General features: G+C 38.3%; 5 protein-coding genes and 1 long non-coding RNA gene across 12 annotated transcripts in view; 5 read left to right on the forward strand and 1 right to left on the reverse strand.

The window, feature by feature from the left end:
- The window catches only part of LOC121787279 (vacuolar protein sorting-associated protein 54, chloroplastic-like), a 9,601-nt gene extending 1,838 nt beyond the window's left edge, over positions 1–7,763 (reverse strand). The window contains exons 1-15 of the mRNA XM_042185958.1: positions 6,733–7,763; positions 6,026–6,088; positions 5,834–5,913; positions 4,578–4,677; positions 3,820–3,894; positions 2,881–3,016; positions 2,575–2,663; positions 2,214–2,464; positions 1,792–1,963; positions 1,619–1,702; positions 1,083–1,504; positions 767–920; positions 454–535; positions 186–265; positions 1–37 (exon numbers count right to left, since the gene is read on the reverse strand). The exon at positions 1–37 is cut by the window's left edge and continues 125 nt beyond it. Coding sequence (XP_042041892.1) covers positions 1–37; positions 186–265; positions 454–535; positions 767–920; positions 1,083–1,504; positions 1,619–1,702; positions 1,792–1,963; positions 2,214–2,464; positions 2,575–2,663; positions 2,881–3,016; positions 3,820–3,894; positions 4,578–4,677; positions 5,834–5,913; positions 6,026–6,088; positions 6,733–7,542 — 2,635 coding nt within the window. The 5' untranslated portion in view covers positions 7,543–7,763. The remainder of the gene's footprint in view (positions 38–185; positions 266–453; positions 536–766; positions 921–1,082; positions 1,505–1,618; positions 1,703–1,791; positions 1,964–2,213; positions 2,465–2,574; positions 2,664–2,880; positions 3,017–3,819; positions 3,895–4,577; positions 4,678–5,833; positions 5,914–6,025; positions 6,089–6,732) is intronic.
- Positions 7,764–12,718: 4,955 nt separating this feature from the next.
- On the forward strand, positions 12,719–16,121 carry LOC121787681 (vacuolar protein sorting-associated protein 2 homolog 2-like). Its single transcript, XM_042186488.1, has 11 exons — positions 12,719–12,923; positions 13,118–13,162; positions 13,884–13,918; positions 14,000–14,050; positions 14,491–14,595; positions 14,690–14,761; positions 15,058–15,129; positions 15,275–15,355; positions 15,453–15,488; positions 15,605–15,663; positions 15,745–16,121. Exons 1-11 carry the CDS (start codon positions 12,884–12,886, stop codon positions 15,806–15,808), a joined length of 660 nt encoding a protein of 219 aa, XP_042042422.1. The 5' UTR covers positions 12,719–12,883; the 3' UTR covers positions 15,809–16,121.
- Positions 16,122–18,285: 2,164 nt separating this feature from the next.
- On the forward strand, positions 18,286–25,825 carry LOC121787682 (protein LSD1-like). Of its 7 annotated transcripts, none has more exons than XM_042186489.1 (9): positions 18,286–18,347; positions 23,419–23,509; positions 23,604–23,647; positions 23,998–24,111; positions 24,596–24,706; positions 24,901–25,022; positions 25,266–25,346; positions 25,435–25,509; positions 25,594–25,825. In XM_042186489.1, exons 3-9 carry the CDS (start codon positions 23,632–23,634, stop codon positions 25,624–25,626), a joined length of 552 nt encoding a protein of 183 aa, XP_042042423.1. In that variant the 5' UTR covers positions 18,286–18,347; positions 23,419–23,509; positions 23,604–23,631; the 3' UTR covers positions 25,627–25,825. The 7 variants fall into 7 exon arrangements, with proteins under 7 accessions (XP_042042423.1, XP_042042427.1, XP_042042425.1 ...); XM_042186491.1 differs by having other exon boundaries at positions 18,298–18,347; positions 23,468–23,509; XM_042186490.1 differs by lacking the exon at positions 18,286–18,347 and adding an exon at positions 22,179–22,244.
- A 12,393-nt stretch (positions 25,826–38,218) lies between these two features.
- On the forward strand, positions 38,219–40,539 carry LOC121786411. Its single transcript, XR_006047154.1, has 2 exons — positions 38,219–38,603; positions 39,950–40,539. It is a non-coding gene; the product is annotated as an uncharacterized LOC121786411 (long non-coding RNA).
- A 9,175-nt stretch (positions 40,540–49,714) lies between these two features.
- On the forward strand, positions 49,715–51,283 carry LOC121786635 (berberine bridge enzyme-like 8). Its single transcript, XM_042185269.1, has one exon. It carries the CDS (start codon positions 49,715–49,717, stop codon positions 51,281–51,283), a length of 1,569 nt encoding a protein of 522 aa, XP_042041203.1.
- A 17,341-nt stretch (positions 51,284–68,624) lies between these two features.
- Positions 68,625–72,089, forward strand: part of LOC121786636 (berberine bridge enzyme-like 8) — a 3,756-nt gene continuing 291 nt past the window's right edge. The window contains exons 1-2 of the mRNA XM_042185270.1: positions 68,625–69,072; positions 69,464–69,533. Coding sequence (XP_042041204.1) covers positions 68,625–69,072; positions 69,464–69,533 — 518 coding nt within the window. The remainder of the gene's footprint in view (positions 69,073–69,463; positions 69,534–72,089) is intronic.

Genomic DNA, 72,089 nt, shown 5'->3' on the forward strand with positions numbered 1-72,089 from the left:
GCTTTGAATAAATTTCATCACGGTGATTTTTGTAATCCTATCATGAAAGCAAACACAAGTTATAATAAAGCTCACATAATATTTATGTAGGAAATTTAACCAACCCCAGTAATATTCGTTTAAGACTGAGTAGAAAAAAATTAAAAATAGCCTCTGTGAACAGTATATTGCAATGAATCACTTACAGCTGCTACTCGGTCGATCTCTGACTGCAATAACACTTTATAAGTCTCTGGCACTTTGAGTAAGAGAATTCTCCTAATTTCTTGATAAATTCATGAAAAACATCAAATAATCAATAAAAACCTATAGCAAATTCAGTAAGAAAATGCAAATTCAAATTTGAGATTGACACCCAAAATTCATCTAGCAGTCCTAATTCAATTTACACTACTGGAATTTATAATACAAATGCTAATAATGTTTACTTAACAGCACTCTGCAACCACCTACCAGGTATGATGGCATACGTGAAACTTATCACCTGGCTTGCCATAGCCAGATGCCTAGCTGTAATTGATCTCAAACCAGACACCTGTAGCCAAATTATGTCACCAAGGAACATAAAAGAAACAGTTAGGAAGTCCAGCATACATAGGGTCAAATTGGACCTTTTGTTCGATTATAAAATACATAATAAGTAAAAAAAAGGTATTGAAAAGATGAACTGTCTAGTGATCAAAACATCCATATATGTCTCAAACAGTCATAACTTAAATACTCAAATAGAAATTCAATTTTAGAAGTGCACTAACAAAAATAATACCTGTAAGGCATTCGCGCCAAGAACAAGATGAGCAGTCCTTGAATTGAATAATTTCAAGAGCTCAGCAACACGATGAACTACTTCCGCAGATAATGTGGGCAAAAAACTATTCATATCTACATACTCTGACATCATCTTCACCAAATACAGGCCACTGAAGCAACAATGAAAATGATAAACAAGTCTTATCTCTAACATATAATCAAACTCAAGAACCGATAAAGTTACCAGAAACTATTTGCATTTACTACATAATTCCACAAAGGAAGATAAAATTGCATAAATCTCAAAAGTCTTAGTAGTCGTGGCTACGTACCAATTCACCATGTGATATGCAACACCTTTAAAATAAAGCATCCGCATGGAAGATTTAACCCGTTCTTTGGTGCTGGCATTGTTTCCATTAGATGAAGTACTGACATCAGCACTGCTGTTCTCAGTTAGCACACTTGACCTTAATGGATCAGTATTTGAGTTATTATCAACATATTTGCCATTAGAATCTGGACGCTCAACGCTCTGGGATGAGTTCAATGGAACAACATCTGACTCGGAAGGACCATCACTGCTTGATACCACTTCACTAGAGGTAACTGCAGTATCATCAGAAGCACCACCACTCTCTCCAGAAATCACAGATTCTGAAGAACACAGTGAATTGACAATGCTCTGAAACTCATCTGGTACATCTATCTCAGACCAATTTTCTTGGTCAAGGAGAGCCCTCATCTTAGACATCTATAATAGTAATACCAGCAAACAAGTTAGTCTAACTCATAGCAAGGCTTGAGGGATCCCCCCTATCCTCCCCTCCCAAAAAAAGTAGAGTAGCTAGGAAGAATGAAAACTAACTCGAGATTCATGCTGGAACTCAATGAAGGATTTAGCTTGTGATTGAAGTGTTCCACGAATGCTATACCCCAACCTTCCACCAATCTGTTTATGTAAGCATAATATAATATCATAATCATGATTACACAACTCTCTTTTATAGAATGTACATAACTATAAGATGCAGCACTTACCTTCTCTGTTGAACTTATAAATTCCTGGCTGATATTATAAACACCAAGAAATTCTTGCAATTTAAGTTTTGGATGAATTTGAGAGCGGATTCCAACAATTTTCGCCCATCTTCCATGAGCAGCATCGCAAGCAGCAAATAGAGCCTCCGCATTCTCTCTCAAGATATCAGCTCTGTCAAAATGAAGGAAAAAGATTTTCAAAAACTGGTTTATATGGTGGTTCATATGGTTCTAAATGTGGATCTCCACAAATAATTGAAACATATTCTTGCTGCAGCTTTGCAACAAAACCTTTTAAGGGAAATAAATAAAATAGTAGACTAATTTTCTGTCTAAATCAATTTCAGAAGTACACAAGGACCCCACCCTCCACACCCCTCAAAAATGCCCTAAGGATACAAGAAAAGGAAAGAGCATCTCACCGGAAACTTCTCGAAAGATTAGGATTTCCCGCTTCATAACCTCTCCCATGAGCGGATGTGGTTCTGCTGGTATTTTGCGAAGATTGTTGTGAAAGGGAAATAGCCTGACCATCAGTTTCTTGAGCTGTTTCTGGAGACGATGCACCATGTGCAATAGCAGCAGCAACTGAGTCGGCAGCATAGTGGCCATTGAGATTGCCCATGATCCATTCAATTGCTCTTTTGACTTCAGAAGCCCGCAATAAGTGTGTCTGCATTCACTAAAAGAAAATAATCAAGTTACGCCATGCCAAAAAACCATATCGCACGTATATGCAGACTCCAGATTCCAGGCAAGTATCAATTGCCAAGAATACATTACCTGCACTATCTTGAAAATCTCCTGCAAGAGCTTCACAAAGCTATCAGGTGACAGACTTTTCAATTTACTTCCTAGTGATGAACCCCCACCTGAGTCAACATTACAAAATTAGCAGATTTTGTCAGCCAGATATATTTTGACAGAACGAAGTGACCATTAAGAATATTCATTATTAACGGAATGCAAGAGTGAAAATCGAATCATGTGTGCAGATAGTCAACTAAAAGGAAATAAGTCTTTCAGCAGAAAGCAAATATTTATGAAGTCCACTGAACCTATAATTCTGAAATGATGCATTGAACCCACCATCATTATCCCCAATCCCCTCTCCAGAGATGGAATCCGACTCTAGATGCATATTCAAAACTGTCACTTTGACAGAAGTCTTTATATCAGAAGCCAGTGTATCTCTGTATATTCGCAAGACGGCCGGTAATTTGCCCTGGAAAAAGAAGAATCAGCCATGAGACTAAATTGAAACCACAAACAAGAGAAGTAGCAAACAAAATAACAAAAGAAAAAAATACAAAACACCTTCCTTTAGATTAAGTATCAACTCAATTTTTGTGACAGAAACAGGTCAACAAAAATAACTATAATCAAATGCAGCACAATAGGTGTTTTCAACACGGAAAAGCAAATAACAAGTCCTCATGCAATATGCACCAATTTGATAAAACCTTGGTCATGCATAATGCTAGTGTGATAATCAATCCAGATTAAGAACCTAATTACAAGCTAGTCATATTCATCCATGCTATATTCATTAAAAGCTACTCTCCATTATCTGCAATCTTGATACTGAACTTTAGATTGAACTATTCATACACTATCATTTTTCCATAATTCTGCGTCTTCAAAAATTAGCAGTTATCAGAGTAAGGTATTAAGGGATCATCCAACCACCAAAAAAAATACTCCCTCCGTCCCATAAAAATATGTGCACTTTTCATTTTCGTCCGTCCCACAAAAATATGTGCATTCCATTTTTGGAAAGTTATATCAATTTAATAATGTAGGTCCCACTATCCACTAACACTACTTTAACTCTCATTCTCCTCATCTCTCTTACTTTACCATACCATTCTCCTCCTCTATCTTACTTTACCAATTCTGTCTTAATTCCCGTGTCATACCCATTGCCCATATTTTTATGGGACGGAGGGAGTAGTAACTATGATATAAAGTTTTCCTTCTACAAACAAAGAGACACTGGAACGTCTACATAAGGAAACACAGACTCACTGTTCTAAGTAATCCAATGACAAGAGGGAGAAGCTGATCTTGAAAATGTGAAGATCTATCTTCCTCCAATTTAACCTGCATTTTTACATAGAAAAGTAGTCAGATCTGCTATGAGAAACTGTAAAATGAGTCAATAACAGCCACAGCAAACAAAGAAAATAATCAAAAATATGTAGTTTAAAAACATACTATTTCTTATGAGCATTATATGAGTAGTGTGTGTGTGTGAGAGAGAGAGGGGGGGGGGGGAGTTCTCAATTTTCCCAATAGGTATAATCTGTCGAGACTAGAGGACAGGCTTAATAGTTAGCTTGTAAATTCTGAACAAAAAGAAGACCTGCTTGATGCAATGTCCTGTGTATGAGGAAGACATGGCGAGGAATCAGGTCAATTTTTCACTGGTTACTAACAGTTAATCTTATTTGCACAGAGACTAAATTTAGATATTATTATACTCTAACTCGACTGAGATATCGCCCATAAATCTGAAGCCTCATCCTATAAGATGTCACTTGAGCAGCATGCACAACTCAAGTAACAACTGTGATTTAACCGTAAGCTTTGCAGGCAAAATTCTTGTTAATTGATGTACTAGACATCAGATGGTGTAGAAACAGATTACGAATATGACGGTTTGCTTAAAATACTGACGTATAAAAACAGAAAAAAAAAATCTTGAATAAAGAACATAAGTAAAAATTGATTCCTTAAAGAATTAGTTCTTCAAATATAAAAAAGATATACAACATTAAACTCACTTCTTCATATTTTCCAGTGGAGGTTATGGTAGTCACTACTGATACATCCATACTATCAGCACCACGCATAGATGCACGGATAAATTCTGCTGAAAGAATGCTACAAGAATGAATATGATAAGTCAAAATATCAAGCTACTTCATATTGAACTTATAATCAAACAAGTTGGACACCAAAATCATGAACAGACTTCATGGAAGCCAGATAAAATAAACATTAAAGTCTGCACCTTTTAGAAAATCCATTTGATAGAAACCATTCTGCATTGCATTAAGTTTCTGAAAACCCGAGTTGGCATTGTGGTTTAACATCAATCAGAACTTAAGGGGGTTTTTGAAGTTAGCTAGATATTGCAATCATATAATTAGCCAAGAATTTCTCATTAGTTTTGGGCTTAGCCACTCTATTTTGAAAGAGACATCTCCACAGGAGCAATAACAAAAATAAAATAATAAGTTTAAGTACACATGACTTCATGCCAGCTAATCATATCATCTTGACTCGTTTCTTTTTTGGCTATTTCTTGAGAGCAATCTTTTTAAGTAATCCTAATCTGCTTAGTGTTTTCATTTATAATGGCTAAACAGTATAACACAAACCATGTGACTGACCCACAGTCCAAATTAAAATATTATACTCCCTCTGTCCCATTAAAAATGAAATGTTTTCCTTTTTAGGTTGGCTCATTAAAAATGAAACGTTACCTAAAATGGAAACAACACCATCTCTACTTTTTCATCTCTTACTTTACTCTCTCTTCATTAACTCACAAAACAACACTAGAACATTGGGCAGCTGAATGTTACTTCCAACATAGCCAGCAATATATAGAGAGAGTATAACTCTTGAGCTATGACCAACTAACTAGAACATTGGGCAGTTGAATGTTACTTCCATCATTTCTACTCTCTAGTAACCCGTATGAAGAAGGTAAGAGACATCCTAAGATCAGTTAAAAGACGCATCTTTAAGAATAAGATTGAATCAACCAGTCAGCCAGGTCCTACAAGACCACCTCAACACATTTATTTTGCCATGTAAGAATAGCAAATGACATCAGAAGTCGAAACTAGCAAAGAGGCGGGAACGACGACAGAGGTATCTCAGAATTAATGTGCTTGAAGACTTGGCTTGAAATATGGGATTGTATGATTCATCCAGGCATATAAATATATTGATGTCTTAGGCATCAACATCATTGAAAAGAATAAGGAATCTCATGTCCGCATTGATCTCGAAACAAGAATAAACAAACCTGTTAACTGACTCCACTGAAGCTGTTACATGTTCACGAAGATGGCGAAAGCAATGTAGACCAATCAACTCGTCTCCTTCCTATTAAAGTGCAGATCGGTCATCAGATGGGAATATATATTCAAAATACAGGGGAAGAAAATAGTAAGCACGCCAAGATGTTGAAGAAATAAATACAGAAATATCTACATACCAATATATGCTGCAGGTCATCAATAATATCTAGAGCTCCAAGACAATCTGCAGATGCAACAAGCTGCAAATAATAGGTGATAAAAATGGTAAATCAACAAAGGCTTGTTTTCGTAAGTAGCTAAAAGCAGCACGTAAGAAAATTAACCTCCACTGTTAGATTTACTGCAGGGAAATTAATTTTGATTGTCGAGGTCAATAATGTTAACTTAGACACTTCCAGAATTCGGTGTCATACATGATTTTAAATGTAGTATCTTAGGGTGATTAAGTACATTTTACAACCCCATGTAAAATGGTACAGCATGAGGTAGAACGTAGGATATTCACACCTTGATAAGACATGGTAAAGGTTCATAGCACAATTCTTGTTGGTTGTTAAAATTAAGACCTAGAGCACCCAAGTAATAAAGAAGAGAGTTAATAAAATAAGAAAAAAAAAACCTCTTGCTCATATTTTTGTTAGAAGCTGTAACTTGCATCGAAAATGCAGGAGGAATCTAGAAATTCCACTCACTGTATTTCAAGTGGCATAACTAATTATACATTGCAAAGGGAACCTTACATATTCTGAACTATATTATACACAGTTATTAGCTTCATTGATTCCATGTGATACTGAGAGAACAATAACTTTGACCAATCCTTTAAAAGCAACTAGTAAACATTTCCAAAACTTCTAATTTCCAGCATCATTCGGAAACTTACCAACTGAAGAGTGGAGACTGCCTGATTGACTGAAAGCATGAGTCTCAGCTTACTCTGCAAAGCGATCATATCCCCTCGCTTACCGCTCAGCTCCTGCACCTTCCTAGCGGAGCCAACCAAGTCAGAATCCAAAAGCCTAATGGTCTCTTTCAACTCCCTGACCCTCTCGCACCCTTGTAGAATCTTCGAATTCAAATCCTCCAACTGCACCTGAGCCTCAAAGAACGAGCTTGACCGCATTGAAATCTCCTTCACCAAATGCAGCTCCACCACATCCAAATACTGCGACAACCTCTCCTGCAACGCCACATTCTCCGAGATCGTCCGGAAGGGGCACGCAGCCCTAAACGTGGCTCCATCCTCCAATTGGAAATCCTCCTTGAAATACAACGCCGGAACCTCCCTCAAGCACGCCACCAGCGCCTCCCCCGCCGAGCCCCCGCCAAAAAGACCACCCTGCCCCTCGTGATCCCGATCGTGCTGCCGGAGAATCTCCACAAAGTGAGAATGCGATTCCGACACGGCGTTGATGTAGGGCAGGAAATCCGATCGCGTAAGCTCAGATCCGAGCTTCGGCGGGGGCGGCAACGGAACGAATTCCGGAACGGGGACGGCGGTGGAGGAGGACCACCAGCCGATGAGGGAGGAGGAAGGGTTAGGGTTGTTGAGGATGGAGGAGAAGCTCTGGCTGCCGGCATCGGAGACTGATTTAGCCAATGACGAGGTCGTGGCGTACCCAGACGCTCTTCTAGAGCTTCCATGAGGCGATTCTGTCGACCTTCCCGGCGATTGGGAAGGCGATGAATCCATTACTTAAATTCTAAGATCTGCGTGCGAATTTAAATCCTAGGGATTGCGGCATGCAAAATTGGGACCTGATTCGCAAAATCCGAGATGAATCCTGAGAGAAGAAGCGGTTGTGATCTTGATTCCGGAGAGTGGAGATCGGACCAATGGTGAAAATTGTCAGTGGTGTGTTAAAGAAGTGGATCTGAGAGAGAGAGAGAATCGGGTGGACCGGTTTGGTCGAAACCCGGACCCGCCATTTCATTAAGCAACCCAGTCATATATCTCAGAAATTTGCAATATGATTCGAGGCATCTTTTATATTTTAATTTACTTTCTTACCCCAAAATTTCTACAAAACATACTATTCGCCCCTGAATTTTGTGAAGTCTATATTTGTAGATTCGTTCGGTATTATACAATGCTCCCTCCGTTCCATTCAAGATGGCCACATTCTTGAGTGGCGCGAGATTTTAGGAAGTGTTGTTAGGTAGAATAAAGTAGAGAGGAAAAAGTAGTTGAATATTTTAATAAGGAGAGAGGAGGTTATTTCCAAAATTGGAAAATGGTTATCTTGATTGGGACAAAAAAAAAAGTTGACCATCTTGAATGGGACGGAGGGAGTACTCGTTTACTTATAGACATAAAATATATGTAGCTTAGAAAGATTGGAGAAGATTTGAAGCTCGCCTTCCCACTGTTTGTGAGTTTATATGCCATAAAATGAGTGATTTTTGCGCTTCAGTTTGGCCTCTTCTTTGTTGTCCACCCACTTTTAAAAGCAGTAACATTTTTTCAAATCTTGACACACTTGAAAGGTTTGTTATCTTCTTGACAAATGATCATCGTCTATCGAAGAATATTTGTTTGTGTCTTGAGTCGCAACTCAAATTATTTCTCCATGTTGTAGTAGAAGATGCAAATGTTCTGAAGTTCGAGGTTGACTCCTTCAAAATGAGATTATATTATCTTATATATGTGCGACGGTGCACCTTCCGAGCGTATCGAGTTGTACATTTAAGAAATTCTCACCGAAAATAACTTGTGCCTTTTTTATGATTGACGATGATTTAATATCCACTCGCATTGACATAAACTACAAAAATTCGACCATTTGACTAGAGTTGCGCTACGCTTGCACTTCCAATTGTGTATGATGCACTGCTCTAATCAGAAAGTTAGATGTTGTCAAGGGCTTTGGTGAGGATGTTTTAAGAAGATTGGGTGCGGGTGTAGTATGGACCTTGGGTAGTCGAAGTGTGGGGAGTCAACAATTGGCATAATATAGAATAGCGCCTCAAAGCGGTGTATTACTTATATCACATAGTCCAAATTTTGGATTGTGGCCTAAGGGCATCCATCTTAATGCTTTGATATTTAGTCCAATTTTCAGCTACAATCCAGCTTTCCTCTTTCACATCAACATTTTTCATTTCAGCCAGAACACCTAGTAATCTCATTTTCAGCTATTTCTCGCCACAACTTTTTTTTTACCAATTTTATCTTTTTTATATTTTCCTTGTAATTTGAGTTAGAAAATAAATAAAATTATAAAATAACAGAGATTATAAACATAGTAATAAAAACTATACATAAAATTAAAAATGAAAAATACATCGATCAAATATGACCAAAACTAGAAATAACACGTCAAAAATCCCAATTTGACGCTCTTCCTCATCTTCGGTCTCTCTCCAATGTGCAATTCAACGTCTTCGTATCGACACATCGATTATCTCCTTCACGCTGGGATCCATGTTCTCCGCTTGGGCTGGCCCAGTCTTATAGCTCACATAGACATCCGTCCCCTTAGCCTTTCTTTTGGTAGCTTTGGTTCATGGGACCAATGTTGTCAAATCAGTATGGTGGCTTATGGCGGTCCACCTGAAAACCACCACAGGGATATGTCGTATCGGTACGGCGGAATATGGCGATCATTAATTAAATAAATAAACTAATACTTATATATTTATATACTTAATTTAAAAAACTAGAAAATAATAAAAATATAACATCTAAAACTCTTAAAATAATTATTAAAACATAATATCAAAAGCAATTATATAAAAGTCTAATAATTAAAGTCTTTGGTTCAACAAAACATAAAGTCATTATAAGCAATGCTCAATAGTCATCAATCATCAAGCCCAACATAGTTTTTTAGTTCATCCTCATCAATATCATCGGCACCCATTGCTTCATCCTCTTGACATCTGCATACATTATCGTCATATTCTTCATCTCTGATTCTTCATTTACAAGCCCTTTGCATCTCCTTTTTCTAGATATGGTGGGTTCTTTTTTTTTATTATAATATCTAGGAGAAGCCAAATGAAGCTAGGAGAAGCCAGAAAAGGAAGAGAGGGTCTGGGCGGAGGCGGTGGCGACGAGGGACTGGGCGGAGGTGGCATGGGTTACGACATAGGAGGCGGGAAAATTGTGAATAACGTGAGAGAGGATGAGAGGATATTTAGGGTTTCAAATTCTCATTTTAATTTCAATTGTAAAATGGGTGGGTGAGTTATTTGGGCTGGTTCAATTATTGGGCTTATAGTCAAAATTCAACTAAAAAGTTAAAATCAGACAAAAAAAGTCAAAATTACAGCAAATGACCGCCATGGGGAGATATTAGGGCATAAATCGGTGTGGTTTTGTTTCTTTATTCTTTGTCTAGTTTCATAAATCTCAATTCAAAACTTTGTTCCCCTAGATAGTATACGACGCTTAGTACTCCCTCCGTCCTTCAAAATTTGTCACATTTTATTTTCAGCACTTATTTTTTAAAAATGATAATAAATAGTTAAAGTGGAGAGACAGTAAAATAAAAATAGAAAATAATATAGATAAGAGTCTTCTCTATATTATTCTCTCTCTGAATTTACTCTTTCTCCACTTTAACTATTTATTACTCCCTCTGTCCCTCATAATTCGTCACCATTTGACCCGACACGGGTTTTAAGAAATGTAATAGAAAGTGGGTTAAAAAAGTTGGTGGCATGTGGGTCCTACTTTTATATAGTATTAGTTTTATAATAAAATGTGAGTGTGAATGAGTTAGTGGAATGTAGGGTCCACTACAAAAAATGGTAAAAGTGAAAGGTGACAAATTTTTAGGGACGGACGAAAAAGGAAATAGGTGACAAATTTTTAAGGACGGGTGGAGTATCATTTTTCCAAAACGAGTGCAGAAAATAAAATGTGACAAATTTTCTGGGACGGAGGGAGTATATGATAGCCAATTGCAATTATATTAGCTGAGTTCGATATCTCGGTACTGACCTTTAGCTATACTATTTCTGCATTGTATACTTTTTCTTCTGATTCAAGCCACGGTACATCATTGGCCGAGTTGTTATGGAGTTTTCACGTAAAATAGTGTGTAGCATAACAGGTCAAATACTACTTTGTCAAATACTTCATCCGTCCCACAAGAATGTGCACTCTTTCCTTTTTAGTATGTCCCACAAGAATATGCACTTTCTAATTTTGGAAACTATTTTCTCTCTAATGAGGTGGGACTCATTCCCCACTAACATTACTTTAATCACTTTTTCTCTCAGCCTCTCTCTTATTTTACCAATTTTACATTAAAAATCGTGCCGAACTCAAAGTACATATTGTTTGGGGAAGGAGGGAGTACTAGTCTGTCAAATACTACGCTTAGACACATTCACTGCCAAAATACTAGTTTGCCAGCTTAACCCTTCTCCTGACCCGGCTCCTCCGGCTAGCTCCTTGTGATGAGTTTCGTACAACCACTCGCAGAAGTCTACCACAGTCGTCTTTTTGCCAGTGTCCTTGTCACGAGCCCTGGGGCATCGGTCCCCAAAGCTGGCACATGAAAGGTCACTCACACACCCATTCCCGCAAAACTTGCAGAAATCATCATCTTTGTTGTATTTATGTTCCTTTTCCCAATGGTGTTGCATTTTGGATTGCAATGACATTGCATTAAAATGGTTCCAGTAGCCGCAACTGTAGTTATTGCAGTAGAACCTATGCAATGAGGTTGCCTTCCTTTCGGTTTTAGAAAGACGCACATCATTCCTCTTATCACAATTTTGCTGCACGTCATTCTTCTTTCACAATTTTGATACACATCATTCTTCTTCTTGTCACGTGGTTCCATTCTACTAAAACCTTGCACAACATACACGTCGGGCAACAGCGCGTCGCAATGCCTAGTCCCGTGACTTCGCTTTCTAAAATTGAATTAGGGTTTTCAAATCCTTGGATTCAATTTTAGAAATAATTGGAGATTTATTTAGAATTAAGATTTGAATATATATTGGGGATTTTAATATATTATACTCCCTCCGTCACAACTAAGTTGAGTCGTATTCATTTTTTGGATGTCCAACTAAGTTGAGTCACCTTTTTTGACAAAAAAACAAAACTTCTAATCACTCTTACTTTATTCCATCACAAAACTTTTCTTTCCTACTTTATTTCTCTTTCCTGCTTTTCAACACAATTTCTTAATTTTCGCACCCAAAAGTCCCGCGCCCTAAAGTTTTGACTTAACTTAATTGGAACGAAGGAAGTATATTGTTTTGGTCACCTTGGATTCAATTTGGTTGAAATTTGATTTAGTGGAAAATTAACTCCATCCCTTTGTAGCTAACTCGTATTCTTTTTGAGTTATTCCACTATGACTGAGTCATTTTTTTTAGCAAAAAACAACAACCTTTACTTTTATGTTACTTTATTCTCTCTTTATCTTTCTACTTTTTCCATTCCTACTTTATTATCCATTTACTTACTCACTAAACATAATTTTTTAAACTTGTGCTGAAAAGATACGCCCCTAATATAGAGGGACAAAGGTAGCACATGCTAAGCGTTCATATAAATTTTCACCACATTTAAAGTTGGTGGTAGATACTTGAATTGACCTACAATTGATGTATTTTTCTTGCTATAAGTCATTTAAGAAATGACACACACAACCCAAAATCCATTCCCTTAGCTATTTATAGATCCCATATTTGATTTCAAATTTTATTTTATTTAATTAACATTCTAATTAAATTAAATATGCAATAATTAAAATACAAAATTCATTAAAATTATATTTTATTGAAAAAAAGAGGTGTGACGATAAAAGACCAAATTGCGATCACAAGGGTACTTTCGTCAATAAATTACAACGGCTACTAAGCTCATCGTAGCCGTTGGATACGCAATACACTAACACGCTCGTCGAGGCAGCACTTTTGATAGTGAGAATTGAAGCAAAATCAATTTCTCAAACACTATCTGCTGAGTTTCTAGATCTTCCCCATTTTCAGCTCCTCCCAAATCCTAGGGTTTTATTTGCTCGCCTACAGAAAAGAAGATCCCTGCAGCATTTGTCGCCCAAAATATGAATCTCAACATCTTCAAGAAGAAAACTTCGCCTAAAGGTAACCTTTTCTTCTCATTACTCTTTAATTGAATGTTGCTCGCTTTCTTTCTTGCTTAAAGTTTTAGCCTTTTTATGTGAAAGCATCACTGCTCGTTTTATTTTGTTTGATCTAGCCCTATTTTTAGCTCATTTGCTGTAATTGAAGCTGTTGGGTTTGTGAATTTGATCGATGAAATTTTGGTGTATTTGCAGATGCGCTTCGAACAAGTAAAAGAGAAATGGCGGTTGCCACAAGAGGTAATGTATTTCTTACTGTTTTGATTGTCAATGTTAATAGTTATTGGATTATAATTCATAAAATGTAGCTAGATGCTGTTTTGCCGAGTAAAATTATGGTCACATCATGTTCTAGTTTATCGAGCATTATAAAGTGATGTCTCGTGAAACGCTGGAACGGCAATTGTTTGAAATCCTTAGGCCGTTCTTGATATGATGGAATGGAATGGATGTGGAATGAAATGAAATGATAATTATTTTGCATTTTCATTCTGTCGTACCAAGCAAATGAATAGGACGGAAGTTGGAATCAAATTCCATTCCATCGTACCAAGAAGGGCCTTAATGTCTTATATGCTGGTTTGTCTGTTCCGAGCCAAAATTTCCCTGGCTGTCTCGACAGTGGAACTAGCTTATCATAGGGAGCTTCACTTATCAAATGAAACAATACAAGTATCGGCACAAGATTACGTGTTCAAAACTATAACTTTTGAAATAAAAGAGTGCCAAATGATGTGAAATCTTTCATCGTCGTGCTTGTTTGTCTATTGGCCTATGAATCTTTGGATTTGAAGTTGGGGGTATGTGTTTGATAATTTACTTGTATAATGTGCGCATGTCGTATTTTACCTACATTATCTTCTTCCATCTATTGATTTCTAATAATTTACTTGTACAATGTGCGCCAGCTGTATTTTAATTGCGTAATTATTTTCTCTCTATTGATTTTCTCCTGCCACAGGCATTGAACGTGAAATCGCGTCTTTACAAATGGAGGTATTGTAAAGACTTTCTATCAACATTACTTTGTTATTGTGTTCTAATGAAAAGCTGATTGCTGCTATCTGCAATTTTTAGGAGAGGAGATTAGTGGCAGAGATCAAGAAAACTGCCAAAACAGGAAATGAGGCAAGTTTTGATGTTTCCTGTTTTGGGTTTCTTTCAGTTTTGGGTGCAACAATCGTGACTTCTGTGAAGGCTTTTTTAAACTACTATACCACCCTGATATAGCTCTAGACATTACTCTCGATATCTTTTGTTCATGATAGTAGTGTTCTTTACATCGACGGAAGTTCAAAAAATTAGGAAGATCTTGACTTAAAACTAAAATACCCAATGATATTATTAATACCATCACACAGCTGGAGTTTATATTGAAGCATCATTCCGAATATGATGATTTTTCTTGTTGCTTTATCTATGATGTTTTCGTTAGTGATGATGTTTTCGTTCTTTAGGTCTTTTGAGTTAGCTGCTTTATCGATCTTTCTGTTTCACTTGTCATTGATTTTAAAATTCACTTGAAACTTATCACAAGTTTTTTGCATGTGACTGTCATGTCCGACTAGGCTGCAACTAAAATCTTAGCTCGCCAATTAGTTCGCCTTCGGCAGCAAATCACAAACTTGCAGGGGAGCCGTGCCCAGATTAGAGGCGTGGCAACTCATACACAGGTGATTGACTAGGAATAGAATAACATAATACGCCTGGAACTCATCTGTTCTTTACATACTTGGTAAGTTATCTGACTTTGTTTTTTCCTTACAGGCTTTGTATGCTAGTACTTCAATTTCTACTGGCATGAAAGGAGCAACCAAAGCTATGTCTGCTATGAACAACGTAAGTGTTTGAAATGATATGATTGATAGGGAACCCGGTTTTCTTTCTTTAAGTTCATTTCAATTCCTATGCTTCATGTTGGTACTCGTGATTATTTTAGTTGGGTATATTTGCTCATTTTTGTTGAGGTTTAATTTGTTTATCCTGCGCTTGTCAATATATGTCATTTTTGGTTAATACAATACCTTATCACGAGTGATTACAGTTTAATGCACAATATTTAGTTTGTCTAACAAACTAAAGACGAGTTTTCCTGTATGCGATCGGTCATTGAATTTGTTTGCTTTTGATTTCAGCAAATGCAACCTGTAAAACAAACTAAAATGATCAGAGAATTCCAGCAGCAGGCAGCGCAGCTGGACATGACGGTATGTTTTCTGTTCAACTTATTCTACTTCTGATCATCCTCAAAAGGGTTCAATTATTTCGGAAGAATATGTGTTTAATTTATCTGTTGTAGCTAGAATGATTACTGAGTAAACCACAGAAAGGCTAATATTCTTCCATATTCAGATTGAAATGATGTCTGATGCAATTGACGAGACACTAGACAAAGATGAGGCTGAAGAAGAAACTGAAGAACTTACTAACCAGGTAGCGTTATCACTGCTTTTCAACCACCTAATCCTCCTATTTTTTCTGAATGCCCAACTTTCTTACATCACGCCCGAATCTATTTTCCTGCATATAGGTCCTTGATGAGATCGGTGTTGACATTGCTTCACAGGTTCGCTTCTTTGATTCTCTAGCTGAATCTAATCTATTCTAATCTAACCCCTCTTCTTATATTGGCTATACATGGAGAAAGAAATGTCTCTGACTGATTTAATTCTTTCTAAACAGCTATCTTCAGCTCCAAAGGGGCGAATTGCATCAAAGAAAGTCGAGAACGCTGCCCCTAGGTACGTCCCATTGCTTTTCTAGACCACCATTTTACTCTTTCTAGATATTGTGTTGATGATCTTGTCTTCTTTGACTCGCAGTGCTTCTGTGTCGACTGATGTCGAGGACCTCGAGAAAAGGCTGGCATCGCTTCGACGAATATAAGTGATGTATAATGATCCATAGGTTATATAGTTCTGCCAAAAAATATATGTATAAATAAATCACTATTATATCAAAAACTTGAGCAGGATTAAAGAATTTTTACTCTTTATACTTTGGTGCCTTTCCTTGTATTAGTGCTTTTCGAGAATTGTGATGAGTTGAGATCATGTTTAATTTGCACCATTTTCTTTTAAATTTAGAGATGAAAATACTTGCCTGTTTCTAGTTTCTACCATAATTTGCACGCACACACAGAGTTGTGATGATAAAGCTGTGTTGGTTTTGATATCTAATTTCTTTATAGTTTTTCAAATGTCACTTTTAGCATATGTACATGTAAGTCGTATCAACTCACTAAACTTCAAACTTATTTTAGTATACATATAAGATTAAATAATGGTTTTACTCTGATATCAAATTCAAACTTAAATAGAGGTGGGTAAGCAGTCGGTTCGGTTAAAGACAGAACCGACTTGTCAGTTAATCGACCATAAAAATTGGTCTAAAAACTCCGGAACCAACATGATATCTAATTTGGTTACGTAACTAACCGACTCGGTTAGAACCGGTCGGTTATCGGTTATAACCGAAATAACCGAATGATTCAAAGTCCAATACTTCAACTTTTAAATTTTCACTTTTAATCTACTTTATTATTATTGTTGTTGTTATTATTATTATTATTATTCCTATTTCCTAGTAATACATAAATTTATTAGGCACTTCAAAAGTTTAAACTTTAAATAATCTAAAAACTTTTCTACGACAATTAAGTGAAGGGATATCCTATTATTAAAACAATATTTAGGCACTTTAATGACTTTGAGATAATATAAATGATAGTGACATAAATTAAAATAGACTTTTGATAAAATTTAGAAGTAAATTACATTTTCTTCTATTGTGACGCCACATAAAGAAGTGCGGAATCAATGTAATATAGATATGAAATTTTAAAAGTATAAAAATATTATAGAAGTTTATTCATTAAAAATATAACTGCATTAAAATTAAATTGAATTTCGGTTATTCAATGTAATATAGATATGAAATTTTAAAAGTATAAAAATATTATAGAAGTTTATTCATTAAAAATATAATTGAATTAACATTGAATTTAATTTCGGTTATTTCAATGTAATATAGATATGAAAATTTAAAAGTATAAAAATATTATAGAAGTATGTTCATTAAAAATATAATTTCATTAAAATTGAATTTAATTTCGGTTATCGGTTATAACTGCTAACCGATCAGTTGTAACCGATAACCGACTTCGAGAAAAAATGCAAACCGGTACCGACCCGAACACTGTGAATTTTGGTTACGGTTAACTGAAAAACCGATCGGTTTCGGTTCGGTTCTCGGTTCTTCGATTAACCGAGAACTGTTTACCCGTCCCTAAACTTAAACTCTTTCCATCCTGTTTTTATACTCACAAAATTTCAAAAAGTGATTTTAGTATACTTGTAAACCAAAAAAATATGTATTTGTCAAAATTCCAAAATGGGATGAGTTTTAAGGTGCTATTAGAACTATTTTCTTACTCCATTTTAGATTTTGGAGTAATATTCACAACATTTCTAATTATTTAGACCAAACTCATATCCATTTTGGTGTAAATATCACATTAAATAGTAATTTCACTCTCACCGTTTACACCAAATTTCAATGCAAAATAATATTTCATACTCACTTTTTATACTTTTCAGTTATACCTATATTTATCTAAATTACACACTAACCCCACAACACTTAATCAATAATTTAAATAAAAAAATAATATTAATGTTAATTTAATACTGTGTGTACTATTTTATTTGATATTGTTAGTTTAGCTATTTCTTCGTTATATTTATAGCATATTTAATATTTTATTTTATTAATTAATCAATTATTCAAACGTAATTTTGGATTTATATATATAACTTGTTAAGTACATTATATAATTAATTTTAGTTTACTATAACTTGCTGTATAATGAATTATATTTAAACGTGTTAATAACTTGTTAACTTACTCCAGTTATATAACGAATTATAATTAATTACTCCATAATTTACTTAAATTAACATGTTAAATAGAAAAGGGTTATTTGTATATAAATACATGAACTTTCACAATTTTATGTTATTTCCCCAAATTATATCCTTTGAATATAAATATATAAACTTTGGAGTTTTCTATTTTTTCCCCAAATTGAAATCAAAACTGAGGTGGCAATTTAAAGTTTATGTGGCAATTGTAATTTTGACTTAAATAATTTAAATAATTGTAATTGTAATTTAAATAATTTAAAAATCATAATAGTTTTCTAGTTCATGTATTTATAGGCAAATAACCCAATAACCGAAAATTGTGAAAGTTACTATGTTAAATAAAAAAACATCTAATATGGGCTAGCCCACTAATCAATAACTAACCTAATATATATATATATATAGATGAATTAGGTTATATTATATATTATCCTCTTCGTCCTTCTATCGCCGTCTGCGTTCTTTCAATAACCTTCTATCGTCGTCTGCGTTGTTTCTCTGTAAGTTTTTTCCATGTTTTTTCTTCTTGTATTTTTATTTCTCTTTCTTTCCTTTTTCTATTTCGATAAATATAGAACGATTTACACTTGAATGCAATAAATCATAATCTGGAAAGTTATTTGGAATGATTTTAGTGTAAATCCAAAGATAAGTAAATTTTGCTAGAAAAATAAGAGTAGAATTGGTTTTGCAGTACCATTAAAGTATTTTTCCACTACATTTTAAATTTTTTAGTCTTAGTAAGCAAGCATTAAACAATAAGGAGGGTTAGGTCAGGGCATGGGTACATTTAGTATAGAAAATTGAAACCATGATTAGAATTTTATGAAATTGCATTGAATGAATTTTAATTCAATTCCAAATTGGTGCCTATATAATAGGAGCACACACAATAACACATTCAATAACACATTTTGTATAAACAATACACTACCCACAATACACCACACACAACACACACTATATAAACATACCCTGGGTTTTAACTCGAACACATCCTATAGCCACATAGCTCACAAAAAATCAATTTAGTATGGAAGCAACATCTTATGTCCACCGTTCGAGTCCTAGATCTTGTGCTTTTCTTGTCTGGAAAAGAAACTCCTCATCCTAGGCTTATTTCTATTGAAGGAATAACACAAAAGAAAGTAAATCCTGAGTTCCTTTTATGGAGGAAACAAGACCAATTTCTAGTCTCATGGCTCCACCCTCACTCACTCAAAGTGTTCTTGCTCACATGGTTGGTTTAACAACTATTCATGAGATCTGATTTAAGGTTATAAAGCTAACCTTAAGCTCACCTTAAGCATCTCATTATCTTTTGAATTATTCTATCCCTCACAATTGAAAACGGGCTAGATTTATTCTTTTATCTTCCTTATTTTATAACCATTTTTTATATTCATCTTCTTCCTCGGTTCATTCATTCTAAAATGTTAGGGTTCGGCAGCATACGCCCAACTCCACATTAGTATGATATTGTCTGCTTTTGGCAAAGCCCTCACGGTTTTGCTCTTGGGATACTACCCAAAAGGCCTCGTACTAATGGAGTTAGAGTAGCCCATATATATGCTTGCAAGCACAATTCACCGAACCTCGAGCCACACAGGTCCGCCCCTGAACTAGGGCTCTGATACATTTGTTAGGGTTCGACGACACACACCCAACTTCACATTAATATGATATTATCCGCTTTGAACAAAGCCCTCACGGTTTTGCTCTCGGGGTACTCACCAAAAGGCATCATGCTAAGGGAGTTGGGATAGCCCATATACTCCCTCCGTCCACGAATAGGAGTCCCGTTTTTCCTTTTTAGTCCGTCCGCCAATAGGAGTCTCGGTTCACTTTTACCATAAATGGTAATAGGGTCCCACATTCCACTCACATTTCATTTAATACTAATATATACAAGTGGGACTCATATTCCACTAACTTTTTTCCACCACTTTTCTTAACATTTCTTAAAACCCGTGCCGCCAAGAAATGAGACTCCTAATAGTGGACGGAGGGAGTATATACTTGCATCTTTTACCCATTTTCAGATGTGGGGTATGGTTTGCTCACCCCACATGAAGTTCACTAGTTCTTGCAAGAACCATAAGTCTCGGCAGTAACCCAACTTCGTCACCTATGGAGCGTCCGATTGGAGGAGCTGGACTGCTGTGTTTCAACATCATCCTCCTCTTATACATGTAATGGTTGTCGCGAGGATTGTTGAGACAACGATAATAATGGTTATACACTAGCCAACTCATGGAGAATTAGGGTTCGTTCGTTTGTCAGTTCAATTTTAGCTAAATCGCGGGTTGGGTTTCGTCTAGGGTTCAGGATGGTCGGGGAGAACTAGGGTTTGCTTTGACAGCTGGGCTTCGCCGACGCGTACTAGGGTTTGTCGAGGAGAACTGTCGTTCATTCGTCCGCTGGGGAAAACTAGGGTTCGATTGGATTTTGTTCGATGTGCAAGGGTGAGAGAGAGTGATGATTCAGTATATGAGAGAGAGTGACGATTCAGAATGAAAGAAGTGAGAGAAAAAATTCAGTTTTGTATCTTCTTTTTTTTAAGAAGTATTTTCATTCTCATTTACAATTTTTTCTAATAAAATTAGGTGATATTCTAGGTGTTAATAAAACTTAATCAGTAACCTATTCTTGTAAAAAATAGCCTAAACTCCGGTTGGCGGTGTTTTTTAAACGGCGTCGTCCATAAAAGATTAAATCTAGTCGGTTTTCAATTGTGATGGATAAAATAATTCAAAAGATAATGTTATGGATCAAAATCGTAAATCGTTATATGTTTAGGACTACTTTGGCCTTTACTCTAAACTTTTTGAAAGATGTCGCTCACCTTTATCATCAAAGTAAAACTGCTGCATTTCTTTCACTAACTTATCATATACCCTCTCTGTCCACTAATAGAAGTCCCGTTTTTCTATTTTAGTCCGTCCGCAAATAGGAGTTCCGATTTATTTTTACTATAAATGATAATAGGGTCTCACTTTCCACTAACTTATTCCATGCACATTGCATTATTGCACTAATTTTTTCTCATCCACTTTTATTAATATTTCTTAAAACTCATGCCGCTAAGAAATGAGACTCCTAATTATAGATGAAGGGAGTGATGGTTTCTTTCATTACCAATATAATTATTCTACTTTTAATGTCGCAACTACTTTTGGCAACATTGAGACCTTTGATGCTAAAAGAAGTAGAATAAAAATGAAATGGTGCAAAAAATTGAAAAATACCACGAATGAAAAAGTCTTTGTCAAGAGATCTTTGGTACTACTCCCTTCATCTTAGCTAAGATGACACACTTTCCTTTTTGATTTATTCCAAATATGATGACATATTTCTATTTTAGGTAACATTCTCTCTGAAATTAATATACACAATCACTTTTTCTCACTGTAATTAAAATATTAAATTCTCTTTTATCTCTCCATTTAATACTTACACACACCTTTTATTCTTCAGTTAAACATATTAACCAACAATTCCTAAAATCACGTGCTGACTAAGAAACGTGTCATCTTAGCCGGGACGGAGGGAATAATAATTTATTTTTATGAGGTACAACAAATATGCAACTATAGTTTCCTAAATACTTCTGTAAATAGAGTTCCGTTTTTCAATTTTAGCCCGTCTGCGAATAAGAGTCCTGATTCATTTTTGCTATAAATGGTAATAAGGTCTCATATTCCACTAACTCATTCTACTCACATTTCATTTAGAAAATACTACTACCCCCGTCCCATAATAGGAGTCACATTTGGTGTGGACACGGGTTTTAAGAAAATTTAAAGAATAGTGAGTTGGAAAAGTTAGTGGAATATGAGCCCCACTTTTTTATATTGGCTTTATAATAAAATGTGGTGAAGCGAGTTAGTGGAATGTGGATCCTACTTACCATTTATGATAAAAATGAAATGTGACTCTTATTGTGGGACGGATGTAGTATATAGAAGTGAGTCTCATATTTCACTAATTTTTCTCCATCTACTTTTATTAACATTTTTTAAAACACGTGCAGCTAAGAAATGAGACTCATGATGACAGATGGCGGGAGTATTCATTTTAGACTTGCCTAATTAAATTATGGGTTTTTGGCGTTAAACACCACAAACTCTCCCCGATGTCCGATTTTTCCCACGAACTTCAAAATTTGCTTTTAAAACTACTAACATTTGGTCCGTCTGCAATTTCCCAACCCGACCCGAATACGCAATTTCCACTAAAATTCCAGCATTAAATTGTCCAACGTGAACGAAATGACTATGCAACAACGTCGTTTCGTGCACCAACCTAATATTTAAAAAACATATCATGCTCCAACCACCCAATTTAAGCCCACCGACACCTCATTTGGAGCATTTTCTTGGGGATTTCAACTCTAGGTAGGTCTGTTCTTCAATTCAGGGTTTATTGGACCGAGCTGATTGATTTAAGAGCTATAATTTCCCCAAATATTCTGTTCCTAGCTCAATTCAATCCCTAATTTAGGCACCCTTCGCTCTCAATTTGAGCTCACTTTTCCACCGGCATTCCCAATTGAATATCTAGAAATTGGTGGCGAGATCGAGCCATGACGACTCGAGGGAGCAGATCGGAGAAAATGAAGCGAATATTCCAGCAATTCGACGTGGACAGAGACGGGGACTTAGACCGGGAGGAGATGACGGAGCTTGTGGTGGTCGTAAATCCTAGGGTTAAGTTCAGCGACGAATAGATTAGCGCGATTCTCGCCGAGGTTTTCCACACGTACAGCGAATTCATCGACGGCGAGAAAGGCCTCACATTCGACGGGCTCCTCCGCACCTACGACGACGGAGCCGGCGACGTCGACAGAGATTTCGACGCCCTCAGTCTCGAGCTGAATGCGTCGGAGGAAGAGGCGGCGTCGTCTTCCTCCGTCGTAATGGAGCCTCACAAGAGACAGCGCACTGCTGCGTGGGCTGCCTTCCCTAACCGCGGCATTGTGTTCGATGACACGTGGAACCTCGTCGATGATCTGGAGAGTCTGATCAATAGGTTAAAAATGAATCAGATGAAGGATGGGAAGATAAAGAATGACAATTCAGATTATTTAGTTTAAGATGTTATTTAGTTTAATTTAGAGTTAGCAGCTAACCCTTGGCAATCCAAATAGGATTAAATATGACATGTATACAAGTCGGGTTTCACCGCTGACCCGCCGTGGCAAATTGCAGACGGACTGAAAGTTGATGGTTTTAAAAACAAATTCGAAGTTAGTGGAGAAAATCGGAATTTGAGGAAAGTTCGTGGTTTTAAGGCAAAAAACCCTTAAATTATTTTATGGAAGCTTCTAGAGCTCTATTCAGACAGAGCGAACGTAACCACACATGCATAAAAGAATTCAGATTATATAAAGGCCAAGAATTGAAATGATATGTTTAATTTTTTATATTTAGTCTTCTCTGTTGACCTCCATAATCTTCAATAGAATCTTAGAATCAACGGAGAAGAAAACAACAAAATTCAATCTAATCTAATTGCAATCGCGCCAGATCTAACTGCCTCGTTCTTTTTCTATTTCAATTTTTTTTTCAGCATTGGTTGCTTGTTGCACTAATCTGCTCGTGAGATTTCTCTGTTTTAGGAATTACAGAGTTTCTCGCACTGCAATCCGCCAGTTCTGCAGGTCTGACAAAATCTTCGTCTCTGCTTGTAATTCTCTGTTCAATTGAGCTGCAATTTTTGAGTTTTGTTGATTTCTGTTCAATTGTGTGAATCAGTGATAATTGGGGAATTTAGAGAGGTTCAATGAGCGGCATTTATGGTTAGCACTTTGTTTTATTGCTTTTAATGTATGGATAATGAATTATTAGATGAATGCACTTTTATCTTTGACAATTGAGCTTTAAACGAAAATTCATGTAATTTTCAAATTTCTGTATTATCTGGAGAAATAAAGGAGTTTATTTGTTAGGACTCTGTTTCGTTGCCTTTAATGCATGGATACTTAGAAGAGTTCACATTTATGTTTTACAATTGTGCTGGCATAATTGGTTTTAAACTATGTAAGTTTTGTGTAGTTTCTTAGATTTCTGTAAAATCTCGAAAAGCTAATGAGTTTTTGGTTGTGTTGCTTTCAATATTTGCTCTTGATTGTGGATTTTGGATGGGCAGATATGCAGAGCCAAGTGGTGTGTAGTGGGTGTAGAACCTTCCTTCTTTACCCTAGCGGAGCTACAAACGTTTGCTGTGCGATTTGCAATGTGGTCAATTCTGTGCCACCACCTGGTAATAATAAAGAATACCCCTGCCAAGATATTATTAATCGACTGAAGTCGATAGGAAAGAATAGGACACATGTTAGTGTTTTTGGTGCATGCTGTGTTAGTTTAGTTCATCATGCCTAAGTTTCCGTTGCCACTTCGGTAGCAGCCATCTCTCTCTCCTTCCCTTCCCATCGGGTTTTATTGAGTAATTCCCTTCATGCATTAGAGCAATTTCTGTTTTACATCTATACTTTATAAGTACCTACTACTTAGCCTTGTTTAATTTCCTGGTGGCTGGATCATACTCCTACTGCATATTCTCTAGCATCTTGTCTTATGAGTATTTGAAAATAAATGATGGCTTGTCGCCTTGGCAATGTATAATTGAGAACTGACTGCACAGACAAGGTGTTGTTAGTGAATTATCTTTATAACTAGCAGTGACAACAAGAAAGTGTGTAATTGATCGAATTTCATGTTTATGTGGTTTTTGGTATTCTATGCAGGGATGGAAATGGCTCAGCTGATATGTGGAGGTTGCCGCACCTTGCTTATGCATGCTCGTGGAGCAACCAGTGTTAGGTGTTCCTGCTGTCACACTGTAAATCTTGTGCCAGGTATAGACCCGACAATGATATTTACATACTAATGCTAGGTCTTAGTACTTTTTTTTTATAACGTTAACCCCCAAAGATCATATCTGTCACCACAGTACTCCAAAGATCTAATTTCATGGCATTTGTGCAAGTTATGGTGTTCTTTTAAAAGATTTTCAATCATTGCCTAATTATTTTTCAATGACGATGTGCAGCTGTCTCACCTCCTAGTAATGTTGCTCATGTGAACTGTGGAAATTGCCATACAATGCTGATGTATCATGCTGGAGCACCATCAGTAAAATGTGCTATTTGTCACTTCATCACCACTGTTAATGTTAGTATCACGCTTTATTCTCGCTTTTACTCTTTTTATTTAATAGAGATTTTCTTTTCGTTAAATGGATACAAATTTGGTCTTCGATATATTTGTTAAGCGGTAAGAGAGATATGCCTGCCTAACACAAGTCTTGAATTCGCAAGTCCTATTCCACCATAACATTAGTTCAATACTGGGAAACAATTTCAAATTTCATTGGATATTATGCTCCAACTCCAGTCTACTGCATATTTTTTGCAGATGGGCGACACGAGTGTTCCCGTTCCTGTAAATATACCTGCAGGGAATTCCAATTCTGCACCAGCACACTCTACCTCTACAGTAAGTTCATCATCTCCCAAACTGGCACGAAAGCGAAACCTTCTTTTGCACAAATTAGTTGGAAACTGAATTCATTTTCTTGCTGCAGGTGACAACAGCCGATTCTCATAATCAAACGGTAGTGGTGCAGAACCCCATGACCCTCGATGAAAGCGGCAACTTGGTCCGTTCTTCTTTCAACCTTTCGTTTCACATTCCATATTGTGGTACTATTTCACGTAAAATGATCAAATCTGTTCTTCCACAGGTGACCAATGTCGTCGTTGGCATCACAACATAAGGTGCATCGGAAGCTAAGCTGGCTAAAAAAACAAGCATAGAGGGTACTAAGTACCAGATGAAAACTGGACTGTTGTGGCTATGATTAATTTTTCTGCTTTCATAATACTTATAATTATTTGATATGAATTGATATACCAATGATCAACAAATGGTTTAGGGGTAACCCCATCAAGATACAAATACTAATATTTTCTAGATGCCCCACTGTCATCTCTATATAATGTGACATCTTAGCATGTTATAGGCAATGATAAGAGCATCCGCAGCGCTGCTCTCCCGGAAGGACGGCGTCCGTGCCGTTGCGCGGCGGTGTGCTGTCCACCGCTGTGCTCTTAACGCTGGCACGGCGCTGCTCGATGCATCGAGCATGTCCGTGCCGCTGAGCAGGCTGACGTGGCGGCACGGGATTGGCCAACAGCAAAGCCGTTGGCTTTTTCGATTTTTATTTTTATTTTTTTAAAAAAAATCGAATTTAATTTAATAATCTTTTTTAAATACAAAAATATTTTCCCACTTCCTAATAAATTATCCGTTTTCTCCCCACTTTTAATTTATTTTTCAATTTTTTTCTTCAAAATTCACATTTTCATCTATAAATACCCTCACTTCCACACACAAAATTTCACATCAAACCACACAATTCTCGTCTAAATTCTCTCATCTTCTCTTATCAATTCCCAATCTTTCACTCTTACAAAAAAAAAGTCCGGCTCCGGCGATCACTCCTCCGACTCTTGCGGTTGGAACTACGAATGGTTCGGCTCACAACTATTCCCTAGTCCGGAAACGCAATTCTTGGCCCCTCCTCAAACCAAAGGTTCTCAAGTTCTGGGTGTCTACCGGCCTTACCGGTGGACGACCAAGATGCCCCCGATGGGCGATACGGGTGGGCACCCGAACCCAGATCGGGAGGGAGCGGCGGCTCTCAAACTCCTCCCCTTCCTACTCCTACTCCTACTCCTACTCATACTCATCGTGGTGTCCGCACCCCGTACACTCCGGCGGAGATGGATCAGTTATTCAAAGCCTATTTGATTATCTTTGAAGATCCGGAGATAGGCACGAACCAAAGCGGGGATATGTTTTCGTGGCGCATCTCTCGCCGGTACAATGAAAACCACCCGGCTGGAACCATCGAGCGCAATGAGAGTATGGTGCGCAATGCCATCTTCAGAGCCAACGAAGAAATCCAAAAGTTCCAGGGGTATTACCTCCAATAAGAGCGGTCGGCGGGGAGCGGCAGGAGCGAGCTCGACATCATCAGTGCCGCCTTGGCGACCTACCAATCCCAACATTACAAACCATTCAAGTACCTCAGCGCTTGGCAGGAGGTGCGTGTGCATCCGAAGTATAAGGGAGGCGTATCTTCCTCCTCTAGCACACGGTCGAGGTCGGTATCCCTATCCGACGCTGGCGAGGATGAGGTGGCTAGCCAGCTTGCTGGAGCTAACTTGGATAGCCCCGACGCCGGCCCAAGCAGTTTCCAACGCCGGCCGCAAGGAAGGAAGAGGGCGACGGCCAACCGCCGTCGCGCCGCGACTCCATCCGCCCTCGCTCCCGCTCCCTTTGTGCCACCTCAAACCCCCACCAACTCGCTGTGGACCCTTTTGGCTCAACTCAATTTGGCCGATAGGTCAAATATGACTTCCGAGCAACTTGATTCACATTTGGCAATGATACGGGGTCTCCGACAAACATTAGGGACAGGGCCAGAGAACTAGTCTTCCACGGGGTATTTTTTAGCCTTTAATTATGTATTTTTTATTTTTTAGGATTTTAATTATGTATTTTTATTTTTTAGGATTTTAAGTTTGTAATTTTTATTTTTTAGGATTTAATTACATAAATTTTATATTTTAATGTATTTTTAGTAATTGAAGTATTTAATTAAATAAGGGAATGATGAGATCCTTGAGCTTGTTCTTACGGAAGAGCATGAATGTGAGTGTTGTGCTCTTGGAGAAGAGCAGTAAGTAAAAGAGTAATAAAAGTGGGTTTAGATCCACATCCGTGCTCTTGGATGTTCTAAGAATGAAATAAAATAGAAACAAGTTGGTAGACAGAAATCAAGGACGTATGCCCGGCTGTCTTTACAATTTCACAACGTTTAATGATGTTCCCCAACGTGACAACCTTGAATTAATCAGAAAGGGAAACACTTAATTAGATATGAACAACACAGAGATTTTTATGACTTTGGTTTTCTGGAAAAGAAAAACTTAAATCAAATTGCACTCAGAGTGAGCACGAGATCTCGAATCGATGCTGCTAAAATTATGATAAATAAAATGGGATTTTAGTTTTTGCAATTGGAAGTAAAGTCTTCATTTCTCACATGAAATTGGACCAATCAATCTACCACAGAATTCTAGGATTATTCTACGCTGATATGTTATACTATCCTTTACTATTTGATAAGATTATTTTCACAAGCGAACTTTAGTGCATTATTTTTTTGTATGTTATTTTCCGGTCTCAAATTTATGCCACTATGATTTATACACTTAAGTTACACGATCTCAATAAATTAAACACTGAATTCTATGAAGGATTAATACATTAAACATTTGTTTTAGGATATATTTATTGTTTTGATGACTTATACAATATATTCTAACCGTCCTATGTTTTTTTCTTGACTCTTAAGTAGATCGTGTAATAACAAATCATATAAATTGGAGAGGAATAGTCCATCTCAACACAAGTTGTGGCCGTTTGACTTGGTGGATTGCGTGAAATTGTAATCAGAGAGACGTTGATAATGAAAAGCACGACTCATTTATACAGTTTGACAAATGCCTTTCTTAAATTAAATAAATTAAATTTAAATGTGAACTTGAAAAATATATTCCATGCCTTTCTTAAATTAAATAAATTAAATTTAAATGTGAACTAAGAAATGTGTCATCTTAGCCTGGACGAAGGGAGTAATATATAAAAATAAAACTCATATTCTACAATTTTAGTCAATCAGTTTTACTTTATACTCCATTTGTTCATCATTAGGAGTCTCATTTTCCTGGCGGCACAGATTTTAAGAAATGTTAATAAAAGTGAGTGGAAAAAAGTTAATGGAATATGAGTCTCACTTATATATATTAGTTTTAAATGAAATGTGAGTGGAATGGGTCATTGGAATGTTAGACCATATTATTATTAATGGTAAAAGTAAACTAGGACTTCTATTCTTTAAAGGACTAAAATGGAAAAACATGACTATATTCGCGCGGACGGAGAAAGTAATTTTTAAAAATTCCCGCAAAATTCAATTGAGATTCCTAGTATGGACGATGATGCACTTGTATTTTCTTTTAATCTAAGTGAAAAAAAGGATCTTTCCCAACATTTAATTCCAAACCTAATTTTTTGAATCAATTTGGCAAACGCTTAATCACACATAGATCATGGACCCCCACTTTTGACTTGTTTATCCGTGTGATACATTTATTAAGTAATTAGTATAAGTGAAGTATCCTTGATTGACAGCCAAAAAATAATAAAATAAATACTCCATCCGTCCCGGACTACTTGCACTTATTTCCTTTCTGGGCGTCCCAAGTTATTTGCACTCTTTCCATTTTTAGTAAAAATTATCACCTACAGCCGCAATTGTTGACTTTGCTATACACTCATTCCTTAATCTCCGTGCCGAAAAGGAAATGTGCGAGTAGTCCGGGACGGAGGGAGTATAAAAAGACTGGCAGCGTTGAATCACAGCCGTCCACGTAGGCTGCATCAACAGTCGAGATCACACGTGGTGGGTGAGGTGGCCGGTAGCTCGACGGCTGACATCAGGCGGTGGCAGCCGTATCTCACGCGTGCTGATATATGAACATGACTCTTATCCTAATTAATTACTTTAATTAACTAATTAATTTAGTATATTACTATTATCTGTCTTAATGATCGATGCGTGATTGTCGTTATGTGGCTTAATAAATTATTTTGGGTTGATTAAGAATTCAAATTGGGACTTAATTATTAATTTTGTAGATCACATAGAATGATGTTTCGGATATGACTCAATGTTGATCGATCGATATATATCCCATATATATTTATTCAACCTGTACATCGATCAACACTGTTTATCTATCAATGAATTAATTAGTAACCTTTTACGTGTATTTATTAGGAAATTTACAATATTAATAAATATCTAGCCGTTAATTGTTAAAATATCCCACCCTAGTTCTTTTTATTTTAACTTGTAGAAATAGACTTTATATTTATAGAAAGTGAGGAAAGGAAGTAATATTAAAATGATTCTGCAGTACTTAGAGCATCTCCAATGGCGGCGAGCGGGCCGGCTAGCCGATTTCCAGCGCTCGTCAGTCCGCTCGCCGAACCATTGGAACCGGCGAGCGCCATTTCGGCGAAAAAATCAGCTAGCGCTGGCCGATTCGTGAGCGCTCGCCGGTCCGCTCACCGCCATTGCAGGCTCAGGACCGGCGAGCGAATTTATTTTTTTTTAAATTTTCGAAACACTAAATATACGCGATTTGCACGTCATTTTCATTCACACCACTTGTTTTAACGAGTACTCTCTCTATCTTAATTTCTGTACAAGATCAACAACGAGAAATGAGCAACGTTGGTGGTAGTAGTGGTGGTAGTGGTGGGGATGATGAGGAGTACGATCGTCGAATGAACGAAGCGTTAGAGGCCTATACGAACCGTGAGATTGATCGGCTGCTGCAGAGGGCCTTGCAGCCGGCGGTACCTCGACCACGACCACGACCTGATGTGAATCCGGGTATTCACAATCATAGGATACAACGACATCGATGGCCATGGGTTGATTGGGGTCTGAGAAGAGGGTGGAGATATGACAAGGAGCCAAGCCGGATTTAGAGGTCTGATTCAAACTAGATTTTCACTATTAAGATAAAGTCCAAATCCTCTCCTAAGACTACAATTGTCTTCATTGTCGAAATAGCTTCGCGTGAGTATCTTGCACGCCTCAATCGGATCCCGGATGAGGAAGCTACGGTCGTTTTAAGAAAGCCGCGCAATGTAGAACAAAACGCGCAGGCGGGCGTTTTTCCTCATGCAAAATGCCCGGTCGGGCGTTTTTGTCGAGAGATCAGTTTTTGTCCAGAAAATTCGCTCGGGCGGGCGAAATGAACCTAGGGAAACGCCTGGTCGGGCGTTTTGTCCAGGATGTGTCTTTTTTACCAAGAATTGTTTTATTTTGTTCCTTTTCACTTCTAGTATAAATAGACATGCTAGGGTTTTTTCTTGAGCAGCTTTGAACATTTTGTAAACCTACCAAAGATTCCATTGTGAGCATTCCTCTTTTTTTTTTTTTTTTTTTTAAAAGGAGGATCGACGGTGGTTCCCCACCTACCCCCGAAGTGACTCGGACCCCCGGCCTAACGGTCGGAGGTGAAGCGTCTTACCAAGCTGCGCTTCGTTGTCAAGGTGGGACCCAATGGGTCCACCAGCCCCGCAGGAACGGGTCCAGGATTTTTTACCTCCCCCAGCTCCTGGGTCTAGGCACGGGTACAAACTTAATCTACTAGGCCAGTGAATCTACTAGGCCCCGGGAAATTAATCCCCAAGATGCGCCTCCCAGGGGTCGAACACGCGACCTCTAGGATGACGCGGTATCCTTGCCTCCCTTCTCAACCAGTTGAGCTAGGAGGCTTGGATTTGTGAACATTCCTCTTCATCTTTGAAGATTTATCAAAATCCCTTGTGGTTGCATTTTAATCTATTGCCGGGCTTAGATTGAATGTTAAGGTATGCAATTCTAGTTCTTGTGTTGCTAGTTTTGTGGAGCCATTAGATTCTTGCTTTGGTGAAAGTTTCCTTGGGTTGTCTTCATTGTTTTGTAGAAGGTCCATAGGTTCCAAGCATCCATCTAAATCATAACACCTTCACCTTCTCCCTTTTCCACCATTTTTATTGTTTCATTTCTTGTTGGGTTTGTTTGGGTTATTGAAATATTTACAAGAGCAAGTCCGGGACAAACATATGTGTCTTGAATCTCTAAGATTCACATTACGACCAGTTGTCCACCGCCGAACAGTGATTGAATGTGATCACGTAGCTGCACATCAGCGCCTATACGCAAACTACTTCGCACAGGAGCCGCGGTTCAACGAAAACTATTTCAGGAGCCGTTTTAGGATGAGCAGAGCCCTGTTTATGCGTATTGTTATTGCCTTAGAGCAGCGATATCTGTATTTCCGCTTCAGGCACGATGCGGCTGGCATACCCGGCCACACACCTATTCAAAAGTGCACTGCGACAATCAGGCAGTTGGCCTACAGAGGCCCGAGAGACATGTGGGACGAGTACCTCCACATCGGTGAGTCGACTGCCCTTGAATGTATGAAGTATTTCTGTCAGGGCGTGATTGAAATTTTCCGTGATCAGTACCTTCGAAGCCCTACTCGCGAAGACTGCCAGTATCTGATGCAGATGCACGGGGAGAAGCATGGGTTCCCGGGTATGTTAGGCAGGATAGATTGTATGCATTGGGAGTGGAAGAACTGTCCCGCTGTCTGGAAGGGGTTCTACACGACCGACTACAAGGGAAAGAATCCCACGATGATCCTGGAGGCCGTTGCTGACTACCGGCTATGGATTTGGCATGCGTATTTTGGGATAGCCGGGTCGAACAACGACCTCAACGTCCTCAACTCGTCGCCCCTTTTCAACGAGCAGTGCCAGGGCATCGGTCCGGCCATCAGTTTTGTCGCCAACGGGACCCAGCATGATATGGGCTACTACTTGGCGGATGGGATATACCCTAGGTGGCCCGTCTTTGTGAAGACGATCAGATGCGCATCGGATGAGAGGAAGGCCTACTTTGCGGAACGCCAGGAGTCGGCGCGCAAGGACGTGGAGCGCGCATTTGGTGTGCTCCAGTCTCGATGGGCGACAATTAGGGGTCCAACGCATTTGTGGCATATCGACTGCATTGCTGATATAATGTACGCCTGTATTATCATGCACAACATGATTGTCGAAGATGAAGGTGTACAACTGACTAGTTGGGTCAACGACGATAATGAAGCCGGTCCAAGCCATGGCATAGCCGCCCCCAACGTACGAAATGGGGTCCCGCACGATGAAGCCGGCCTCCTCCAAGCACATGCCGACATGTGCCAAACGGATGCTCATATTCGACTCCAAAAGGATTTAATTGAAGAGTTGTGGGCGCGGAGGATTGCACGTCGTTAGTTTTTTTTTAATTATGTAATTTTTTAAAATGTACTTTTTTAAAATTTAAATAAAATAATTGGATTTTCCCGTATCTGTGTCGTAAATTTAATTCCGTATTTTGTGTGATTGTCAATTATTTGTTTTATATAATTAGGGGTGATGTGGCTAGGCTATTGCTGGGCTATTTGCTTGTCCTGATGATATGACATGAGGATTTTTAGTGCTGATGATGTGGCGGGAGGAGGCTGTGGCTGGGCTATTGCAGGGCGAAAGCCACTGGATATGCCCTTAAATTAATGTGGATCTCAAGTATCTAGGTTCTACCTTTATAGGGAGTAAGTAGTTAACCTACTTATTAAGATGAAGGAATTACTAAATCATAGGTGTCCATATAAGAATGTTTAAGGATTTTTTTTCTAATTAATTAAGAATGATAATTTATATTTTTAACAATGTCTAAAATTTAAAAATATCTTTAGGTGTTGTAACTAAAATTAAAGGATACAAACAAAAGTGTCGTCCCATAAGAAAATATCAAGGTAAAGTCAACCATTATGTTCTCAACATAAGGGAATTTTGATTAATTTTCAAAATTTCCAGTGCAAATATTTAAGTTTTATAAATTGAGTTTATTTTAGTGCCAACACAACTACGTATAATACCTACATAATTATAGTAATATTTGAATTAATGCTGACATACACAACATATTCTCTATAAACAAAATGATAATTTTCTTGCTTTAATATTACTTACTCCTTCTTATAGAAATATGTCATATTTACTTTTTCATCCGTCCAATGTAAATAGTTTATATACATTTATGATTGATTTTTTTTCTCCGTTTCTTTTATTTTATCATTTATGGGCCCCACCATCAATTACATAATTTCAACTATTTTTTCTTATTCTTTCGTACATTATCAATTACCCATTAAAATTCGTGATAAATTAAATGACCAATTTCCATGGGATTGAGGATTATTAGATTTAGTTTAACTCCCGCTTGAATATACTTTGTAGGATTGGACAATAGATACTTACGTTAGCCTAATTACATTTACACCGACACCATAGACATAATTAACAGCGTAAAATTTTCTAAGTGGAAATTAAAGTTGTTTTTCTGAATTTTGAATTTGAAATTTCACTTAGCCAAACCTTTTTGCGATTTGATTTGGTAAATTAAAGTTTTGTCCAACAATCCGTTAATACATTCTGACATGATATTGCCTATAGCGGTGTTGTTTTTCACTTACTATAATATTTCCATCATATTTTCGTTATAAATTTTTTAATTTTATATTCCCTCTTCCTCAAGCTAGTTTAGATATTTCTTTTGATTAGTGAATTTAAGAAACTGATTTTTTAAAAGTTAAAATAAAGAGAGTAAAATAAGAAATAATAAAGTAATAGATGGTGATGTATAAAAGATGATAAAGTTTTTCTATAAAATACAAATGATTTAACTATTTTGGAACAATCTAAAAAGGAATACGACTCAACCATCTCGAAACAGAGGAGGTATTAGGGTATCCACTATGGATAGCCGCGGGTTGGGGCGAGCGTGGGGCGAACCATAGTGTAGGCGACGTCCGCCCTAGGGCGGACGAGAATTTTGGGGCAGACCGGCATTCGGCGAAACCGGGGCGAGGACGCGCCGGGCGGCCTTTCGCTCCGCCTATAGGCGCGCCGGCCATAGTGCGCCGGCGATAGGCGCGCCAGCGGTCCTCGAATTTTTCTTTTTTTTTTTCAAAATTCACTCTATAAATACCACTCCTCCACCTCCCATTTTTCACCATTTTCACACACTCTCCCTTCATTCACTATCTACACTTTCACTCTCTAAAAATGCATAGAGTAGACGATGAATCACCCGACTCGCAGGAATCGGGCTATGGCGGCAATCCTTCACAGGGATATGGCGGCTATCCTACTCAGCCGTCGGGATATGGCGGCTATCCTTCTCGTTGTATTGTATTTTAAATATTCATTGTACAATTTTACCCTTTTTAATACAACGAGTATTCGGTCCCAATTATCTCGGTTTCTAATTATTTACACTGCGGTGATTTTAATTATACTTGATTGAAATAAAAAACAATGTTAAAATTAAAATTATTATAAAATTTGGGGGCTATTGGAAGTATCCACTATAGTGGCGGAAACAAAATTTTGGGACCGTGGACAAAAAACTTGGGGCTATGGACAAATTTTAGGGCGGAGCTATTGGAGTGTCATGTGGACACTCTTAAAACTCATGTCGGTTACTTCTTTTTTCATGGACTTTACTTATTAATTTAATAAAATGTGAAAGAGCTCTTTCATATCCGAAGTCAGCGTCTCTTTCTTCTTCCCCAACATCTCCATCTCTCTCTGTAAAAGAATCAATCTCAGTTATCTTCAAACAAACTTCAGAAACCTTAAGATCAAGGAGTGCATGGTCAATAATTCAAATGAGGAGCTAGCTGATTTCATTTCCACTTGTTTAACTAAGAGATGATGGAGAAGAACAACCAAGGCGCCACCGCAGATGGCTGCGCAACACCGTCACAACAGCCTGGTGCCGACCGGAGATTTTCAAGAAACTCAATCAACTACCCTCCGGAATATTTGGGAAATCCATTCACTTACATCACCGATATTCCTCTCATCCAAACCCCTCCAACTACTTCTCACCTCTTCTACAATGAGATGAACACACCCTCAAACATTTTCTCCAGGATGCCATGTGAACTTCCATCGCCGCCGCCGCCGCAAAGGGAGGTGAAGAATCCTCCTATTTTAGTCTCTGGCTTGCAGATCTCGTCTCCGCGAAATACGGCCGTCAAAAGGTGGGACTTTTTTTTATTTTTTATTTTTATTTTGAATTATTGTTAGCAAATGAAGATACAAAACAATAGTAGTAGAATTTTAAATATTGCATCTTGCATTAATTAACTATGGAAGTTCTAAGGGAAATCACATGCCCTAGTTAATGAGGCAATGACCCCGAAATAGGGTTTTGGTTGACTATATACTTCATTTTTTTCCTAATTGAAATTAATAATTGATCAAAACCCTTCAAAATTAATTAGACTTTGCTTTCATTCATACAAAAGGTTGAAACTAGAGATGTTAATGTAACCCGGAACCCGCGGATCGACCCGAATAACCCGATAAAAATACAGGGTTAGGGTTTTAATTACGCAGCCCGAATTTAAAATCGGGCCATTCGAGCTGACCCGTTCGGGTTGAAGGCTGGTGCACAGCGAGCAGTTTTTATAACGTCATAACTTTCTCTACAAAGCTCCGATTGAGGCGTGCAATATATCCACGCGAAGCTCTTTCAAAGACGAAGAGAATGATATGCATTAGGGGTTTATCAGACTTCAAAATCGCAAGAAATATTGACTCAAACAAGGCTGCTGCACATCCACATATTTTGTGTACATTTTCTAATCCATTTTCTATCATTTCTTAACAAACATGTAAACATACAAAAATATAGAAATATAATCAAAATCAACCAAGACAACCCTCTAAAACCATGCAAAATCCAAATACGTCAACCGACTATATAAGATCAAGAAAAAAATCACTATGTAGTTCATGGATTCATAAATACTCGTACATAAAAGCTTTATTTTAGTATATTTTCAATATAATAGTGCAAAGTGTTTTGGCGCCTCTTCGTCATTGAATTATGCGTACTTTGATGATTCTTAAAACAAAGATAAATTATTATTTGACTTATTTACAGTTGGAATAAATTAAATTTGACCAATCATAATTCAAGAAAACTTTGAGTTACTCCAATTAGCTAGCATCTTGATAATTCACTCTTTAACAATTCAAAATATTTTTGTTACATCTACGATGCACCTCTCACGTTATGAAAATTTTATTCAATTTTCTACGAATTGATTTATGTTTGAATTTTGAAACAAAGTGTTGATTTATGTTTTAAATACATAAACATAAACATACTATTGATAGATATTTTGTATATAATTATGTAATGAATAAGTTATTTAAATTTAAATAACTTAATCTTTTTTAAAAATATTAAAGAAAATTAAACATACGTATTTCATTGTTGCATGATTAATTAAAAATATGTATATAATGAAAGAAAATTTAAAATACATATTATTTTTTTGAAAATATTAAAAGAATTAAAAATACGCATTGGCCCGAATAACCCGGTGGGTTAGCCCGAAACCCGAAGGGTTAGGGTTAGGGTCGAACTTTTATAACCCGAAAAAATATAATCCGAATAGCTTGTACCCGAATGGCCGACAACCTGAACGGGTTGGCCCGATTGACATCCCTAGTTGAAACCCCAACCGTAAGAGCCCCCCACATCCCAGTCCGACAGTATTGTGAGGGGTGTTAAATTAATTAGACTTAGCTTTCATGCTACTATTCTTTTAGGGCCTGTTTTATAGATGGGATAAACATGGAAAAGGTTTATTATCATTGTTAATCGTCTGTTTTGTAGCTTGGATAAATACAACTCAAGGCCCGAAAAAAAAGGCGGCGGCCCGCCAGGCCCTCATGAATAGTTCTATTTTTCACTATTGGGCTTGGTTAATTAATCCCAAAAAATTTGTGGGTTTATGCACTGTTTCAACAAGATTTCCCCTCCATGCCCTTTCTTTTACCTCCTCCTCTCTCTCCTTTTCTGTTACCCCCTCAACGAAGTCCACTCTCTCAACACGATACTTTGGCCCGCGATGGTTGTGCAAGTGTTCAGTGGTAGTGGTCGCCGGCGCACGACCGCCCTCTCCACGCCGCCTATACACTTACCTCCCTCTCTCTCTCTCCATAGATTCGATGCGTCTCTCTCCTTTGTGCCGAAAATGGCCGGCGACTGTAGTGCAGGTTTCCGGTGGTAGTGGTTGCTGGCGCGTGGCCGCCTTTCTCCACGGCCGCCGACACACTTACATCTGTCATCTCCTTCAATTTTTGCAAATCTGAGGAGGTGATGATGTTGGTAATCCAAATCCGAGCCTTGATTTTCTATAAATTGTTTCAATAGATTTGTTCAATCATCATTTACTCCACTGATATTGATAGATGATTTGTTTTGGACTTGAGCTTTGTGTTCTATAAATTCATTGTTGCCGCACAATTTTACACAAATTGGAGGCAGTGATGAGCTCTTCTAAGATCTATAAATTCATTGTTATAATTAAACTTGTAATTAGAGATGGATGAATAATTATTATAATTAAACTTCTAATTAGAGATGGATGAATAATTATTAGAATTAAAACTTGCAAGTAGAGTTGCAAATAATTGAACCGGTAAGGTGAATTGCACATCTAATTGTTTATTTATATATGCAATGAGGGTATATTTGTCATTTCATGTTTTATCTATGAAATAATCCTAAGCAATATCTATTCTACAAAACAAATTCACAAAAACCTTATCAAGATGTTATCCATCTTTCAGCCTGAAAATTTAATCCCAAGTTAATTATCATGCTATATCCAATCCACGCTACAAAACGAGCCCTTAAGGATCACTATTTCTTGAAATCATATTCTCCGCCATTTTGGCCTGTTTTTATTTCTTTTTTCATTACAAAAGGCAGTGCAGAAACTGCAATTGAAATGAATTGAGTTGAGCAAAAAGAAAAACTGATTTCGACGCAATATTTAAATGTAGGAAAAGTCAGGCGAAGAAAGTAGTTTGTATTCCAGCAGCAGCACCAGCGAACAGCAGAGCTACTGGAGAAGTTGTTCCATCGGATCTTTGGGCTTGGCGGAAGTACGGACAGAAGCCAATCAAGGGTTCGCCTTTTCCGAGGTATTGTTCAGACATAATATACACCTTTTTGGGCTTTCCAAATAAAGATTATTCATTTCAAAAAATGAAAACAGTTTATCTATACTTTATTCTCTCTCATATTTTGTACGGTCTCCACTTAACACACAAAACTAGAACCGCACAAAATGGAAGATAATGAAGGATAACTATTCAAAGGCTTGCAAAATCTCTTCATTCATATTTTTTTATATCTAGAGTAGTACTTAAAGTTATGAGAATGTGTGTAGTTTACCTAATTCTCAAAGCCAATTCTTCTGCAATGTGTTTAGAGCACCCGCAACGCGGGCCGCGGGCATTCCGCGTTTCGTTCCTTCGGAACGAAACCGTAGCGGAACGCGTTACGGCGCTGCGTTTCGTCGCGGTTCCGTTCCCATGCCGTCCCGGGTGCCGTCGGCACGAGACGCGGCACGGTCTGTGCCGCCACGCGCCGAGGCGACGTGGCGGCCTCCCATTCGACGCGTGACGCCCACTCGCTGCCCCGCGAGTGGGCGTCGTCACGGTGACGCAATAATTCGTTTTTTTTTTAAATTCGAATTTAATAAAAAAATTTTTTGCAACGGTATTGTTACCGTTTTTTTTTGCCGTTATTTATTTATTTTTTTTTAAATTTATTTACTCTATAAATACTCCTATTTCATACTCATTTCACTCACAAACACACATCTATTCCTCTCAAATCCTCTCTATTTCCACCCCAATTTTCATCTCAAATCAACTCTGTTTTTCTTCTCCCAAATTTAATCAAACTAATGGATCCTTTTGAACAAATACGTCAAATATTGGAACAATCACTTGAACAAGATCGACGACGGGAGGCGGAAGAAGCCGCGCCGCCCCAACGACGCTCCCGTACGTACGAACAAAATAAAATTGTGTACTTTTATTTTTTTAGGATTTTAATTGTGTGCTTTTTATTTTTTTAAGTTTAAGTTGTAACTTTGTTTTAATGTTGTGTGTTTTTTAATAAAGTGTGTTTGTTTTTTATTAAAGTGTGTTTGTTTTAATTGAATTGAGTTGGAAATAAAAATAAAAAATGAAATTGAATGAATAGTAATTTAAGGAACGGTTAAGGAACGGTTAAGGAACGGAGGGTTGCAGGTTCCGTTCCTTAGTTAAGGAATGGAGTAAAAAAGTACAGTGGGGCCCGCAAATAGTAGTTTAAGGAACGGTTTAGGAACGGTATAGGAACAGCGTTGTAGATGACCTTATAGAATGAAATCATATATAGATTCATTATAACCTCATATATTCATATTTCTAGATAATGTGTTAGATTGTGTTTGAAGCCAAGATTCTAAGTTTTTACAAAACCACTACATCTGCAGGGTCTATTACAGAGGCAGTAGCTCGAAGGGGTGCTCGGCTAGGAAACAAGTGGAGCGGAGCCGAACCGAGCCGAATATGCTCGTGATTACCTACACCTCGGAGCACAACCATCCGTGGCCGACGCAGCGCAACGCCCTCGCCGGCTCCACCCGATCTCAACCACCCAAGACCACCAAGGACTCAGAAAAAGACACAAACCCCAAAAATCACGACAACAAAGAAACCTCCTTAGACAACTACGGAGCCGTCAAAGAAGAGGTTGAAGCTGAATTCGACGAATCATACAAGCCGGCGACGGCGAGCCACGATCAAGACAGTTTCTTTGCCGATTTGGGGGAAATCGGAGATGATCCATTGAGTTTATTCGGACAAGGGTTTCCACCACGTGATGATGGCAATAGTCATACTGATTTGGATCCGTTTTAGTTCTATAAATCAGCACCACGGCGGAGGCGGTGGAGGATTTGCCCGGGAAATCCTGAAATGGTTCCTTTGATAATTCTGTACAATATTTAGAGGGTGTTTTATGAGGTTTGGCCTTAATTGCATGGGAAACTTTGATTTTTTAATGATTGATTTAATTAATGCAGCAAATTTTGGAGAATAAAAAATTCAAAATTAGAAAAACTAATGGAGTAGTAGTGATCTAAGTTTCCCAATAAGCTCTACACGTCCAAGATTATTAGCCACAATTATTTTTTTCGGCCTATTTTAAATTAGTTTGATATGGTTTACACTATGACACTGGTAAACAAGCAGGAAAATAATACTACTACACTAACAATTTGAAAATTAATTAATAAAATTTACATATGTTCGGGTTCTAGATGCAATTTATGTTCTGTTGAGTTCAACTTGGAATAGCATGTCATATTGTAATTTCATACTCTTGAGTCTGATTTAAGGATACTAACAGTAATGACTAATGATAAGTATTTGAGGAAAAAAGAACATTAATTAACTAGCGTCATATTTTAATTAACTTTAATTAAAACTATGGAGTAATGGAAACGATTATATTTTTTTATTTTAGCTCGTCCATCGAATTTAGTTTCCATTTTTTTAGATTAGTTTCTTTCTCTAATGATATAGATTTCATTTTCTACTAATATTACTTTAATAATTATTTATGAACCGTCAATCGGTACAAAGGTTAAGGACATATGGAGAATTACATTTTCTGTGTTGTTTCATTCATTGTACAAATCTCCTCTTATAGAGGCTGTTACAATGTATACAAGGAAGGTTCCTATTCTAATTGAAATATGCTATCAATCTCCTAAATTGATTCATCCAAATCGTCCTAATTGATTTTGTGCAATCTTTCCATTCTAACACTCCCCTTCAAGCTTAGTAGTGGGGTCACCAATACTTAGCTTGCTCAACACCTCTTCAAAAATTTCTAGAACTGACGGCTTTGGTGAGAATATCCGCCAGTTGATCTTCTGACCTCACAAATGAGAATTCCACGATTCCTTTCTCAATTTTCTCCTTGATGAAGTGTCTATCGACTTCCACGTGTTTGGTTCTGTCATGTTGCACCGGATTTTCGACAATGCTTATTGCTGCCTTATTGTCACAATACATTTGGCTTTTCTGGGGTTGAAAGCCAATTTCTATCATCAACCTTCTTAGCCAGAGTAAATCCGTCAACCCGCTTTAATTCCTCTGAACTCTGCCTCCGCACTAGACAATGCCACCACTTCTATTTTTTGCTCTTCCAAGTCACCAAGTTTCCTTCAACAAAGGTGAAGTAACCGGAGGTGGACCGTCTATCTACTGGATTGCCGGCCCAGTCTACACCCGTATACCCATTTATCTCTAAATGTCCCACCTTTTTAAATAGCACTCCATGACCAACAGTTCCTTTCAAGTACTTTACAATTCTCACCACAACTTCCATATGATCAACTTGTGGCAAATGCATGAACTGGCTCACAATTCCCACTGCGTAGGTGATATCTGGTCTAGTATGGGAGAGATAAATGAGTTTCCCAACTAAACGCTGATACCTACCATGATCTGCCAGTTCAACACCTTCCACGATCTTCAACCCATGATTCACCGCAATTGGTGTGTCAGGAGAATTGCACTCTAGTAGTCCAGTTTCAGCAAGGATGTCGAGAATGTACTTCTTCTGCCTCAAGAATATTCCCCCTTTGGATCTCAACACTTCAATCCCTAAGAAATATTTGAGGTCGCCCAGATCTTTCATCTCGAACTCCTTAAACAAACTATCTCTTAGCTTCTTGATTTCTTCTGCATCATCACCAGTAATAATCATATCGTCTACATAAATGATCAAACATGTTACCTTCCCTTCTTGCCTCTTTATAACAATGTATGATCCGAGTGAATCTGGTGGAATCCATACAGAGTCATAGCATCAGTGAACCTCCCAAACCATACTCTCGGCAACTGTTTTAACCCATACAATGTCTTCTTCAAGTGGCAGACTTCTCCTTTTTCAAACCCCTGTGTAAAACCCGGCGGTGCCTCCATATATACCCTTTTTTTCAATTCTCCATGCAGGAAGGCGTTCGTGACATCAAACTGGTAAAACGGCCAATCCTGATTAGCTGCAATTGACAGAAGAACTCTTATTGTGTTCATTTTCGCGACTGGAGAAAAGGTTTCTGCATAGTCCACGCCATATGTCTGAGTATATCCCTTCGCTACCAGCCGTGCTTTATACCTTTCAATGGACCCGTCTGGTCTCCTCTTAATCGCGAACACCAATCTGCACCCAATTGGCCTTACTCCCTCCGGTAGCTTGCTCTTATCCCACGTCTGATTTCAAGCTAGGGCATCCATTTCCTTCTGCATGGCTTCCCTCCAGTGTTTGTGCTTCATCGCTTCCTCTGCTAAGTATGGTATCTCTTCCTCCTCACACAGTGCTGCTTCAGATGCTCGTGCCATCTCGGACAAACGACTGACGGCACTATTCGCTATTGCATAGCGTGTGTTCTTGCCAATTCGTTATGAGGAATACCTTTTCGGCGGAACTCCCCTATTCGATCGGTTGGGCAACACGTATCGCCCGGTATCCTCATCCACTGCGACCTCCCCTGCCCTGGAGATGTTGTTTTCGATCACCCCTTGCGACTCATCTCCCCCTGCCTCATTACTACCAGTTCAAGGTGATTTATTAGAATCAACAGTGTCGGAATCAAGGAGAATACTTACATTGGATATCAGAGGAGGATCTTGATCCGGGGCACTGAGTTGGTTAGGTTGTTCTGATGAGACCTGCTCGGTGGTTCCGACAACCTTCTCGGGTGGATCCGCATTGAGATAGCTTGGCAATGGCAACCAACTTAGTGGGTCACTATTTCTAGACTCTCCATCTCTCCTATCGTTCTCACTCTCTCCCTGACCACTAAGATGGTGGAAAAAATATTCTGACTCCAAGAAATTACAGTTCATTGTGACATGGATTCGTTTGGTTTTAGGGTCATAGCAACGATGCCCCTTTTGATTTATCCCATACCCCACAAAGACACATTTCACAACACACGGCGAGAGTTTGGTTCGTTCATGTTTCGGGATATGGACAAAGACTGAGCTCCCGAAGACTCTAGGCCGGAGGGTCAAGGCTTGTGGAATTTTAGCTTGAGTTGAGAGAACTTCGAGTAGGGTTCTGAACTTCAAGGTTCGGGTGGGAAAATGGTTCACTAAGTAGGCTGCAGTAGCTAGAGCTTTAGGCCAGAAACGTTTCGGTGTTTGGGATTCAAGAAGCATTGCTCTAGTCATTTCTAAGAGGATACGGTTTTTTCTTTCGGCTACACCATTTTGTTCTGGTGTGTGGGGACAAGTGGTTTGATGAAGGATTCCATTATCTTTACAGAAGGTTTGCATACCCGAGTTAACAAATTCCCCCCTCCCCATTGTCAGATCGAAGGGTTTGGATATTTTTCTGGTACTTGTTTTGCACAAGTTTACAAAAGTGTATAAAATGAGACACAACCTCAGACTTATGCTTCATAAAATAAACCCATACCATACTGGTGCAATCATCCACAAAAAGCAAAAAACTTGGGAAATAACAAATTTAAATGACTTGCAGAAGGATGACCTTGACGACGATGCCACAACCAAGCTTCTCGATTCGCATATCCCTGAGTTAGCAACGCGGTTCCTTTTGGAGCTATCTCGTCGACGTAGGACAACCCGTCCTTCTCAGTGCCACGTCCAATAATCTCCTTCGTCCTGATATCCTGCAGTAGGCAAAAGTTGGCTGCATTAGTAAGGAGCAATTTAGTTCTCGGGTGACATGGCTGATCGACAATAGTTTATGTGATAGAGACGGGACATAGAGACAATTTGACAATTTTAATGTTGATGATATATTTACTGTCCCGGCTCCTTCAACAGTCGACACCTCTCCACTAGCTGTCTGTACGTACGGTTTCTCCGGTTTTGTGGGTTCAATGATGTCAGAGGCATCATAGGTCATAGTATCCGTAGCCCCACAATCAAAGATCCACCTGTCATTTTTTTTTCTCACAAGAAGATACTGCACACGCAGTTGATAAATTTTCGAGTATTTCAAAATGGTTTTTACACGGAATAAGTTCCACAATGTCCAACTTTTGACAATTAGGGGGTTGACTTATATTTTCGGAATTATTGGGGTCATTTTGCAAGTTTTGCATAGTTGGGGGATCTGGAGGCAAACAGTGGGGTGCAATGTATGGTTTCTGGAAAATGAAGGGGCTTGATTGCAAAATTGCATCAAGCCCTAAATTACCTTGTGTATGCACCGCCGCCTCGTCACTCACCCCTGACGGTGGCGGGCGTTCCATCACCAGCCACTGATATGGTTGCACGCCCACCGCCTCTGCCTGGTGCCGGTTGACCTCCCCTGCTGGAGCTTGGTGGCGGTGGCCGACCATATTTGGCTTCCCACCACTCTGGGAACCCCACCACCTCGAAGCAAGTCTCCTTGGTATGTTTTTTCCGGCCACATACCGAGCACACCATTTTGGATCGGTCTTCATCCATTCGTCGATTCCAGCTGTTTCCACCTCCACTGCCGCCGCTCCTCTGTGGTTGAGGCGGTCTACTTCGCACCGCTAGGCCGGCAACTACTCCCTGCAGTGCGTTCTTATCTTCATTACGGGCATGTTGTAAAATGCTCATTTTTGTATCCTCCCTCCTTATTGTTGCGTATGCTTCATCCAGTGAGGGAAACGACTTCATCTTGAGAATTTCTCTCTTCGTGCTTTCATACTTGTAGTCTAGGGCAGTGAGTAATTGATACACCCTATCTTCTTGGGTACGGTTGTCGTAGATATCGACATCTTCCTGATACTTCATTGGATTTGGTGACTTTTGGTCGATGGCTAGCCATATTTCTTGCAATTGAGACCAGATCTCCTCTAATGTTTCACCTTTCTATTTCAGGGTGGTCGCACGGCGACGGAGGTCGTAGACTTGTATCCTATCTCCGCCACTGGAGTAGGTTACGGCCAGGCTCCTCCATACTTCTTTGGTTGTTGCGTGTTTGGATATTCGGCTGACTAGTTTCTGTTCAATGGTTTGAACCAACCACGTGAAGACACAGTGGTCCGCCTGTTGCCACCGTGCAAAGGCCGGATCCGTCTTTGTTGGAGGAGAAGGATGCCCGGTGAGGTGGGAGATCATTCCCCTGCCACTGATGGCTCTCTCCATCAATACTGCCCACAACGAGTAGTTCTCGTTGTTTAGTTTGTAGCCGATATCCAGTGACTTGGTATCCACCACGATCTCCGGTGGTGGGTTGTGTGACTTGTTAGCCGCATCTGTGTTTGTCATGGCAAAACTATTGCGCATGAAGTTTGCAAACATCCTTGCAAACTCTTCTGTTTCCTTGCTGTCGGTAACGATTTCTTTGGTTTCATCGGATTCTGACATCCTTTTACTAGTTTTTTTTTCACAGGTTTTGGTTACAATTGGTCGGGAAAGGTATAGACGATGATGAGATTTCTCTGAGTCACAGGAGAAAATCCCGCTCTGGTACCATGTCAATCGGTACAAAGGTTAAGGACATAAGGAGAATTACCTTTTCTATGTTGTTTCATTCATTGTACAAATCTCCTCTTATAGAGGCTGTTACAAAGTATACAAGGAAGGTTCATATTCTAATTGAAATATGCTATCAATCTCCTAAATTGATTCCTCTAAATCGTCCTAATTGATTTTGTGCAATATTTCCATTCTAACATGAACATCTCTATTTTACTAATATCGTAGAGTATTTTATACTGGAGTGAGTATAATAGTATTACAAAGTTTTTTCCCATTTTGAATTTGTTGTACTCAACTTGGAGTATGGAAATAATTTTTTTAGACTGATATGAAACTTAATGTATGCCTAAATTACATACCCATTTAACTCTTTCACATAGTCGACTTTTTTTAAAGTAATACTCTCAATAAGTCATTTTGACTAGGCACGTGTTTTATGAAATTGTTTGACTTTATAAAGAAAAGTGAATGAAAAAAGTTAGTGTACTATGAGTTTCATTTTTAATATTATTTTTATAATGGATTGTGAGTGAAAAAGATTTAGTGGAATGTATGATTCACATACCAAATAGTGAAATAAAGTAATGGTTCTTCAAATTGTGGACATCTCAAAATGGCAAAGTAATTCTTGAAATCGTGGACAGAGAGAGTACCGTCGGTGTAGCATTATATTGAACATTATTAGTATTCTATTCTTAGAATTCCCTTTGTTTCATATGTTTTTCAATCAAATCAATCTCCGCTTTCAATTGCTTAGTTTATTAAATTGCTTTGTTTAATTGCTTATTAGTTTAGTAGTGTTCTCATTCTGAACCACGTTTGTCTAAATAGTATATGAAGCTGAGTATTTGTGTGTGAAACTTCCCTGAGTTTAATATCAAGTACTGACTTTTAGCTATACTAGATCTACACAATATACTTGCAATAATTTAGTGCTAATAAAAAGTGCATCAATGCATGTATTCACCTATTATACATACAACCTTCGTCTCATTCAAGATGTCCACCTTTCGTTCTTAGTTTGTCTCACTCAAGATGTCCACTTTTTATAGTATTTGGTAATAAACATCTCTCTCCTTTCTTATAATTAAAATATTCAACTACTTTTTTTCTCTCTACTTACTCCACCTAACAACTCTTTATAAAATTCTCTAGCACTAAAGAATGTGGACATTTTGAGTGAAACGGAGAGAGTATAAAACTATCGATAAAATGAGTCTAAATAATCATAAAATTTTTCGAGCTAGATTGGCCCGATGGATTTGCCAAAATTTGAAGGTTTAGAATTATGGCTGAAGATTTATGACTCGAAAAGTTATCATCCGAATGGTCTCTAACAAAAAAACCCAAGATCCAGAATATGTTGGCCCGATTGAAATCCTTATTCTTTATTTGTTGATATTAAATGATTTGTTATAAATTATATGGCCTCCATCCTTTAAAAACAAGATATGACACGAGTTATAATGCAAAAATTGGTAAAATATGAGAAAAGAGGAGGGGATTTGCTGCGACAGAAGAGTGTCAGGGCGGTGGGCGCGACGCGTTGGGGGAGAAAGGAGATGGGGGGGGGGGGAGCGAGGGGGGCTGTCGAGGGAGGGGAGACGCGAGCATCACAGGTGCGGTGTAGATGCTCCGGCGATGCCCGTTGTGAAGTCCAGCGACGCGATGGGAAGGGGGTGGGGAGAAATTTTCCTTTTTAAATAAAAAAATGGCCGAATTCTTTAAGGTAATTTCATATTTCCATGCATGAAAATTATTAATGGCATTTTTTCATATATTTCCATATTTTCCATGCATGAAAATTGATTAATGCTAATTTTCCATATATTTTTTCCATATATTTCCTTATTTTTCATATTTCCTTGCACGATTTTTCCATATATTTCCATGCATAAAATTGATTAATGGAAAATTTCATATATTTCCATAATTCCATGCATGAAAACTAATTAATGGGAATTTTCTATATATTTCCATATTTCCCTGCACGATTATTAATTAATAAATATTCCATATAATTCCATATTTCCCTGCATAATTTTCCATATTTTCATACATGAAAATTGATTAATAAGAATTTTCCATATATTTCCATATGATCCACAAAAATGTACTATGAATTTTCCAAAATTTCATATATTATTTCATTAATTCTTTAATTAATGAATATTCCATGCATAAAAATTGGTGATTGTTGGAAGTTACTTATGATTAATGGTTTTCCAAAATTTCATATATTATTTCATTAATTCTTTAATTAATGAATATTCCATGCATAAAAATTGGTGATTGTTGGAAGTTACTTATGATTAATGGGGAGATTATTGATTGGAATAAATGAATTCATTATATACAACAAATAAATTTATTAATTTAGTATAATAATTATAATTATTATTATTATGATTATTATGATTATTATTATTATTGTTATGTATTTGGAATAAGTAATGTAAATTTAGGAATAGGAGATTATGAGTTTAAGAGTTTTGAATTTATTGGATTTTTTCTACATTTTAATCTAATTTTGGATTTTTTTTTGTTTTGATTGAATTTCGTTGTTTATATTTTGGATTTTTCAGATAGCTTGGTTCGCTTGGAATATTTTATTTAAAATTCGAATTTATGAATTGGTTTGAATTACAAATCCAAACCGAAATCCACATGGTCATTACACAGTATAGGGCATTTTGTTAATATTCACACCATGTCTATATATCCATCTAGAGCCTTTGTCCTAGCGGCAAAAAGCTTAGACATTATTGTATGAGGTGCCGAGTTCGAGTCCTCTTGATATTAGTTGTAATTTAATTGTAATTTCCTCCTTATATACTATATGAAGTTACACATTTTGTTCTTCATTGTTGCATGGGAAATCAAACTAGGGAAAGCATAAAATAAGATTTTTGACACCCCATTTATTTTCTATAGAAATGACGGTATAACAAATTGGTGTGGCTCACTTATAAAAACAATACTAACATTCTTATTTTGACCATGACCAATAGAGAAGAAGATAGAGTATAACTATAAACTTAAACGAATAAAAAGTAACATAACTAACATATGTAGTAGTAATAATTATAAAATATAACGTCGATTCAAAAATATACTCCTACATTCAAGATTTTATACGCTCGATCAATCAAATACTCCGTCCGTTCACGATAATAGTCTCATTTTACTATTTTGGGATGTCGACAAAAAATATTCATATATATTTCTAAAATTGGAAAGTTTCTTTCTTATGCTTTACCCATTTTTTTGTCCTCTCTCCCATACTTGACTTACTTTTTCTCTATATCTCTCTCACTTTACCTGTTTTTTCTCTTTCTCTCTTATTTTACCAATTTTTCATTAAAACATGTCTTGTTCACAAATGAGACTATTTTTATGGATGAAGGGAGTACAGTTTATAATACATATAACTAGATTATGGATTATTTAAGAAATGTTATATAGAAAGAGGTAAAAATAGTTAAATGTGTAAATGAAAAGAGAAAAAAAGGCAATTGAGGCTATAAAAAAGATGTGTAGTTTACTTTTTTCAAGAAAAAATGAAACGTGATATCTTTATTGGGAAAAAATCGAAACTTTACATTGATGAAGGGATACAATACCTAATTATAACAATATTACAATATATAAAAAGGAAAATGAAGATAATCAATTCCAATACTTGATTCCACCATACTGTAAAGTATATAAACTAGCTTCCAATCCTTCATATTATCACAAAGTTGTCATATACAATGAGCCACTTTTCGTTTTATACTATTTTCCTCTTGTTTTGTTGTCTGAATTCTTCTTCTTACGCTTCTACAGACTCGTTCATTTCATGTCTATCAACAAGGAATGTTGCACAATCCATAATCTACACAACACTTAACCAAAACTACACCTCAGTCCTTCAAGAATACATCCGAAATGGCCGTTTCAACACATCCCAAACCCCAAAACCAACCCTAATCTTAACCCCGACCGACGAATCCCAAGTCGGAGAGGTCGTGATATGCGCGAAGGAGGCCTCTCTAGATCTCAGAATCCGGAGCGGTGGCCACGACTATGAAGGCCTCTCCTACACATCCAAAACCCCATTCGCCATCCTCGACATGTTCAACCTCAGGTCTATCAAGATAGACCTGACAAACCAAACTGCACCCACTGCTTGGGTGCAGTCTGGCGCTACACTGGGTGAGCTATACTACAAAATATGGGAAACAAGCGAAAACCTCGCTTTCCCTGCTGGTGTCTGCCCCACCTTGGGCATCGGCGGCCACATCAGCGGCGCCGGCTACGGAAACCTCCTCCGGAAATACGGCCTCTCCATCGACAACGTGGCCGACGCAAAGGTAGTCGATGCCAGTGGGAGAATCCTCGACCGCGAGGCGATGGGCGAAGACCTTTTCTGGGCAATCAACGGCGGCGGCGCCGCCAGTTTCGCGGTGGTGCTGTCGTACAAAATCAATCTAGTCACTATACCCAATCCGGTCACGATTTTCAAGGTCACGAAAACCCAAGACGAAAACGCGACGGAAATTCTCCACCGCTGGCAATTCGTGGCCGACAAATTCGACAACGAGTTATTCGTTAGGGCTAATCTCTTCGCAAGTGGGAACGCGACAGCTTCCGTTACTTTCCTTGCAATGTACCTCGGAAATTCGGACGACCTCGTACGAATTTCCGCGGCGCAGTTTCCCGAGCTAGGGTTAGAGAAACAGCATTGCAAGGAAATGAGCTGGATCAAGGCCGCCATGCTGTGGGCCGAATTTCCGGACGACGCCCCGGAAACGGCCTTGCTAGCCCGAAACCCGGGCCCGTCCACGTTCAAAATAAAATCGGACTACGTGACAAGCCCGATTTCGCTGACCGGGCTCGACGGATTGCTGCGGCGGATCGCCGCCGTGGGAAATGGGTTGTTTGTGAAATTCAATCCGTACGGCGGGCGGATGAGTGAGATTCCGGCGGCGGCGACGGCGTTTCCACATAGGGAGGGGAATATTTTCAAGATTCAATATTTCTATTTCTGGGGTGAAGTGGGCCCGGGTGTGGAAGAAAACCGTTTGCAGATAGTGAGGGATTTGTATGATTACATGGAGCCGTTTGTGTCCAAGAATCCGAGGAAGGCTTATTTGAACTATAGAGATATTGAGATTGGTAGCAAATCGGAGGGAAATGGTGTGGAAGCTTATAATGAGGCTAAGATTTATGGGGAGAAATATTTTGTGGATAATTTTGATAGATTGGTGAGGATTAAGAGTGTGGTTGATCCCACTAATTTCTTTAGCCATGAGCAGAGCATTCCACTTCTGCAGGAATAAGTACGAAACATTTTTGAATAAAATTTTTTTAATAAAATTTTTGTGTTGGGTTTCTCATGTTCCATCAATTAAGATCGTGTATGGGCTCCTAGTACTATAACATTTCATATGATGATTGACATAATAGTATTATAATACGAGTTCGTAATTTATGCAAGAAATGGTACTATACAGTAGCATTTTGGAATATTGAATTCAGTTGTATGCCACATGTTCACTCAAGACTCAATGGATACTAAAGAGTATACACTCCACCAACGGGTCGTAGTGCAGTTGGCAGCGCGGAGCTGTGGTGACCTTGAGGTCATGGGTTTAAACCCCACCACCTGCTGGGAGACTTTCGGCCTTAATCCACAAATCCGGTCGAGCAGGATTAGTCGGATTCTGCTATAGGCGGGTTCGGTATACCTGTGGTCAAACTAAAAAAATAAAAGAGTACGCACTCAGGAGCGAACCCAAGATTAATTAAATTGTTTATTAATCAAATCACTTTTTTCATGATTTTTATGTTTATTTTCCTATTTAGGTAAATAATGTTATAGTTAGATCACAAAGGAATGTTTTTTAGAATCTAAAAATTAAAATAGTAGTTTTAGCCCCTAGATATGCTTATATAATACTCCCTCCGTCCCAACTAAGTTCATACAAAACTTTTAGCACGGAGATTAAGAAATTATTTTGAAAAGTATGAGAGAAGGAATAAATAGGAGAAATAAAGAGAGAGTAAAGTAGGTAATGCAATAAAGTAAGATTGATTGAATATTTTATTTTTCGTCATAAAAGGAAATGACTCAACTTAGTTGGGATATCTCAAAAAGAAATATGACTCAACTTAGTTGGGACGGAGGGAGTAGAATAACAATAACTTTAATTTTAAAATTATATTTTCATTTTCAAAAATATATTATCTCCACATATTTTAGTACCTACACTATCATTAAACGTGTCTTTAACTTATTATTCTTGAATGTTATCTCTCATTATCCATTTCTACTTTAGCTAAGTGCCGGTCGAGTTGCAATTGTTTGCTTTTTCCACTATAAGCATTTTTAGTTGGACATAAGTTTAAATACAAAATGGTAAAGTAAGAGAGATAGAAAGAAAAAGTAATTAAAATAATATCTTTTTGATACATTAACATGGATATTCTTTTTGATCGATTGATTAATTAATTAATCTACATGAATATACCGGACCGAAGCGGATCACCTGCTACATTTCCTACAACATTTGATAATACACCAATAAAAACGGATTTGGTCTGGTCAGATTGGGAAATTGACACAATCTATCAAAATTTATGATTTTAGCAATAAAAAGTTGATTGAAAACTTTTATTGACAAGAACTTTTATTCTAAGCGGATATCCAAAATTAACGTTTCTATAAATAACATTCATCTACAAATTATAACACATGGAACTTGATTTCCTCTCACTCTCTCAATATAGCTACGCATTAAAATCCTATCACATTATTGCAACAAAATCAATAGTACTACCTTAACTACCAAATCTATTCTCAATACCATTTATATATCAATGTGAATAACAACGTTTAGAACAACAAACTTACAATGGGGAATCACTCTTCATTCTCAACTATCCAATTTCTTTCCATCCTATTTTGCTGTCTCAATTCACTTTCTCATGCTTCACTACCTTCCTTCCACTCATGCATATTAACCAATGAGTTGGAGGACTCGAAAATACACACTGCAAAGAGCCAAAACTACACCTCCATCTTGCAAGATTACATCCGAAACAGCCGCTTCAACACCTCCGATACCCGAAAACCAACCCTAATCTTGACTCCCACCGACGAATCCCAGGTGGGAGAGATGGTGCAATGCGCCAAGGCGGCCTCTCAGCATTTCAGGATCCGGAACGGCGGCCATTGTTGAAAAATAAACTTGATTTTAAAATCAAGACTCCACCGACTTAATGAATCATCCGGAGAAGTTGAGAAAAATTAGTTTATTAGCTAAGTTAGTTGAAGTTTCTAGATATGTCTAGTATTATATGTTGTATTAATAATTTAGTCAGCTTCTAGAATGAACTAGGCGCACTATGTCGGTGAAGATGACCGACTGATAAGGCTAATTTCATGCATAGGTTATAGGGTAAAATTCTTGTATTTGCGGGGTCTAACACATGTTTTAAGCCAGGTGTGTGGAAGATTTTTGCCAGATCCAGGAAAAGAAAAGGGCAATTGCATGGTCCAAGGAAACTGGCGAATAAGTGAGCAATTTGAAGAAAAATTACAAGACGGAGGAAATCAAGGAGCTGAAGGGTAGAATGGAGATTTCTACGAAGGCTTCTAGAAGATTATGTCCGCACCTATATAAAGAAGAAAACATGCAATCAGAGGGGACCTTCTCGGTGGAGGCCTTATGACCAGATTGTAGCTCTAGCTCACTCACTTTTACATACTTTTGGGTTTTATCGGGAAATTGTGGGGTATTCTCGGGTTTATTTTGCTAGTTAGTAGTTGGGTAACACCGTCCTTACAGAGGGCGAACAAACAATTTAATCGCTTTCATTTTACTTTACTGTCGTGAATTTCACCGAGCTTCGCCGTTCGAAGCTCGACCCTGTTTGCTGTTGCATTTCCGTTGTTTATGAAATTTATGTTTCCGTATTTGAGTTGTTGATTGATTTCGATCATGGATGCCATTTATTTTGAGTTTGATGATGCTGCGGAATTGGATGTTTGATTTTTGTGTTGATTGGAGCAGATCGTTCGAATCAAAAGTTATGGAGTTGATGCTTAGCTTTCGTGATCGGAGTGGATTAAGCATCCAGCGGTTGGATCTGAAATAGGGTGATCGGAGTTGATGCCTAGCTTTCGTGTTTTCATTTCATTCCGTCTAGTTTATGTAGAACTATTTTATTTATGGCTAGTCGCAAGTTTCCGACGTCCGAATTTTTACATTTTGTTTGAATCTAGGTATGTGCTCTGTTTTCTTCATATTCGTATTTGATTCAGTCGATGAGATGCATGTTACTGTTAGTTAAAACTTTAGTCAGTAAGTTGCAGCTTTTTCTTCCGTACTTGTTATTTCTGGAATTTGGTCCCCACTGTTACTCGCTTTCTGTTTGGTTATATTAGGAAGTTGTTTGCTCAGTCTAGGAAGTTAGTTGGTTATTTTGATGTTCGTTGCCAGCGTGATGTTTACAGTTCCTAGGTCTAGTGTTTGATTTTGTGCCTAGGTCTAATAGTAGTTAACCTCAACCCAATTTGTGTGGCAGCAGCCGCTTTCTAAACCAAAGTCTTTAGATGCTTTCTTACGAGTCCATCTTCGTGGGATCGACCCATGCTTCTCTATACTAGTCTATAGTATAACGGGTTGAGGGATCTTTGAAACACGAGCTTTGTGTGTCCAACGACTGAGTCTTATATATTCCCTTGAGTTCCTAGACCTAGTGATCTAGTGGATTCATTGGAGTTAGTAGCTCGACCTAGAACATTAGAACGCACATCGCACACACATCGCCTCGCGACCAGAGTTTCACCAACTTTAGCATCTATAAATAGACATTATGGCATTTTGTATTGTGTACAACAAAAATAAGAGTGTGTGGTATTAAAGCAAGTGTACACAACAAGAAAGTGTGTAGTATGTATAAAAGAGAGTATTCCCCACATAATCATATTTCTCATATATTCCACTAAAATTATCCTCTCAAATATTTCCTCCAAACCAAATTAATCCTCCAATATATTTCCTATATTCCAACAAAGTGGTATTAGAGCCGCAAGTTCCTACCTATAGCATGGCTAAATTGCCGTCGTTTCAAGTCCCCATGCTCAATAAGAGCAGTTTCGATAATTGGAGCATTAAGATGAAAGCGTTATTGGGAGCCCATGACGTTTGGGAGATCGTGGAGAGTGGCTATGAGGAGCCGCAAGATGAGACCGCTCTATCCCAACAACAAAGGGATAGATTGCGAGATGCGAGAAAGAGAGACAAGAAGGCTCTCTATCTCATCTATCAAGCTCTAGGGGACGATGATTTTGAGAAGATTTCGAGTGCAAGCACTGCCAAAGAAGCCTGGGGAAAGCTCCAAATCTCATGTACTGGAGCAGAGAGAGTAAAGAAGGTACGTCTCCAAACTTTAAGAGGGGAATTTGAATCTTTGCATATGAAAGAGTCTGAGTCAATTTCAGATTATTTTTCAAGAGTCTTGGTGGTATCAAATCAAATGAAAAGAAATGGTGAAAAATTGGAGGATGTTAGAATTATGGAAAAAATATTGTATTCTCTAACTCCTAATTTTGAGCATATAGTAGTTACAATTGAAGAAACAAAAGATTTAGAGGAAATGAGTATCGATCACTTATTGGGATCGCTGCAAGCATATGAAGAGAAACAAAAGAAGAAACAAGAAATTGTGGAGCAACTTTTAAAGTTGCAAGTGAGCTCAAAAGAGAAAGAAGAAAGTTCGGGCAATGGTGGTGGTCGACAAGGAAGAGGTCGCGGACATAGACAAGATCGTGGTCGTGGCCGAGGATATGCTCGTGGACGTGGACGAGGATATTTTCCGAACAATGAAGAAAGAAATGAGTTCCCAAATAAGGGACGAGGAATGAGTTCCCCACAGTCGAGGTACGATAAATCTTCAATAAAGTGTTACAATTGTCATAGATATGGGTGAAGGGGCTGGCAGCGGAAGCGTGCATAACAAAACGGATCACATGAATTTGATATATTTAGCAGATTATTTAGACAAAATCTATTCGCGTAATTATCACATGTATCATGCTCATAACTTGAATTAAAACATGCTTTAGCACATTAAATTCCTAAAACATGCTTACTACGGAATTAGCCAATTTACCTCGTTGATTCAATCAAGAATCGATGATGGCTTGCTCCGTCTCCACGTGAAGATCTTCAATACAAGACCTCGGATCTTCTGACTGGTGTCCCGGACTATACGCTGATATTTGTGTGGGCAAATCTCACCAACGTACTAGGACTCGAATAATGGAAGACAGAACTCAGCTCACGGAGGAGAGCACAATTTTCGAAAATTCTCTTAAAGGAGGGGGACGAAAATTTTATGAATAAATTGTTGTGTTTTCTGTCTCCTTTATTCTCCTATTTATATAAGTCACATATTGGGCCCAGTCAGGGATCAAACGAAGAATCTGGAACAGGCCTCACCCAATTAGCTTTTTACTAATTAAATTGAACCCACAATTTAATATAAGCTTATATTGGAATATTACGAGCAGCCACTACAGAAGTAATATTGCACTGTCTTCCAAATCCGAAATTACAAGTATTCCGGGTTTCCTTTAATTGTATTTGATTTATTTCCGCGCTTAAGATGGAAACAACCATTAATTAATTAATGTCTGCTATAGACTTAATTAATTAACATATTTCGAATTCCAAGAGTGGACTTAGCAAGAAACTCTTATTTATTATTCATAGAGTAATCAAACTCCAACTAGCTAGGTTCCGAATAATAAAACCTCGCTTCGAGCTCCTCTTGTGGATGTTATCAAACGAGACTCTCCTCGCGCACGTTTCAACATAATAGCAATACTAGCACCTCTAGATAATGATCACCACTACCCAATATACCTGGATCGTTGGGTTACGAAAAACCCGCACCTTTGGTAAGTCAAAGTAGTGGATACTCAATATCGTATGCTCAATGCTAACGTACATTGATTAAGAAATTAATTATCAAGACCTCGTCTTTCAGTAGATAGCATAAAGACTCGTCTTGCTGTTAGATCCATTCAGTGCTATACCACACCAACGTCATCTTATTTCAATAAGGTTTAGAAATAATCGGACTGACATTGCAACCTTTCGTGATAGGTAGTCTAGACCTATCTAGGTTGTGAAATTCTTATTTTTCTTTGTTTAGAACTGACCGTGTTACCTTAAATTGGACGACGCCCACAACCGGTCTACTAAAACAAAGACTTAGACTTTGTTACGTTTGCTCATACATTTAAATATGCAATAAACAACCATTAAATGTAAAACATAACAACATTATGACAAAAATAATCAGTTGCATTTATTGGAAAATAACCATTAGAGTTTTACAGTATGCAATCACTCGAAAGGTGATTTCTAGTATACAAAACCCTAACAATCTCCCACTTATACTCAAAACAGCTTTCGAGTATACAAAATGGTAGTGCACACGTCTTAAATATCTCCCACTTATACTAAAAGCGAGTTGAGGTCTTGAATGAGTCGAACTCCCATCCCTTCTACGTGGCACTCGAACGGTTTTACCGCCAAAGTCTTTGTAAAAGGATCTGCCAGGTTGTTCTCTGACGCAATCTTGACCACTTTTATGTCTCCTCTCTGCATTATATCTCTAATGATATGATACTTCCGCTCTATGTGTTTGCTCGCTTTGTGAGCTCTTGGTTCCTTCGAGTTTGCCACAGCACCAGAATTGTCACAATAAATGGTGATGCTCTTGGGCAGATTCGAAACCACACCTAAATCTATAAGGAAGTTCTTGAGCCATACAGCCTCTTTTGCAGCCTCCGAAGCGGCCACATACTCGGCTTCCATGGTCGAGTCCGCGATGCATTTCTGCTTCACACTCTTCCAAATTACGGCTCCACCTCCTAAGGTGAACACATATCCTGAAGTAGATTTTCTCGAGTCCTGATCAGCTTGAAAGTCTGAGTCAGTATATTCCAAAGGACAGAGCTCGACTGCATTGTAAACTAGAGCATAGTCCTTAGTCCGTTTAAGGTACTTGAGTATGTTCTTTACGGTAGTCCAATGTCCTTGGCCCGGATTCGACTGATATCTTGCCACCATGCCAACAGCAAAACAAATATCTGGTCTAGTACAAAGCATAGCATACATGAGACTTCCAACTGCCAAAGCATATGGAATCCTTCTCATTGCTTGTATCTCAGACGGCGTTTTAGGGCACATCTCTTGAGATAAATGGATGCCATGTCTAAAAGGTAAGAAACCTTTCTTGGCGTCCTGCATGCTAAAACGACTAAGTACTGTTTCGATGTAAGATTCTTGAGATAAGCACAACATCTTCTTATCTCGATTCCGAAGAACCTTGATCCCGAGGATGTGTCCCGCGTCTCCCATATCCTTCATCTCGAACTGGTTTGACAACCATGTTCGAACTGATGACAACATCTTTTTATTGTTTCCAATTAGAAGAATGTCATCTACATATAAAACTAAGAACACCACATTCCCCTTGTCAAGTTTCTTATACACGCAGCTTTCACTTGGGCACTTTTCGAATCCAAACTTGCAAACAGTTTGATCGAAGCATTGGTTCCACGATCTAGATGCTTACTTGAGGCCATATATGACCTTCTTAAGCTTCCAAACCATGTGTTCTTTGCCCTTTATGGCATATCCTTCGGGTTGTTCCATGTAGATGGTCTCCTCAAGACTGCGGTTTAGAAATGCAGTCTTATCGTACATCTGCCATACATCCCAATCCATATAAGCTGCAATAGACAACAGTATCCGGATCGATTTGAGCATGGCCACTGGGGAGAAGGTCTCATCATAATCGATGCCTTCCTTTTGGGTATACCCCTTGGCCACTAGTCTTGCTTTGAAGACTTTAACTCGTCCATCGGGTCCACGTTTACGTTTATATATCCACTTGCTACCAATGGCAGTACAACCTTCGGGTAGGACGGACAAATCGTAGACGTCTTTGTCTATCATAGATTGTAGTTCCGAATCCATTGCTTTTACCCATTCGCAATGATCGATATCTGCCTGCGCCTCCGCAAAGTTTCAGGGATCTAATACATTGCTGTCTGAGGAGTGATCCATAGATTCTCCCAAACCAATGTATCTGTCGGGCTCATGTGAGACCCTCCCACTGCGGCGCGGCACTACAATATTTTGAGTAGAAGTTGAAGTTTCGGGAATTGTTTGTACACTTGGTACTTGTTCTTGGTTAATGGAACTTGTGACTGAAGTTAGCTCATCAAGAGCCACTTCACTGCTGGGTTTATGATTCATTACATAGTCTTCCTCTAAGAATGTCGCGTGAGTGCTCACAATGACTTTCTTATCTCGGAGACTAAAGAATTCATAACCTTTCGTTCCTTTGGGGTATCCTATAAACAAATATACCTCCGTCCTAGATCCTAGCTTAGTTGGATCCTTTTCCAATACATGAGCCGGGCAACCCCAAACCTTGAGATGTGCTAGATTGGGCTTACGCCCAGTCCACAACTCATATAGAGTTTTAGGTATGAATTTTGATGGTAAATTGTCTAAAATGTGACTTGCGGAAAGCAAGGCATGTCCCCAAAACGAAATAGGCAGACGTGCATAACTCATCATCGATCGAACCATGTTTAATAAGGTCCTGTTCCTTCTTTCAGCCACGCCGTTCTGCTGGGGCGTGCCCGGCGCAGTCAGTTGGGATTGAATTCCCACTTCCGATAAGTAGTCCAAGAATTCGGCACTGAGGTATTCGCCTCCACGATCAGATCGTAGGCATTTGATATTCTTCCCATGATACTTTTCCACAAGAGTCTTAAAGTCTTTAAACTTGTCAAAAGACTCTGACTTGTGACGCATCAAGTAGACATATCCAATTTTCGAGAAGTCATCAATAAATGTGATGAAGTATCGAAAACCACCTCTTGCCTCAGTTGACATTGGTCCACATACATCAGAATGAACGAGCTCAAGTACTTCCTTGGACCTATTGCCCTTAGCCTTAAAAGGCCTCTTGGTCATCTTGCCTTCTAAGCATGACTCACACTTATGAAAAGGTTCCTCCTCTAGACCTTTGATAAGATCTTGTTGAACAAGAGAATGGATCCTCCTTTCATTGGCATGACCAAGTCTAAGGTGCCACAAGTACGTTTCGTTCATTGAACTTGAAGGTTCTTTTCGTTTCTTTGAAATTTTCGATGTTTTATTGAGTTCTGATTTGCGATTATTAAACTGTGTAGAAGTGATTGTGTACAGATTGTTTTCCATGATACCACGACAGATATAAGAACCATCTTTCTTAATAACGCAGTTGTCATTAAAAGAAATCGAATATCCATCATAAACCAATTTAGAAACCAAAATTAAATTTCTTCTAAAAGAAGGTATCAACAAAACATTCTTCAAGATCAAAAATCTATCACTACTAAAACGCAAATAAATGTCTCCCACTGCAACAGCCGCCACTTTGGTAGCGCCGCCCAGCTGGACTTCGATCTCACGATCATGTAGCCGTCTTGTCACCTGCAATAAGTCAGGATCAAAACAAATATGATCAGTGGCTCCTGTGTCAATAACCCAAGTGCAAATTGATGTCGAAGTCAAACAAGACTCGACAACTAGAGCCTGGTGCATACCTGTAGCCTTGCCCCGTTTAGGACAGTCTGGCTTCCAATGCCCCTTTTCTCCACACTTGAAACACTTCCCCGTGGGCTTCTTGTTAGCCCTCTTTTTCTTCTTTCCCTTAGATATCTTGGCCGGTCCTGAGTTCTGTGCCTGCCTTTTTCCTTTGCTAGGCTTCAAGCCAGAGGAACGAGGCGCCGAAATCATCATGGCCGCCTTAGCCTGGACCATAAGGTCCTCTGCCGACTGAAGTTCAGTCAACAGCTCTGCCAAGGTGTAATTCCTTTTGTTCATCTCAAAGTTGAGCTTGAACTGTTGGAAGCTAGGGGGAAGACTTTGATGGATGATAGTTACCTGGGACTCGGGATCGATTGTCCCTCCCAAGACCTCAATTTGGTTGAGGTGGCCCATCATCTCGAGGACATGGTCCCTCACAGACGAGCCTTCCTTCATTGTCTTCGACATGATACTCCGAAAGGCTTGAGACTTAGCCGTTCGATTCTGAGTACCAAAAAGATTTTTTGAGATTCTGCATGATCTCGGCGGCTGTTTCCATGGTTGAATGCTGATGCTTGAGTACTGAAGACATAGATGCCAACATGTAGCACTTAGCCATCTCATTCGCCTTATGCCACCGTCTATGTGCATCTCTGACTCCTGCCGCAGCGGTAGCCGCCGGCACTGGAGGTCGCGGGGTGGTGAGCACAAAGATGTACTCATCGGCTGTGAGAACGATGTCCAAATTTTGTTTCCATTCTATGTAATTTTGGCCCTCGAGTTTATTTTCTTTGAGAATTGCGGAAAGAGGATTGAATGACATATTGACGATTTGATTTGCACTGCAAAACAGAGTATTTTACTATTGTCATAAACTTATGTAAGAAGTTTGATTAGATTAACCATAAAACTTTTCAAAATCTTACAACTATAAAATTAAAATTTTGTACCCTCCAGAGGAAGTTAATACGCATTAAAATCTTACAATTTTACTGGTCACAACACCGACGAATAGTCCAGAGACCACAGAGTGGCATGGCCGCCTAATGTTGCCTAAGCAAGACCATCTCTTTAGCATTACAGAGTCTCATTTCTACAACACACTCCCATAACAATGCTTATGTGCTGCTAACAAGATCAAGTTATCTCATAAATTCTGTGTGAACTTCTGAATCTCGCAGTTTCTTAGGATTATTGTCCCCACAGAGCAGGTGGCGATAATATTCGAAACTACATTCTAGTTCATACTATTTATATTTGAGAAGTCCGCCCTCATGAACTTGCTATTTTCTTAGGATTATTGTCCCCACAGAGCAGGTGGCGATAATATTAGAAAAAGGCTTCATGAATTGCAGACCAATTGATGGAGACCATATACAAACGTTGAGTTCATAATTATAGCTTAGATATTTGGGTTATGGTTTTTCTTTAATTATCCTTAGCCTTGAGGCAGTTGAAGGCTTAATTAAATTCTGTTGGTATTTAATCTACCGGAAATTAAATCTTTTATTAATTGGTATCTTCCATTAGGAATTATTGTTCTAGAATTTAATTCTTATTCATGTCTACTATAAGATATATCTAAAATAATTAAATTACTTAATTCTTAATAAGACATGAAAAATTAAATTCAAATTATTTCCATGTTCAAGATTAGGAAGAGATATTATATTATTTAACGTATTGATACATATCTATCCTTATTAGGATCTTAGATATATAAACATTAGGAAACTATTATATTATTCTTATCTATATTATCTAGGAATCAAAATAATATTATTTATTTCCATAGATATAGAAAATAATAAGATATTCCTTAAATCTATATAAAATATTAGGAAACTATTAAATTATTCTCATCCATATCTTCTAGGAATAAAATAATATTATTTAATTCCATAGATATAGATAATAATCAAAATATTCCTAAAATCTAGATAAATCTTCCAAAAAGATTTTATTTCCATTAAATAATAATATTTTAATGATATCTTTTAATAAAATAATTAAATAATCATTAAAATAATTCTTCATCGTTATCTCATCGTACGAGGTTCGCACGAACGATGAACGACGAAAATCCGACGAGTTCGTCGTTGGATCACGACGCACATGGCGTCTCGGCCACAGGCGCGCAGGTGGCGCGCCATCGTCTCGGCCAGCGGGTCGTCGCGGTTCGCCAGCGTCTCGGCCAGGACTTGTGCTGAGGCGCAGCTCCTCTCGGCCAGCGGCGAGCATCTGTCGCGGCTTTTCGGCCCGTCGGGTGCCGACATCTCTCGGCCAGCGGCGCGCACGGTGGCGCGCCCGCTCTCGGCCAGTGTCTCGGCGCCCGTCTCGGACAACCAAGCCATCCGGCGGCGCGAGCTTCTCGGCCAGCGACGCACACGGATGTGCGCCCGCTCTCGGCCTTCCGCCTAGGGTTGCGGCTCCCGGCGCCCAGTGTCTCGGTGGTTCAGTTACGAGCCACCACACCACGCCAGCCACCATGTCGCTCTCGAAGCAGGTGCGTCTGGGGCCAGCAGTCTCGGCCGGCGGCGCGCGCGAGCCCTTGCTCGCCTGCGCGTCACCCCGTGATCCCGGCTCCCCGGCTCCCACTGTCTCGACATCCCTATCACGATCGCACGTCTCGTACAATCGAGTAATTCAAGTTCTTGATTCGATAGTTCTTGAGTTCACCATGCATAATAAACTAAACAAAACACCAAGAACATGCTTCGCAATCAAATAATACATGCATACATGAATTTCGCGAAATTTAAATCCAAATAATCAGAGCCAAAGACTGGCTCTGATACCACTGAAAGGGCTGGCAGCGGAAGCGTGCGTAACAAAACGGATCACATGAATTTGATCTATTTAGCAGATTATTTAGACAAAATCTATTCGCGTAATTATCACATGTATCATGCTCATAACTTGAATTAAAACATGCTTTAGCACATTAAATTCCTAAAACATGCTTACTACGGAATTAGCCAATTTACCTCGTTGATTCAATCAAGAATCGATGATGGCTTGCTCCGTCTCCACGTGAAGATCTTCAATACAAGACCTCGGATCTTCTGACTGGTGTCCCGGACTATACGCTGATATTTGTGTGGGCAAATCTCACCAACGTACTAGGACTCGAATAATGGAAGACAGAACTCAGCTCACGGAGGAGAGCACAATTTTCGAAAATTCTCTTATAGGAGGGGGACGAAAATTTTATGAATAAATTGTTGTGTTTTCTGTCTCCTTTATTCTCCTATTTATATAAGTCACATATTGGGCCCAGTCAGGGATCTAACGAAGAATCTGGAACAGGCCTCACCCAATTAGCTTTTTACTAATTAAATTGAACCCACAATTTAATATAAGCTTATATTGGAATATTACGAGTAGCCACTACAGAAGTAATATTGCACTGTCTTCCAAATCCGAAATTACAAGTATTCCGGGTTTCCTTTAATTGTATTTGATTTATTTCCCGCGCTTAAGATGGAAACATCCATTAATTAATTAATGTCTGCTATAGACTTAATTAATTAACATATTTCGAATTCCAAGAGTGGACTTAGCAAGAAACTCTTATTTATTATTCATAGAGTAATCAAACTCCAACTAGCTAGGTTCCGATTAATAAAACCTCGTTTCGAGCTCCTCTTGTGGATGTTATCAAACGAGGCTCTCCTCGCGCACGTTTCAACATAATAGCAATCCTAGCACCTCTAGATAATGATCACCGCTACCCAATATACCTGGATCGTTAGGTTACGAAAAACCCACACCTTTGGTAAGTCAAAGTAGTGGATACTCAATATCGTATGCTCAATGCTAACGTACATTGATTAAGAAATTAATTATCAAGACCTCGTCTTTCAGTAGATAGCATAAAGACCCGTCTTGCTGTTAGATCCATTCAGTGCTATACCACACCAACGTCATCTTATTTCAATAAGGTTTAGAAATAATCGGACTGACATTGCAACCTTTCGCGATAGGTAGTCTAGGTCTATCTAGGTTGTGAAATTCTTATTTTTCTTTGTTTAGAACTGACCGTGTTACCTTAAATTGGACGACGCCCACAACCGGTCTACTAAAACAAAGACTTAGACTTTGTTACGTTTGCTCATACATTTAAATATGCAATAAACAACCATTAAATGTAAAACATAACAACATTATGACAAAAATAATCTGTTGCATTTATTGAAAAATAACCATTAGAGTTTTACAGTATGCAATCACTCGAAAGGTGATTTCTAGTATACAAAACCCTAACAATGGGCACTATGCTTCCGAGTGCAGAGATGCAAAATCAAAAGTTGAAGAGAAGGCTAATTACGTGGAGATTACGAATGAAGAAAATGGTTGTGTCCTTCTAGCTTATAAAGGAGAAGCTGGGAGAAAAGATGATACGTGGTACCTCGACATAGGAGCGAGCAATCATATGTGCGGGAACAGAAGCATGTTCGTGGAGCTTGATGAATCAGTACGTGGTAACGTCTTCTTTGGTGATGAATCTAAAATTCCAGTTAAAGGGAAAGGCAAGATACTAATTTGTTTGAAGAATGGAGCTCGTGATTTATTTCTAACGTATATTACATGCCCAATATGAAAAATAATATTTTGAGTCTTGGACAACTCTTAGAGAAAGGTTATAATATTCATATGAAAGATTATAGCCTTTCAATAAGAGATGGAGATAAGTCTTGGTTGTGGCATATTCAATTTGGGCACCTGAATTTTGGTAGCTTAAAATTTCTATCAAATAAAGAAATTGTACAAGGATTACCGCCCATCAAGCATCCCGATCAACTCTGTGAAGGATGCTTACTTGGGAAGCACTTCAGAAAGCCATTCCCAAAGGAGTCGAGTTCGAGAGCTCAGAAACCATTGGAGTTAATCCTTGCAGACGTGTGTGGACCAATCAAGCCAAGCTCCCTCGGTAAAAATAATTATTTCCTACTATTTATCGATGATTTTTCAAGAAAAACGTGGGTATATTTTGTTGAAGCATAAATCAGAAGCATTTGATGCTTTCAAGAGGTTCAAGGCTGCCGTAGAAAAGGAAAACGGTCTAGAGATCAAAGTAATGAGGACCGACCGAGGTGGAGAATTCACATCCGGGGAGTTTCAAGAATTTTGCAAAGAAAGAGGACTTCGGCGGCAATTAAAGGTTCTAAGATCCCCCCAACAGAATGGAGTGGCCGAATTAAAGAACAAGACTATCGTTGAGATGACTCGGAGTATGCTAAAGACGTAGAATTTGCCCAAGGAGCTATGGGAAGAAGCAGTGGTGTGCGCTGTATACCTATCTAATCGGTCTCCAACCAGAAGTGTGTGGGGATGACTCCTCAAGAAGCTTGGAGCGGAAGATAACCAGGGATCGCACACTTGAGAGTGTTCGGGAGCAAAGCCTATGCACATGTATCGGATCAAACAAGGAGTAAACTCGATGACAAAAGCAAGCCATTCATCTTCATCGGGTACGACTCTAACACTAAAGGCTATAAGCTATATGATCCAACTTCGCAGAAAACAATGATTAGCCGAGACGTGGAGTTCGATGAAGAAGGAGTATGGGATTTCGGCTCGGACAATGACACCACTTCCATACCTCCATTTGGAGATCCAAGAATAGACAAGCAAATAAGAGGGGAGCAACAAGAACAAACAACTCCACCTGCATCTTCTGCTACATCTGTTGGAGAATCGCCGCCATCTTTCTTGAGCGAAAGAGCCACACAACGCGCACGAAATTTGGCTGAAGTGTATGACGACACTGAAAGGTTAGAAGATCTTACCTTATTCGACTTATTTGCTGATTGTGAACCAGTCAACTATGAAGAAGCTGCGGAAAGTGAAAATTGGCTAGTCGTAATGGATGAAGAGATTAAGGCTATAGAGAAGAATGATACGTGGGAGTTGGTGACAGTACCAAAGGGACACAAGGCCATTGGAGTTAAGTTGGTGTATAAAATTAAGAAGAATTTCAATGGTGAAGTTGAAAGATATAAAGCAAGACTCGTCGCAAAAGGATATAGTCAAAGAACCGGAATCGACTATGATGAGGTATTTGCTCCTGTCGCCCGCTTGGAAACTATTAGACTAATACTCTCTCTTGCAGCCTAAAATAGATGGAAGATTTATCAAATGGATGTAAAGTCGGCTTTCTTGAATGGATTTCTTGATAAAGAAGTCTACATCAAACAACCTGATGGTTACGTGGTGAATGGCCAAAAAGACAAAGTTTTGAAGTTGAAGAAAGCCTTGTACGGGCTAAAGCAAGCACCAAGGGCATGGAATAGCAGGATCGACAAGTATCTTGAAGATAACGGCTTCACCAAATGCCCACATGAACATGCGCTCTATGTGAAAAGTAAAGGAAATGATGTCTTAATAGTGTGCTTGTATGTGGATGATCTCATTTTCACAGGAAACAATCCAAGCATGTTCGAGGAATTCAAGAAGGCCATGACTGACGAATTCAAGATGACGGACATTGAGCTGATGGTATACTACCTCGGTGTGGAAGTGAAGCAACTTGAAGATGGAGTATTCATCACACAAGAACACTATGCAAAGGAGATTTTGAAGAAATTCAAAATGGAGGATTGCAAGCCAATCAACACGCCGATGGAGTGCGGAGTCAATCTATCTAAGAACGAAAAAGGAGAAAAGGTGGATCCGGCACTATACAAGAGCTTGGTTAGAAGCCTACGGTACTTAACTAACACAAGGCCAGATATATTGTACGCTACTTGGCTCGTAAGTCGCTACATGGAAAATCCAACTACTTCCCACTTCAAGGCAGCAAAGAGGATACTCCGCTATCTCAGAGGTACGATCGACTATGGCCTATTTTATTCACACACTAATGATTACAAGTTTGTTGGCTATAGCGATAGTGATTGGGCTGGAGACAATGATTACCGAAAGAGTACAAGCAGATATGTGTTGTACATGGGAGACACTGCCTTCACTTGGATGTCTAAGAAACAACCAATTGTCACACTATCAACATGCGAAGCCGAATATATGGCCGCCACCTTCAGTGTCTGTCATGCGGTTTGGCTTAGAAGTTTATTGACGGAGCTCGGATGGTCACAAAATGAGCCAACAACTATTTTCGTTGACAATAAGTCGGCGATTACGCTATCCAAAAATCCAGTATTTCACAACCGGAGCAAGCACACCGACATCGAATTTGTTGCGGATCAGGAGATAAAGTTGAGTATGTGAAATCACAAGACCAAGTTGCTGATATTTTCACAAAGCCCCTCAAATTCGAAGACTTTATCAAGATCAGGACGTTGCTCGAAATGACAAATCAAGTTTAAGGGGGTGTTGAAAAATAAACTTGATTTTAAAATCAAGACTCGACCGACTTAATGAATCATCTGGAGAAGTTGAGAAAAATTAGTTTATTAGCTAAGTTAGTTGAAGTTTCTAGATATGACTAGTATTACATGGTGTATTAATAATTTAGTCAGCTACTAGAATGAACTAGGTGCACTATGTCGGTGAAGATGGCCGACTTTAGCATCTATAAATAGGCATTATGGCATTTTGTATTGTGTACAACAAAAATAAGAGTGTGGTATTAAAGCGAGTGTACACAACAAGAAAGTCAAGAAAGTGTGTAGTGTGTATAAAAGAGAGTATTCCCCACATAATCATATATCTCATATATTCCACCAAAATTATCCTCTCAAATATTTCCTCCAACCCAAATTAATCCTCCAATATATTTCCTATATTCCTACAGCCATGACTCCAAGGGCCTCTCCTACACCTCCGGAGTCCCATTCGCCATCCTCGACTTGTCCAGCCTCAGGTCTATCTGGGTCTATCCAGATAGACCTGACAAACCAGACTGCACCCATTGTGTGGGTGCAGTCTGGCACAACACTTGGTGACCTATGCTACGAAATCTCGAAAAAAGCGAAACCCTAGCTTTCCCGCCAGTGTCTGCTCGACCGTTGGCCTCGGCGGCCACATCTTTGGCGGAGGCTACGGCAACATGATGATGAAGCATGGCCTCACTGTCGAGAACTTGGCCGATGCAAGAATAGTCGACGCTGACGGGAGAACCCGGGATAGAAAATCGATGGGGGAAGACCTTTTCTGGGCCATTCGAGGAGGCGGGGGCGCCAGCTTCGGCGTCGTCCTGTCGTACAAAATCAATCTCGTGACAATCCCGAAAACTGTCACAGTTTTTGACATTATCAAAACAGTAGCAGAAAATGCAAGCGGTATACTTCACAAGTGGCAGAAGGTAGCCTACAAAATGGACAAGGAGCTTTTCATTAGGGTTAGCCTAGCATCCTTGAAAGAGACAGCTAGGGCTATTTTTCTTACAATGTACCTCGGAAATTGCGACAAACTTGTTGAAATCATGGCAGCTCAGTTTCCGGAGCTAGGATTGCAAAAACATGATTGTAAGGAAATGAGCTGGATTAGGGCTGCTGGTTTTCGAAGGAGGCGCCCGAGACGGCTTTGCTGGCCCGGAACGCGGGCCCGAGCCCGTTCAAGATGAAATCGGACTATCACAAGCCCGATTCCACTAATTGGGCTTGACGGGCTGCTCCAACGTGTTCGGGCCGAGCGAGGAAAATTTTACGTGAAATTCAATCCGTACGGTGGTCGGATGAGCGAGATTCCGGCTACGGGGGCGGCATTCCCACATAGGGCGGGGATTATTTACAAGATTCAATATGTAATAGTGTGGAATGAAACGGGCCGGGCCGCGGAAGCTTACCACCTTGGTAAAATAAGGGAAATGTATGAATATATGGAACCGTTTGTTACAAAAAATCGAAGAAGGGCTTATTTGAATTATAGAAATATTGATATTGGTAGGGTTGGGAATGGGAGTGAAGAGGCTAGGGTTTATGGGGTTAAGTATTTTGGGGAAAATTTTGAGAGATTGGTGAGAGTTAAGAGTGTGGTGGATCCGAGTAATTTTTTTAGGAGTGAGCAAAGCATTCCTCCTATGATGATATGATGAGTTGTTATAAGACATAAGTTTTACACTTTTTAGACGATTTGAAATAAAGTGTAGTTTTTTGAATCTATGTTTATGATATTCTTTTAGTTGAAGTAGTGAAAACCAAAATGTATGATTGCTTTTTTTTTAGTAGAAAGTGGATTGAAGTTACGAGTTTTGGTACATTTCATGAAAACCTTTAAATTTAGCACGTGATTAAGAATTCTATTTAGGAAAGCAAAATCGACTTGCCAAATTCTAGCTTGAAATATACGATTGATGAATACTCCTATAAGTTACATTACCTGAAATAGAAGTACGATTACAAAGTAATTCATTTATTTCTCGTTAGAGAAAGAATTAATCGGGCTCAGCTTTCTTCTATTCACGACTACAAGAGAAAATTGAAACATTAAAAACGTGAGTCATCTTTAATGGGACGAAATGAATACTTGTTGAAATAACTAGACCCATCATGCATTATTTAATACTACTACTCCATTTGTTTCTCAAGTGTTTTACCTCAGGACCCCGAGTTTTAAAAAATGTAAAACAAAGTATATGAAAAAAGTTAATGAACGTGGATTCTACCTTTGCATATTACACTACTAGAAAATTGGCTTGTAATGGCACTTAAAATTGTCACTAGAAAATTACTGTGCTGACACTTCATCTATAATGGCACTTGATGAAGTGCAGCACCGGGTACCTGTAGTAAGAGGTAGTGTGTAGATAGTACATCTATGATGGCACTTTTTATGTTGAAGCGCAGTAACAATATATTATAAAGTGCAGTGAAAAACTAGTGTGTAGATAGTACATCTATGCTGGCACTTTTTATAAAGTGTGATAAAAAAAAGTGTAGTGAGAAGCAATTTTTCTAGTAGTGTTAATTAGTGTTATACTGTAGAGAGAGTACATAAAATAGCGGATCGTTCTTCTGACGTTTATATTTATGTAAAATATACTTTTATTTTCTGTTCAGTTCCTCAACAAATAGAAAATCTCATACACGGTTTCTACACTAATTAGCTTCACTTTTGATTTTTTCTTCTAATTAGCCCCACTTTTGATGTTTGCTTTTGTTTCTGATAGCACTATTAATTGTTCAAGCTGAGAGATAAGCTTAGATGCAGCTTTCAGTAATTTAGTTTTGCAGAACCTACTGGTTTGTGTGAAGTGAAGAAGACGATGGAAATTAAATGAGCTAATGGGCAGGATCAACTTCTTAATTAGAAATATGATTAGTCCTTTATTAGCAACACATGTGCTTATACAACATATTATATGTATATTGATATAGAAGTTATGTTATTTTATTAAAATAGTTATTTATAATGATAGTATTAATTTTTATTAAAAATTTGTATTGATACTTAACATGGTTATTTGGTATGTTTACACATTTTGTTTTTCATTATTGCATGGGAATTAACGAGAGAAAGCATAAAATAGGATGCTTGACACTATTTATTTTCTATAAAATGACGGTGTAACTAATTGGTGTGGTTCACATTTCATAATTAATGAACAACAAGAAATACTAACATTCTTATTGACCAGGGACTAATAGAGAAGAACTACAAAGTCTAGAATATAACTATAATTAAACTTAACTGAATAAAAGGCAATATAACCTTACATATGCAGTAATAATTGTAAAATATTACCGCGATTAAAAAATGTACTCCTACATTCAAGATTTTATAAACTTGACCAGTCAAATACACTTTATAGTAGATAACAGATTATGAAAATTAATCGAAGTTTTCTGTTTCTATAGTGTATTAAACAATATATTGTTTTTTTAATAATAAATATTGTATTTCGTCTATCTTAAAAATAGTTGAATGTGTAAATAAAGAGACAAAAAGATATACCCATATAAAGTGGTTAATTGGACGTGTTAATGATAGTTTACATTTTTCAAAAAGTTTAAATGTGTCATCTTTTGTCACAAAACAAAAATGGAAAATTTGACATTAATAAAGGGATATGAAATTATAACAATGTTACAATATATAGAAAAGGAAAATCAAGATAATCAATTCTAATACTTGGTTCCACCAACTATACATATTCCACATTGAGCAAATACAACAATAACAAAACAACACAACATACAATTATGAGTCACTTTCCGCTCTATACTCTTTTCCTCTTGTTTTGTTATTTGAATTCTTCTTCTTACGCTTCTACATGCTCCTTCATTTCATGTCTAACAACAAGAAATGTCCCACTATCCATAATTTACACAACACATAGCAAAACTACACCTCAGTTCTCCAAGAATACATCCGAAATGACCGTTTCAAAACTTCCCAAACCCTAAAACAAACCCTAATCTTAACCCCGACCGACGAATCCCAAGTGGAAGAGGTCGATCGTGATGTGAGCGAAGGGGGTCACTCTGCATCTCAGAATTCGGAGCGGTGGCCATGACTATGAAGGCCTCTCTACACATCCAAAACCCCATTGGCCATCCTTGATATGTTCAAC

Source organism: Salvia splendens, chromosome 22, assembly GCF_004379255.2.
Source record: "Salvia splendens isolate huo1 chromosome 22, SspV2, whole genome shotgun sequence".
In the NCBI taxonomy this organism is placed as follows: Eukaryota; Viridiplantae; Streptophyta; class Magnoliopsida; order Lamiales; family Lamiaceae; genus Salvia; species Salvia splendens.

What these genes read in the sequence shown, in the direction of transcription:
- LOC121787681 (XM_042186488.1), top strand. Translation starts at nt 12,884, where the DNA reads ATGAATCTCAACATCTTCAAGAAGAAAACTTCGCCTAAAG. An exon ending in CTGCCAAAACAGGAAATGAG is followed by an intron (nt 14,051 to 14,490) that starts GCAAGTTTTGAT and finishes ATGTCCGACTAG; the next exon opens with GCTGCAACTAAAATCTTAGC. An exon ending in GTCGAGAACGCTGCCCCTAG is followed by an intron (nt 15,664 to 15,744) that starts GTACGTCCCATT and finishes TTTGACTCGCAG; the next exon opens with TGCTTCTGTGTCGACTGATG.
- LOC121787682 (XM_042186489.1), top strand. An exon ending in CACTGTAAATCTTGTGCCAG is followed by an intron (nt 24,707 to 24,900) that starts GTATAGACCCGA and finishes GACGATGTGCAG; the next exon opens with CTGTCTCACCTCCTAGTAAT. An exon ending in TCGATGAAAGCGGCAACTTG is followed by an intron (nt 25,510 to 25,593) that starts GTCCGTTCTTCT and finishes GTTCTTCCACAG; the next exon opens with GTGACCAATGTCGTCGTTGG.
- LOC121786635 (XM_042185269.1), top strand. Translation starts at nt 49,715, where the DNA reads ATGAGCCACTTTTCGTTTTATACTATTTTCCTCTTGTTTTGTTGTCTG.